Genomic DNA, 72,089 nt, shown 5'->3' on the forward strand with positions numbered 1-72,089 from the left:
CTCCATATTGGTTTCTTCCACATGCTTTTGCCTTGGCTAGCTCCAAATCAAGTTATACTATCTATTAGAGTATAGCATCTTATGAGGTCCACGACCAACTTCCTACTATAGCCGGTTGGGTCCCTTGAGTGATCTAAGCCTCAATAAAAAGCTAGCTGATCCCAGTCTAAGATAACTCATTGCATTTGGATCTAGTCCTATGTCATGGTGGATCATTACTTCTAAGATATTTGTGTGGGATTTCATCCCTAACTCTAAGATAAATTGTAATCTCTCAATGTGATCCTCCCACCTTGTATCTTTTGAAGTAAGCATGCTTGATAGATCTACCAGGTCTAGCATCTTTGCAGGCACTGAGGGATTAGGGTCAACATAACCTTTTACTTCAACCTCTAGGAACCTTTCTTGCCCTATTGCCTACAAAGCATGGCCTTTAGCCCCTTTGAGCATTCGAACTTTTTCTTAGGCCATTGCTTCTGTCCTCTGTTGACGAGTAACCACCAATTCCACGATTAACTCAGCACTCATCTCTCCAAAACCATGACTTTTGTGTAGGATTCATCTATTTGCACCTTAACTGCTAAGCCGCCTCCTATAATCGGAGAGATTGGATCCTAGGTTTCCACTTCTTGGTCAAAAGGTAGGCCAATATTTGCACATACTGTTGAGATGCTTCAACGTCTGCATATACAATAGGATGGTCAATGGACCTTGGACCTCTCTTTGTAATTGTCGACAAAGGCACAACCTGCCTTCTTGCATCCATGGCCATCAGAACCAACCTTTGACTCTCCATCCTCGTAAGCCTTGATCTTCAATAATTCGTTTTCAGGGTCAAACAAGTTAAATTCTTGGTCCATTGGAACCAATATATTCCCAATGAACCTGCTATGTTCACATTTGAAAGAAAAGATGAAATTGTGGCTTGCAATCATATACTTAATGGTAGCTATAATTAATTGTAACTAGACTTGGCACCACTTCATAGTAGACTTTTTAAATCCTAACCATGATCCAAGAAGTGAGCATTATTTTGCACACCTTGACTGGATACCTGTTAAATAGGTCAACAAAAGTCATGATTGGCATGCATACATTGATTTTTACAAATTTCTTTTGGTCGTAAATATGGTTGGACTTCTGCAAATAGCGTGGCCCTAAATATCTCTATCACACTATGATGGAGACACTAGCCTGTCTATAGTATTCCATGGTCTATGCAGGCTGTAGGTTGATGAGAAACAACTTTCACATCTATGTCAAGGTCTTTTGCATTATTAGTTACACACATTTTCACATTGGGATGCCTTGGGTTGCCTGTCAAAATGGATGATTCGGGTAAGAGAACCAAACTTGCAAACGAGTGAAACACAAGCTCTAGGAGGAAAGAGGGAGAATACTTGACTCATGAAAGACAACTGAACATGCAAATAGGTGAAATGAAAGTGGGAAAGCCAATTTAGGTGAGAAAGCACATTTGAATATTTGATTCATGAAAGAGAATTGAACATGCGAATGGGTGAAATGCAAGGGGGAAAACTATTTTAGGGGGAGACCACATTTGAGTGCATGATTTTTTTTAAAGATAACACTGTCAGGTTTAGAATCTTATTAAGATCCAAAAAAGATCATTTCATTTATTATTTACAGTTATATATCTATAAAGTTTTGTTTCTTTCTCTTATTATGTGAAATTATTTTATTTTTCTTAATTTTCCCAACGTTATGTTGGCTCTCTTGTGATTGGTGGAGAGGGATTTTTCATTTTGGCCAAAAGGCCTCAAAATGAGCTCCCTTTTTTCCTAATGACCACCATGTCCTCTAATGGACACCCGTGGTGACTTGGACACCCGTCTTCTCTAATCTGACTTGTTTTTCACCATCATATGCCTATCTCGACTCATTGTATCTTTCCTCAAGCCAATTGCACCTCTCATTACCTAGAATGGGGATGTCGTGGCTTTTATCTCATGTACCATCGTCGATCAGAATCCTATTGTGTCAAACTTTAGGCCCGATAGAATTTTGAGTGGCCCATCCTCATGACTGAGCTCCTATACCGCCTTCCTTACTGATGCCAAGAATGCTTCCTAACTCTCTCAAACACAATTGAATGGAAGCATTCTACATCGGGCTTCACACTTGAATAATCTAAAGAAGCATCTAGCTCATGCATTCTTCTTGTTAATTGCCTTTTGAAACCTGCCCACCATCATCTATAAACTGACCTCAATGATTGGCGTATGGTATGTATTGCAACTTCTGGGGAAATCCCTTTCATTTCTTTATAGGACCAAGCCATGCAATCTCTATCACTTGCTCATTTGTGCCACTCGATGATTTCACTGCTTAGGCGCTTGGTTGGCGGTGCCTTGGTACTTGGTTACTCAGTTACTCAGGTCGGGGTAGTTAAAACTTACTAGGGTTTAACAAACAGCCTTTTGGTCCAAGACGTTGATGAGTTCTCAACAATGCTATGTATACATGTCATCATCATCATTGATAAGTTGCTCCCAACCCTGATGGGATTAAGTTTCTTCAATATTACTTGTTTGATATACCTTACATGAGTTTCTTACACCTCTTGTAGTCCTCATTGAGAAGTAATTCTTATTCCTAAAGCTTTTGAGGGAGATGGGGTCCATTCAACCATTAGACAACACCTAACTCCCATTCTCCATTGGGATGTGGGGACTATCTTTTTCTCCCCAAGTCATTTGGGTAGTCAACAATGACCACCTTGCTCTTTCCTCTTGAGCATGGTAGGTATGTCTATCGTACACCTATTGTACAATCTACCTACATGATCAAGAGCCAATCGAACTGGATATTACTCTCAAGGTCAAGAAGTCAATTATATCCCTCCTTTTGATTGGGCTCCTTATGAGAGGCAAGGGGAGACATTAGCCATACTCAATACATGGGGTTCTCTTTGTATTTGAGGCATAGGCTCATGGTTGAGGATGTTTACCAAGGAGCCTCCATCAACCACCACCCTAGGTATTGAGACTCTAAGAATCTGGTTATCTACCCAAGGTATCACCATAGTGTAACCCTAAGAGTCATTATGATACCAAAGATCAAGGTCTATGTAGTTTGGGAGGGACACTGGAACATTAAAAGCTATGCACGTAACTTTACATGATTGGATTATTAAAAATCAAAATGCGCAATTAAGATCGAATAGGCACATCCAAAGGGAGCCCTCAATTTCCTCATGAGGTAGATACATTAGGACTCGTTAAATTTCTCAATCCTCTATAAAATTTTCAATTTCTCTAAGGCGATCACAGAGTGAGCCTCATAGGCTTCTATCATTTTCATGTTGATGCATAATCAATTGGCCAAAGTGGTGTCCAAAACAGAACACTATTAATGACTATTATTAAGCGATTTAGGATTGCTACAACACAAATGATTGTGTTTTTAAGGAGTATCATACCGAATTGGTCCAACATGCATTTTCTCTTTCCTGCGAATTGATAATTCAAGGTAAAAAATAGTGGTCATCTTTTAAGAGCCATTACAGTACTATACTAGTACAAAAGGGGGTCCACTGTAACATTCACCCACCCTTTTCAACCTTGATTCCATCTATATATTTCCTCCACTCTTGCTCCTCCTTCCAACCTTGCCAATGGTAGTGGCCACATGTGATATGATAGTTGTGTTGGCAACAAAAGTTTCATGGTGAACCTATCTACACTTGCTCCTTGATTGTTTTCATGACAGCCAATTCCAATGAGAGAAGAACCTATGAATGTTTTCCCAAGGGTTGTTCCCATCAAAATATCATGCCAAACAAGAAAAACCATGTTAAACAGCAACTAGAGGCATCCTAGCACAATAGTCATGTCTTTGAGTTCTCCTTTGTAGCTTCTACACATCTTGGAACATTAAAAACATCTCCCAATTAATAAATGAGTCATGCAAGATTCTAAACTGATATAGATTTGGTCTTATCAGATTCTAAGGTGGTAAGCCCAACAAGATTCAAACATGAATAAAAGTTTGTGAAACACTGATGTATAGCTTAGGAAATTAGATGCAAAGCGCCACCAAACGAGCCGACCACCCCTATGTATGCATGCAGAATGGATGTAGAATTAGATGCAAAGCACCGCCAAACAAGCCGACCACCCCTATGTATGTATGTATGTATGTACATACATATGTATGTATGTATGTATGTATGCATGTAGAATGGAGAGATTTGAGGGCAACTAAGGCATAATATATTCCAACTTCTTCCATCTTTGCCCTTGCACCTAGTAGACCGTATTGTAAATACTAAATGCTCATTGGTGCTGTGAAAAAAATGCCAAATTAGATGCATGACAAGAAGTCTAAAGAAATATGCATGACAAAAAGATAGAGAAAGACAAAACTTACATAAGGTTCACAAGACAAGTTGGTTGATATGTGTCATTTGCTAAAATACATGTGGGTCCAGTTACTGAATTTAAGCCAAGAACCCTTGGATCTATTAACGGCTATGACTCTTCTTATAAAGGTCTCTGCTGCACTCTTGATGCTTTCAAACAATATTATATAGATGTGCATCATTGTAATTCTCATGTAGGGATGACAACATGATTTTGATATGTAGCGATGACAACAGGAGAAATTTTTCTACAAACACATTTAATAGGGTTTCTGTACTTGCCCTTTTGTTCCTTGAGGATACCTTCAATAGAACACCTTAATATCTATTTCTATCATGTTGGTAAACTGAAAGGAAAGGAAAGAGTGGACACAAACTCAGAATACTTGCATTACTTGCTTGTAGAATGAAGAAGAGTGAGGTCCTTAAGTAGGCACCTCATACATGCTCACTGACATCACTGATGACTTCAGAGCTCCACAATCATCTCCTCAATCTTCTCCTAAATTCTCTCAATCATCCTATGTGGCTCTTCCACCACCTAACTGTGCTTGTGGGCACCTAACTGTGCCTCTAGCACTCTCACATAGAAACCAAGGTGTGCCTGAGGCATACACCTTGAGATATCCCATCAAACCCCCCCTCAAGGGAACGCCTCAGGCTATGTCAAGGATACATCTAGTCTCATAGTTTCTCATGCCATCTCATGGTGGTCAAGGATAAATCTATGGCTAGGTTCTCATGCTAGCAAGGGTTCCCTTGGGTGTAAGGTAAACAAAAAGGGATACAAAAAGACCTTCCAATGGTTATCTCCCCCGCATGTACATGTACACAATGTCTGCAGGAGGTACCATGGAGCAAAACATACACATGGCCTACATCATAAGGTGACCAGAGGTGTTTACAAAACACACAAAACACAATAGTTTATTTCATTCATTTTGAAGGACTATCCAGGCTGAGTACCTTGACATAAAAAGAGAGATCTAGAGCATACATAGAGATGTTTTAAAATGCATAATCTTCAAAGGATGCCTCATCTTGTGGAGGCTCATTAACTGAAAGTAGATTTGCATTTTCTGTCTTTGCTTTGGCTCTGCAAAACTTCTCATTATGATTGTTCTTGCCACAGTGCTTGCATGGATTAATTTTGAAGCAGTCCTTTGAAAGGTGATTTGTCTTTCCATAGTGATTGCAAGGGGTATACTTGCCCTTCTGGACTTTTACAGCATAAATATTGTCATTGCCTTTCTTGAGCTCCATATGCCTTTCTTCTTGGAGAGCAGAGATAATACCTTCAAGATTAGGAAGATTTTTCAAAGTGCTAACTATGTGATCATAATCTTCAGGCATACTCTTAAGTAACACTGCCATAGCATCATCTGGAGTAATAGGAGAGTTGATAGAAGCTAATTGAGTCATATGACTCCGCATATAGTTGACATGAGCTGCCAAAGTAGTACCACTAGCCATCTTCAATTCAAAGAAAGAGATTTTAAGTGATAGTTTAGAGATGTGAGAGCTAGCACCAAAAATCATGTCAAGCTTCTGCCAAGCTTCTGAAGGAGACTAAGTCAGAGATATGGTGAATATAATCATCTCCTAAAGCAAGAGCAATGATACCATATGCTTTTTCTTCTCTAGCTGGATCCCTTGCCGGTCGTGTCGGAGTTGAGGATTCTCCAGCATTGGAGGCCGTAGAAGAAGCGGTAGGAGTAGGTTTAACAAGTCCCCATAAGTTCTCCCTCATCAATGCAAATTTCACCTTCATCTGCCATGTGTGGAAGCCCTTTCCATTGAACTTCTCTAAATTCAATAGGGTAGCCATCAGAGGGTCTAACCCAGAGATTGGGCAGTGTCTATCTCTCTTACAAGGCAAAAAATAACTGAAAGACTTCCAAAATATGAGCACTTGATGTAGCAAAGACTAGTGACCAATATTCAATCAATGATGCTTCTTCTTACATGCTTCATAGAAGTGGCTAAAATGAATACTTTCCAATTAAAACCAGGTCTAGCAATTCAAAACAAAACTGAAGCCACACTTGCACTAAAGTTATTGAAAGTTTCAAAAACCAGAAATACTAGAGTAGCATTTTATGTAGCATCATCTTCAAAAACTTGTCCAAAACTGTCAAAACTAAAAGGCTGAACTTGGAGGGCTTGTAGCTCACTCTTCAAAGCAAAGGAAAAGGGGGTTTTTAAGGCAAAAGAGAGCTGTTATACCACAGAAGATCCTCTGGGAAGAAGAGGCGCAATAAGGCGTCAGAACTCCAGAGCTTGCCTTTCCAACGTCGACTGGTTTTTCTCTGTTTTCAGCCTGAATAAGCAACCATTGCTGCTCAGATTTCAGCACAGGATAGCACAAGGCATGGAGAATCTACCCCTAAAAGGAATTAGAGGAAGATAAGGTGTGCTGAGAGAAAATGCAGAAGGAAGAATCGACGAAAATCGTGTAATAGCGACGAAACGAGCGCGGTTTTCTTTGATTCCTCTCAGCCAGAGGTTCGCCCCTTCAAGGTGGATCTCCAGTAGGAAGGACGTGGGAAATGGCTGAGAACCAGAAGAGAACAAGCTTAAGCAAACTTTGGGAAGAAGAGGGAGAGATGGTGAAGAAGAAGATGAAGAAGAAGATGATGATGTGGCAAAAAATGGGCTCAAGAGGGATCAAAGGGCTCTAATACCATGTTGGTAAACTGAAAGGAAAGGAAAGAGTGGACACAAACTCAGAATACTTGCATTACTTGCTTGTAGAATGAAGAAGAGTGAGGTCCTTAAGTAGGCACCTCATACATGCTCACTGACATCACTGATGACTTCAAAGCTCCACAATCATCTCCTCAATCTGCTCCTAGATTCTCTCAATCATCCTATGTGGCTCTTCCACCACCTAACTGTGCTTGTGGGCACCTAACTGTGCCTCTAGCACTCACACATAGAAACCAAGGTGTGCCTGAGGCATACACCTTGAGATATCCCATCATATCATTCCTTTTTCCTACACAAGAAAACCCATATTTCTTTGGCCAAATGTATGTGTTTTGTATACATCTCAACTTTCTACTCATCTTTTTGCAATTTCCAAGCCATTTATAAAAATTGCAAATGAAATGTAGGTCTGATGAGGAAATTCAAGCACTATAATGCATATACTTCTTTGGTATTCCCTTTTACAAGAAATCTGTGCTCAAGCCTCATACAAAGTTGCTACTCCGTGTAACTCTTGATATTTGCATATTAATGGGTAGATGTAGAATCTTCCCAACCTATCTGTAGGCCCCCAAACACACATACTTCATTAGTCCATCTTTTTCCAAAAAACATTTGTCTATAAACAGCAGGTCCCTGTCAGTGTCATGCGAGTTGTATTAAGTAAAGCATTGGATAACCATTCAAGTTTTCCAAATCATAGAAAAACAAGGAACAAAATGGAATGCATACCTTAAGAGAGATCCATGTCTCCCAATCTTGTAAAGGTTCCCTCACAGAACTTCCTTATGGTAGAAAAAATAATTGCTGTACATATTCTTTTTAATTGAAAAAATCCGTACAACTTTACAGAATAATCAGCTGATATTTACAATTGCAAACCAAATATAGTGAACTGAATCCCTTCATCCTAACTACTTTTCTGACTGCTCCAAGTTTTCTGCTTCACCAGTAATTACTTTGACACATGCCAGTTGAGCAAGTAAAAGAGAGAATATAATGCCATATGATGCCAATTTTGAGGCTCGCATGCATGTTCCTGCCAAGAATGCTGCAAAAAATCACATTGATATCAATTTCGTATACAAAATTTGTTTAGCTTATAGTATAAGTTGATTTCGATTAACAATTTTATGGTTACAAAAACTACAATGAATCTAAATAAATCTTACAATCAATAGATGCCCTTCAGTATTGGTTTTCATGGAGCCATTCAGAATTACTTAGGGATATCGAATATTTGAGCATCTTTTTACCCAGGAATAGGTCAATTGAATCCTTCTGACTACTTAAAATCAAAATTCCAAACCACCAGGCATCTTTGCTACCAATTTTTTGTAAATATCTTCGTTGAGGCCAGTATCCCAAAGAGGTGAAACAGAATGAATATGATCATAAGTTGTTCCTAGCAGTACTTGGCAGAGCTTCCAAAGCCAGTTCAGTACTCTCTGTCTCTCTCTGTCTCTCTCTCAGCCCCCCGCCCCCCCCCAAAAAAAAAATCCCCTAGGCTGTGCCAAGACTGCGTCAAGACTGTGCCACTCTGCCATGACCCCCAGGGCCTGCGTGCCACTATGCCGCAACCTCCAGGACCCTCAGAAGTCTGTTGCGCTTTTTCGTGACAGGTTGGCATGGGGGTTTCTGCCTGCTGCGACCTGTCCTCCTAGCTCCAGGCCCCCAAGGGATCTGCTGGAACATTTGAGAGCCTAGCTGAAGGGTTGTCACAAGAAACAGCCCCCACATTGCATCAGGGACCTGCAAACCGTGCCTGACTATCCAGGCCACACCGGGCCGGTCTAGATGGGGTCACTGCTGTCAGGATACTAGCTGGGAGGCGAATGCAACTGCTTGAGAGAGCTGCAAACTGGCACCACGGCTCCTGGACTGGCACAGGCTCCAAGAACCAGTCCAGGTCCTCTAGAACATGGCAAGATCCAAAGAAAACTCCTCAAGGAGCTGTCTGCACTTTTCTAGTGCTCACGGGGGCCTGTAGGAGGTAAGAACAGCAATATAATATATTACAGTAAGGTCTCTGATCATGTTTTAAAAAAAGGGGCCTTGTCAAAAGGAAGTACAACTGTGTATATTGGGTGCATTATGCCTACACGAGGCTGTGTAGAAGATACTTGGGGGACACAAGCCTTGGAGAAATGGCAGCTTACATGACAGGGACACCTCATAAGGGCACATCCGATGTCCTTGCCAGCCTCAACAAAATCTGCCTGGTCTTGGTTGAAAAAAATGATGATATGGAAGCCACAAATGTGGCCTTGCTAGCTGAGAAAGCACAAGTGGACAAGACATTGGCTGAAGTAAAGAAGCGAGGGGGGGGAAGTGCAGGAGGACATGCAAAGCCATGGATGAGCTTGAAACAGAAATTGCCCAACTTAAGAAAGACATGGCAGCTATGCAGGCCACACATGCTGAGCTCACACAGCAAATCACCAAGGGAAAGGAGGAGAAGACCGAGTTGATAGAGTTGATTAAACAAGGTACATCAGCCCCCAAGGAGTTCATATTAGATTCCCTGGAAGAGGACAAGAGACAGGACAGCAAGTCCTTAAATGTCCTGGTCAGAGGTCTAGCAGTAGGTGATACCCAAATGGCAAGCGCCAAAGTCTTTTGTCCACCAAGATGGGTGTCAACCTTACTTGCGATGTAGTTTGGAGGGTGGGCAAGGCTGACGAATCGACAAGGCTTCTAGTAGTGAGATTCCGGACAATAGCGGACAGGTCCACCCTCATGACCATGGGGGCAACACTGAAGGGAACCAGGACTTTCGCAACATTGAAGGGAACCAGGACTTTCTTGGATGATGATCTCAGACTCTAACAACAAGAACACCGGAGGGAGGGGATGGTGCGTGTGATGGCAGAAAGGCAAGAAGGGAAGTGGGCTGCCTATAGAGATGGCAAAGTGGTTATCCAAGAGGGAGCTGAGAGGGTAGAAAGGGAATCAGGGGAAGTGGACAGCACATGACGGTATCGGTCCAGGCCCATGAGATGAGAGCACAAAACAGATTGAATATGGCATTGTGGAGCTGTAATGGTACCCTTTGGTCTGACCTAGCAGGTTTTTCAGAGACCTCTACCAAACAGAGGTGATTGTCTGCACTGAGACACGTGAAAGCCTAGAGAGGGGACTACCCACAGTGACAAGATACACCTGGGAGTCTGCTCATAGGAGGGAGATGAGGAAAGATAGTGGGATACGAGGCTCTAGAGGAGTGGCAATCCTCTTTAGATCACATGAGACCACTTACCTGTGTTGCGGAAGGAGGAACATGCATACCATATGTGGGTATGCTTGTAGTGGCTGACAAACAACTGGTTTTCATTGCATTATGCTCCTTCCCCCCAGACACATCGCCGTATGAGCATGAGGTCACTACTTGAGGGTCACAGCCCATATGAGACGGTATATAATGATATCATGGAGTTCTCTAGGCAGAGTGAGATCCTCCTCCTAGGTGACTTCATTGTGCATACAGGGAGCAATTAAGTGGGTTCGATTGGACATAAACCCCCAATAAGGCTTTCTGGCTAAAGTGAACACAAATCCGGAATAGTTTCATTTGCTCCATCATCGATGAGAAAACTAATTGCTTCTGAAAAGCATGCAATTACCGCTGTGCAGTTTAGTACCAGAGAGCCAGAGGAGCTGCTTAGCTGTCCCTGCACAACTCGCATCATACTTCCAAATTGAGGGCAACAAATCACGTCTCCAACGTATTCAGCTAGAGGAGCCATGCAGTCAATTGCTGTTTTCTGGATTATTTCAGTGAAAGATGAGGGGTCAAGGCTGCACAAACCAGTCACCTCTACAATTGGACTTCTCATGGAAGAGTCTGCAGTTCTGGATTGAAGATAACCATCAACAAGATCTAGAGGCATGAGGGGATTTACCAAGCTCTTGCATCCAACACCAATGCTTAATCCAGTGAAGAAAAACATGACATTAATTGCATGCAGCTGAAACTGTCCACTGACCGCTGATCTAGAATATGACCTTGGAAACCAATCTGCCTTTTTCCACAAAATCCCTAACTCATAACTGTAGGAAGCTACGATATTCAACCATAAACCATTTTTATTTTTACAAAAACTCTTGGCTCGAGAATGTGAATGACTTGCTTAAAATTTATGATCATGTCACTTCAACTTGAAAAAACAAGGGACGATCCTTTTATCAACAAATCGATCTAGGAATAAAAGTGCACTTAGGACAAGTGTTACCTGAACTAGAGCTCCATATGAAAGAAACCATCACCAGGGAAAGCCCTCCATAAAGTAGCTGTCGATAGCTCGAACTGAAATCCTTTGCTGATGTAGTTGCGACAACAATTATTTTCTATAGCCAACCATTCAAAACCAAAGAGTCTCATGTTACCATAAAAAATGTAGCAAAACAAAGAAACGTTAGTTTAATGTTGAGATTGCAGCCAAGCCCATCTTTCTCTCTGTATTGGAAGATTCTTATGAGCCCTTTATCTTTGGGTATACTAGTCATACACAATACCATTTTTAGTTCATTGTCTCATCACCATGCGTGATGTGCTTAGCTGTGAGGCATGCTCATAAAACGATAAATTAGAAAAATGCATATAACATAGCCATATATACACACACATAGATGTACAGGAGCTCCTTCAACACTCAAAGCTCTATCCTGTCCAATTTGATGCTAATCCTAGTCTTCAGTTCATATCATCATCAGTAGGCTTCGGGAAGTGTGCTGGATACCCCCAATTCCCCCATGGGGGGTGTAGTCTCATGTTGCATTCAGTTTTCTTTCCTTGGCCTCATAGACCTTTTTGGGGGGAGAGAGAGAGAGAGAGAGAGAGAGAGAGAGAGAGAGAGAGAATCTATTAAAGTCTTCAAAAGATTGAAGGTCTATGAGACTTCAAAACCACATACAATGAGCTAAATGGGTGGAGCCTCTAAGTGGGCCTTTGCACCCAAGGCAAGTATAAAACACTAGTACAAAGTGTCTGAGCCCATCGACATGAGACCGAGGAACCATAATCCATGACGCGATAGAGGTATGCGATCACTTGGAATGCTGCATCCAAGGGGTATCCCAAACTCAGCTCTGAGTCCCTGGAGCTCTGTAAATTGGCTTACCTATGTCAAGCATTGATGCATAGATCTTGGACATGACATGTCCAATCATAATGGTCCTATAGTTTTTTGGACTCATGGGATCCCTTGACTTGTGAATGGAAGTGATAGTGTTAAGATTCCAGGTGTGGGGGAAACCGAATTGACCGCTTCGGTAAAAAGCTTTGCCAAGATCCGGACCAATCCATGTGCAACCTATTCTGTACATAGTCCTTTGTGATCTTTGGCTCAGCCATTATGGAGCTTCAAAGCTGCGTGTTTGACATCACTAGCAGTAAACAGTGTGCAAGAGGGGGCGAGGTAACCGTGAGAGATCAAGTGGTGGCTAGTGGGGGATATCATATAGTGTGTGTGTGTAAGAGTGTCAAAGCGTGGTGTTTGTTAGAGGAGAGGGGCTCATCGCTCGAGAAACTTCAGCCAAAAGACCTTGGAGTTGTTACAAAACAGGATATTTATAAATTTCTCCTTTTTGAAACATGCAGAGTAGGCTATGGTTGAAGTGGATGTAGTGTGTGAATGGTGTCATGGTGTGCATCGTGCGATGGGGGGGGGATATACAAAAAAGAAGATGCGTGTGGCCAGTGGTAGGGAGACAAAGAAGTAAATGATATGCATGGCAAAGATAGGGGATCCCATGAGGTAGTCAACTATGCTATATCCCCCCCGTGTGGAGAACAAGTGAATCCACCCAAGGAAGGCCATCGGGCTAGACCATTGTAGATGACAATGTCATGGATCTTGCCCATGACCAAGAAAGCGTACCCAATGTAGATGGCAATGCCATGTATCTTAAACCAGGGCTAGCCTATCTGTAGATACTGAGGAGATCTCTACCTCATCTAGATCAATATCCGGCAATACCATAGAATCATCCCGAAAACCAAGAAGTGATACTTGACACATCACCATCATCACGTTAAAGTTCCCAACAAAGACGACTTCCCCGCGGCTTGAGAAATTCATAATGTTTGGATGTAGGGTTGCGTAGGGTGAAGTCTCAACCTCTTGATGGAGATCTCTAGTAAAATATGAGGTCTCGAGACAGATACCGCAATGAGGAGAACTGTGTCGGACCTGAATCCAAAATCAATCACACCTCTCGACAGAGATTATCCCAATGAGAGATGATCTGGAGAGTACCGCTACTCCTCCCGATCTTGTCTCAACCTATTTCTTGAGTTTGACCATAAGGTACCATTACAATTCCAAACAATGCACATAAAGGTGTTGGTGCCAAACCTCATCCCCCTATGCAAAGAAACCACCAGATGCCTGTCAGGGGCCTATCAAAAGGTAGCCACCTCAAACCATTGCCCACTTCCCCTCCTTATTACGAGCTATGTCATGCTGTAGGAGGATGCGCCTCTACTTACCTGCAAGGGTGCCAGGTTCTCAACCAAGTGGATCTGAGGGGGTCCCATATACCTATCCACCAACATAGCACTACAAGGCAAGACTGAGTACCTATGAATCAGTAGATGAGAGGTTGCTCCCCAAGTAGGATCCCTTCCTATGCCCCATGTGCCCTCAATCCCATGCTCTGGGACTTCAAGTGTGGGGGTGGAAGCCATGAACCTGATCATGTCACAAAGCCGTATTTATCCCCAAAAATAAAGAGAAAATATTTATTTTGTCTTTGGTTAAAGGTTAGTGACTTCGGTCAAAGAGTATTGACTTCGGTCAAAGTAGTTGACTATCAACTAGAAAACTTTCTATCTTTTTTATTGTGTCTGTTGTTGCATAGTGGCAACCACGGTGGACTAGGATTAGTCTAGAGAACTAGAACGCATGCATTAGCTAACCATTAACAGGTGAAAATGTGCTTGGTGGTGTTTTATTTGTGGCAGGTGCATTTTAAGGAAAAAAGGCATACAAACGGGACGTTCAAAGTGCCAAAGGAAATCCAGATTGCTATTTTTAGCAAGGTTTGCCACGATGGAATTCTTAACGCTTCTACTAGTCTAGAGGACAATTTATGGAGAGTACTTGCTGCTCTAGCCTGCTCTTTGCGCTCTCCATGGGCGCCAGCCCTTATTTTTTGCCCCTAGTGTGTGTGTTTTCTGCTCCTTTCCGGATTTCAATTCTCCTAACTCCCTAGAGCAAGTCACTGCAGTTTCCTCTCAGAAAAAGTGACCAAACACATGTTTTCCTTGTTTTCCTTTGAAACCACTAGGAATTGAGCTCAATTGCTTTAAGTTATGTTCAGTTGCTACGATCTCCTCTCATCGGTCGACGGCTGTGAATTGAGATCTCTGGTTGCAAATTCACCAGGAAGTGCTGCATCAGGGGATCTTCGGGCTGATTACGAATCCGTTTTAGGGTTTTCAAGCTGATTACATATTCGTTTTAGGGTTTCTAGGCTGATTGCAGAGGTATCAAGCACACCCCAGTCCCTTTCTTTGGTGACTACGATCCAAGCCCTAAAGATTGCAAAGATTGTTGCGATTTAGAGTGGGAGAGAAGGTTTGCCTTCAACAAAACAAGCAAAAGGGACTTCAGATCGACAAAGATTGAAATCCAGGAACAACCCAAGTCAATCACAAATTGCAGATGACAGTTGCTCAGCCTTGAAAGCAAGGAAATTTTGACCAGCAAGCTATCTCAGAGATTGGCCCAATTTGGCATGAAGAATTCTCCTTTGTCCTCTGTTTCAACAACAGATTATATGCTCTGAATAGTCTCAAACCTTGACGATTTGATTCAAACTGTTGTTCCATGCAAGTTGTTTAAAGATTTCTTGCAAAAATTGTTGATTCCAGCTCACCACATTGCAAATTCAGGCTGCTATTGAGAAGGGGCGCACGAGTGAGTGAAGAACCTATATTTAGGATTGTTTGTGTTAAGGGATATTCTAGCACTTCAAGATTCGACACTGGATAACATTATCTATGTTGATTTTTAAAAACTAGAAACCCGACCGCAAAAATATAGAAAATGATCAAAGGAATACGCGCGTGCACACACACGCGCGTGTGTGCATACACACACACGCACACACTTCTATAAATATGATTTAAGCATGGCTTGAAAGTTTTATACCTTTGAGATTCAAGGTCAAACCCCACTTGAGGGTAGGCATATTCTAAGTTAGCCCAGTCGACACCCATGCAAATGGTGGTTTCACTCCATTATGACAAGTTATATGGTTCCAGTTATCTCATTACCGAGGATTTCAGTTATGATACTCAGTTATGTTGTTTTCTTATTATCGTGCATGATGCTCTTGTTGGGATATCTCAAGGTGTATGCCTCAGGCACACCTTGGTTTCTATGTGTGAGTGCTAGAGGCACAGTTAGGTGCCCACAAGCACAGTTAGGTGGTGGAAGAGCCACATAGGATGATTGAGAGAATCTAGGAGCAGATTGAGGAGATGATTGTGGAGCTCTGAGGTCATTAGTGATGTCAGTGAGCATGTATGAGGTGCCTACTTAAGGACCTCACTCTTCTTCATTCTACAAACCAAGTAATGCAAGTATTCTGAGTTTGTGTCCACTCTTTGCTTTCCTTTCAGCTTTCCAACATGGTATCAGAGCCCTTTGATCCCCCTTGAGCCCATTTCTGCCACATCATCATCTTCTTCTTCATCTTCTTCTTCTCCATTTTCCTCTTTCTTCCCAAAATTTTGAGAGCTTGGTTCTCCACCTACAAACGACCATTGCCCAAACCCTCTGAGCTGAAATATCCTCTAGTATGGGCAAACTTCCACCTGCAAGCAATTGAAGAAAAAACGTCTGTGGTGGCTGCCATTCTCCAAACAGCGAATTTCTTCTGTTGCTCAATACTCCCTGCCTGCTCCGCCATTGCCTGAGCCCTCTTAGGAGTAGATGGGCGACCTCAAGACGAAGATTTTGAGCCATTTTTCAGGTCATTTGGTTCAGTAACTAGGGAGAAATCGTCAAAACTCAGTTTCAGCCTGTAGCAACTCTCCCGGGCAAAAGTGCACACCATTTCGTCCAACCTCTATGCTGGACCCTCTCTGGTATATGAGCTTTCTTTTGCTTCAGAAAGCCCTCTTTTCCTTGCTTTGAAGAGTGAGCTACAAGCCCTCCAAGTTCAGCTTTTCAGTTTTGACAGTTTTGGACAAGTTTTTGAAGATGATGCTACATAAAATGCTACTCTAGCATTTCTGGTTTTTTGAAGCTTTCAATAACTTCAGTACAAGTGTGGCTTCAGTTTTGTTTTGAATTGCTAGACCTGGTTTTGACTGGAAAGTATTCATTTTAGCCACTTCTATGAAGCATGTAAGTGAAAGCATCATTGTTTGAAATTTGGTCGCAAGACTTTGCTACATTAAATGCTTATATTTTGAAGCATTTCAGTTGTTATTCTAAGCCCTGTAAGAGAGAAGACACTACCCAATACCTGGGTTAGAGCCTCTCATGGCTTGCTTATGCAAAATATGTGAAAAGCCAAAACATAAAGCAATGTCTTGTTATGCTACAAAGGATGAAAATGCCAACCTGACTTTCTTGTTGAAGATTGCCAAAACAATGGTTGCCAAAAAGGAAGCAACTACAGAGATCTACCCTCTCATGGCACTTTTATTTGACTCCAAGTACAAGAAAAAGATGAAGGTCAGATACCTCAGATATGCTTCTCTACACAACTATGGAGATGACAAGATAATTGTTCTCTTGAAGGATATGACTTTCAGATCCACTTGTCCTATCTTATAAGGCACTAGACACTGCCCATGTGGTAAGACCTTGCCTTGACATGGATATTTTGCCTCCACAAGATGAGGCATCCTTTGAAGATTATGCATTTTAAATCATCTCTATGTATGCTCCAGATCTCTCTTTTTATGTCAAGGTACTCAGCCTGGATAGTCCTCCAAAATGAATGAAAATAAACTATTGTGTTTTGTGTGTTTTGTAAACACCTCTGGTCACCTTATGATGTAGGCCATGTGTATGTTTTGTTCCATGGTACCTCCTGCAGACATTGTGTGCATGTACATGCAGGGGAGATAACCATTGGAAGGTCTTTTTGTATCCCTTTTGTTTACCTTACACCCAAGGGAACCCTTGCTAGCATGAGAACCTAGCCATAGATTTATCCTTGACCACCATGAGATGGCATGAGAAACTATGAGACTAGATGTATCCTTGACATAGCCTGAGGCATTCCCTTGAGGGGGGGTTTGTTGGGATATCTCAAGGTGTATGCCTCAGGCACACCTTGGTTTCTATGTGTGAGTGCTAGAGGCACAGTTAGGTGCCCACGAGCACAGTTAGGTGGTGGAAGAGCCACATAGGATGATTGAGAGAATCTAGGAGCAGATTGAGGAGATGATTGTGGAGCTCTGAGGTCATCAGTGATGTCAGTGAGCATGTATGAGGTGCCTACTTAAGGACCTCACTCTTCTTCATTCTATAAACCAAGTAATGCAAGTATTCTGAGTTTGTGTCCACTCTTTGCTTTCCTTTCAGCTTTCCAACAGCTCTTTTATACGATGGTATTTTATATGGTCATCATTGGCCAAGTATCTTTCCTCAAGAATTTATCATTCTACAGTTTCCTTTATTGGGACTGTTTATAGAATAAACAGAAACTCTTATGATCTATCATCGATTAATTTGGCCAAAGTGACACAGCTTTGCAGTTTATCTGTCAGTAGCACATCTTTTGGGTAGAGAAGTTTTCGGAGTTAAAGACGGTACATCTACACCTAACAATTACAGTAAATGCTTGGTAGGGAGAACATCTTGAGGAAAAAAGAGCACTTAAACCGTGAATGGAATTCAAGAAGCTCTTCAAGGAACAATTCTTTCCAAAGCAGTTCCAAGATGAGGTTCACATTACTTGGAAGAGTATCAATATGGATTTTATCTGCAAATCACTCCATTTGAGAAGACTTGAGGGGTCTCTCAAGGAAAGAAGACAAAGAAAGGCTCCAAGAAATGTTTTTCTTACAAATATCTAAGGAAGCATCGGGCAGGATTGCCATCAAACATTCGAGTTGTGTGAATTAATGGAGGATTCAATGCTTCACGACCTCATGCATTCAGCAAAAGTTGCATTTCTATTGAATATGAAGGACTCAACCTCATAACAGAAGGAGAAGAAAGATGTCCTTGAAAGGAGCAGGTATGTGCCAAAACAGAAGGATTCCAGTCATCCCAACTCGAAAACAAAGGGTTTCAGCCTCGGAAGCTGAGGGAAAACCAGAACCAGAGGCCCTATAAGGGAAGAGCTCACTTTACGCTTGATCAGATCGAGACTTTCCGGAAGGAAGAGAGATGTTTTCGATGCAGAAAAGAAGGGCATGTGACTCCCTAGTGCCCCAAAAGTCCTTCAGGTCCAAGGAAGCAGAAAAGGCCAAAGCAACCACCAAAGCCCATGGCGGGAGATATCTCCACTGTTTTGGAAAGACTGGCCATTTCGGAGGCCGAAGAACTTTGCCTTTCTTGGGGAAACGTGAAGGATCGGAATGACTTGATTCTTTTTTTTTACCCAGGGGTTATAGATAACTTTATTTCTAAGGAGCTCGCTCTACGACTCGAGATCAAAATAGAGGAGCTTGGAAGGGTTTTAGATGCAGATCAAATGTTTTGGAAAACTCAGTTCCCATTTCCCCTCTTCTTGGGAAACTTCGCATTCATGTGCAAGACTGTGTTGACTAAGAGGCTAGATGCTTAGTTGATGGATGAGGAATATTCCTCACAGTATCTACAAGTTTTGCAGCTTTACCAAGAAGCGTACCAATTGAAAACAACTGAAAAAGAAGCGGTGGGGATGTCACAAAGCTGTCTTTATCCGCAGAAAAATATGAGAAAATATTGTATTTTGTCTTTGTTTAAAGGTCATTGACTTTGATCAAAGTCAATTGGCTACTATCAACTAGAAAATTTTTTATCTTTTTTATTGTATTTGAAAGTTGCATGGTGGCAACACCCACGGAGGACTAGGATTAGTCCAAATAACAAGAATGCCTTTCAGCCACTAGAGCCCTTGAAAGGTGAGAAAGAAAGAAAGAAAGAAAGTTTATTAAAGTCGTCGGAAGACCGATGGGTCTATGATACTATGAAAATTTTGGTACAAACGAGCTGTGGTAGTGGAGCTACTAAACGAGCATCCACACCAATGCAAAAAATGCAGAATGGTAGTACTAAGTCCTAAGTACAACATAGTCATGTCAATGGTCGACTATATATCAATCTCAGCATCATCATCAACAACATCATCATCATCATCGGCAGGACATCAGCGTGGATGAGGCAATGGGGGCATGAAATCGGCAATAGAGTGCTGTCAGCCACTCAAAGGTTCAGTCCTGGCATGTCTCCTGCTGGTCATAGCTCTACGTCTAACCAAGGCTACTGTGAAACCCCATCGGTCGGGCTCTAACTCTAAATAGGGGGGGGATGTCCCCAAGTGTGATCTGTGTGTCAACCCTCTGTCTGAGCTGTCGGGTCACAGGCTCCGAGTCACGGTCATGTCAAGGCCTCGTCTCGTGGGGGGGTCCATGTGATCTGGCTGAAAGAACTCCGTGATAGAGCTCTGAGAGGGATCAACCAAGGAAAAAGTCTGCTCCTGTTTCCGTGCTTGGAGTATCCTCTCGCGGTGTCAAAGTACCTCATGAATGAAACTTGCCAAACACTACTAGTCTGGGTAGGAGAGGAATCGGGCCAAAATCCCATAGCTATCTCTGAAGAGGCAGTAGAAACGCCCTCGGATCTCATAGTAAACAGGACACCTGAAGATGAAACCCTCCTCTGTCTCAACCTACTCCATGTCACACAGTGTGCATATGCGCCTCTCCCTAGGTAACCCCTCTACTCTACCGCTCTCGATACGAAGTCTGTGTGAAGAGACCCAGAATTGCCCAAGAGAGATCCTCAGTGAGTGGGGTTGGTGAATCTGTGTGTATCCTGGTGGATCAATGAAACCCTCCGCTATGATATGTAAGAAGTGATCTCTGTAGAAGCCCAGCTTCACTGGGCGATCACTCGGGCCCAACGAAGTCTGGAATGTGTGTAGCTATAGTAGATCCTCACGGATAACCTAGTTGACTTCGTGTGATAGGAGGGGAGAAAACGGAGCATCCATGCCGTATTGGAAGGGAGGTAGTCTATCCATGTGGAGCCCCAGTCGCTCAAACCATCTCTCTGTGCGTGCATACCAGCACCTCTGGTCCCCACCTGCTGCAAGTTCCATAGAAGAGGACAGAGCTAGCCACGGTAGCCTACTATGCCCAGAGGTGTAATCCCCATACTCCCTGACTCGGTACAAATACGTGATGACCTGAAAAGCAACATCTAGCTATAAAGAGGGTGACCCAAACTCAGCCTGAATGATTTGGTGAGGAACGGATGGCTTACCACGAATCATCCGTGATAACATGAGAACCTGTAGCCACTCCACATGGGCCCACTCTGTATCCAACAAGTCTGACCCCCAACATGGACTGCCGTACATCCCCGCTAGGCGGACCAAGGAGTCAAAAAGAAACTCCTTGGTCCGTGGATCCTAAAAGTGCGAGCAGAATCACTGCCTCTCTAGTCTGGCCAATGAAGCATATCCTTTGCTCAAGCATGCCTGCATCGCGGGTCTCATAGTGAAGATGGGTCTGGAAAAGACAACCCCAAGATAGGTGTATGATGAAACTATCTCAATCGGTGACCCATCAAATGTGAATTGCTTCTGGCACATGACGGCTCGAGATGTATTGAAGATCATGACCTTGGTTTTACCCAGGTTGACCTTCAAATCATGAGACACACAAAAGGACTGTAGTACGTCAAGGTGTCTTTGGAGCCTCTCTACTGAGAAAGACAAGAGAGCCATGCCATCTGCGTAAAGCAATATCCGGATCAGCATGCCCGCAAGAGAGCAACCTACTCCCCCCTGTGTCTGCATCACTGTAGCCATTACGCATTCTAGGAGGCAAATGGACATAATAGCCATGGATTTCATCCTAGGCTGCCTTCTACAAACAGAGGATGGTTTTTGACAGCTCATCATGCTACATGGACAATATTAAAGATTAATATGAGACCAACATTTAAACAATTCAACGAGGATCTTGAATCTCCACAAACAAAGGATGGTTGTTGACCGGCTCATCATGCTATATGGACCATGTACGAGACCAACAATTTAACGATTCAACGAGGATCTTGAATCTCCACAATCAAATCTATGCATAGCCACATGGCAATGAATGCCTTCTTGAAACTTGCGGAATATCCACACTTCAACGAGGACAGCAAGCTAACCTCAATCAACTCTAAGTAATAGTATACATAACATGAAAGTACTATCAATGGGTGGCTCTTGACGTAGTCCCCCATGAATGTCATTACTTAAGGGTATTAAGTGACAAGATAGAGAGGCAAAATATCAAGTAGACAAAAGCATAAGAACAATGAGGTAATAAAGCTCCAAAATGAACCCTCCCCCTCGGAGGTGAAGTAATCCCCTTATGTTGTGCTCTTTATTATCATACATCATTAAAACTCTTTATAAATGGTAATCTATGACAAGATACCCTCCAAAGAGGTAAAATAAGGTCCTTTTATTTGTATTTGCTGGAATACCTATTTATCTCTCTTTGCCAATGGTTACCAATGATAATATCTAAAGTTTTGCATAATTTATAAGAATGAAAAACCTTGATCTATAGCTTATAACTCTATTGAAAGTTTCTGTGCAACAACTCCAGTTGTTATTAACAATAGCCCTAGTACCTTCCAATGTTTTATTGTTCACAAACGTTAAACACAAACCTGCACAACTACAATCACATATAAAGTATTTTGGAGACTCTAGGATACTTGTATTTGATCAGCAAGTCAAAAGATAAATAGACAATGTCACAAGGAAAGCTATATGCCAGCAAGGTGTGATACCAAAAAATGAAATCTCTGGATGAGAAGTTGTTCTCTCTTTATTGAACATGAATATTTCACCTCCTTGTTCTATGTGCAACTTGTAGTTAATTGTTAGAGTGAATGTAGTAGTAGAACTTAGAAACGATTTGTATGATGAGTTTTATCAAGTGTCATTTATGTACGCCTTTCCAAGCACATAACTAGAGTCGAAAAGTGATGCATTTAGGCACAAGTAACTATGCAACTAATAGAAGAAGAGAGCTTACTCCTTCTAGCTTATTCTTTGACAATGATGAGTAGCGCAACGCTGCTGGAGCCTTGTACAAGTTTTTGAAAAAGAGTCCCTCGTTTCTTGTATATGCAATGCGAACTTGAAACTCCTCAAAGTCTCGAGATTGTGCCTGTGGACCATGGAGACCTAGTTAATAGATATAGATAGCTACAAACACTATACAAGCGAACCCACATGGTCTACATTAAACAAGCAAGGATTGCAACAAGATCTAACGACCCCGCACCCCCCAACCTCTCTCTCTCTCTCTCTCTCTCTCTCTCTAGCCTTTAGTGGACAATAATACACTTTCTTTCTTTCTTTCTTTCTCTCTCTCCCCTGCCTCGCCCGACTGCTGGCGCCGGTGGTGCACACCCTCCCCCCACTTGCCTTGCCCGGCTGTTGGCACCCGTGGCGCACATCCTCTTGCTCGCATGGCGTCCCGTGTGGCGCCCTCTACTGCTGGCCGTGCCATTTGTGTGGCCGCACCCCCCCTCCCCGAGGGTCTGCTACACACCTCTTCAACTGATCAACATAGAACAGCCCGTCAGCACTGATCAAGAAAGGGACCAAATGGGAACAATGGGCAGCCCACAAGACCAAAAAACAAGAGGCGAAAAGAGGAGAGCAAATATAGTGTCATTTGGGCCAAAGAGGAGAAAATAGAAGAAAAGAATATCAAAGGATGCATATCAACAATCAAGGAGGGGTGTGAATGCATAAAGAAGAAAGTAGGGGAAAACAAGAATGATGAGCTCTCCAACCTGCATGCTCAATTACAAGATGAAATGAAGAAATGGCAAGGGGAAAAGCAAACGAAATGGGAAAAAGATGTAACTCGAATGCTGAATGAGAAAACCAGCTCTCTTGCCACCCAAATTGAGATGCTAGAAGTCCAAGTCGCCACTTTCAAATATGAGAACGAGAAGTTGAAGGCAAGTGGTGTTACGCTCAAGTTGAGGTAACATGACCTCGTAAGGGTCAGTTGACATTTTCCTTTAAAGGATCAATGTTTGTATTATATTTCTTTGGGCTTCATGTAAATAATAAAAAAGGAATCAAGGTCAAGGTCCTTGGTGAGGGTGACATGGCACTAGGCTAGGTGGATCTAAGGCTAAAGGGACCTAAATGCATTAAATGTGCCTGGGGGCAAATGGTTTCAATGATATCCCAAGAGAGGGGTAAATGATGCACTAAGGAGGGACCCTAGAATGAAGACATGTGGCATACTAGATCCATCTAGGAAATCTTGGGGCTTGGTGGAATTTTGTAAGCAAGAGCTTTCACGTAACCACCGAGGTTGGCTGGAAGGATAATCGATGTGCCTATGCCCGTGATTGGAGAAAAACAGAGATGTACCAGATTTTCGCGTATCATTTGGTATCAGAGCGACATGTGATTGGAAAAGTGCGATTACAGACTAGCGATCACGAGAGGTCTGGGACTGGCTAGGCGTATGACGACGGACAATACGGAGCCCAAATTCTACACAGATCGTAATTTGGCAGTTTGTCAGTCTAGGTAGCGTTGATGAGCAGCGCACGATGAGAGCTACTGTGTGGTCACAGAACTAGTGCAGGATATCAGGGTGGCGCACGCGTTGGTCACGGTTTGGTGCTCCTTGGCATCGCGTGAGGAATTTGATTAGTACTGAAGACTGGGACGGAACATTATATGATTGTCTGGCGTTCGTATCGTGGGTCAATAGATGTGCGAAGTCCGTGAGTAAAATCATCACGTAGAACAGTCTTCTTCGTCATCGAATTGATCACTTTGGTGTAGCTGTTAATTACGTTTATTTACGAGCATAATTTTGGAGCGTGAAACAGTTTAGCTTGGGGCCAAGGTCCGATAGAATTTGGTGAAGGAGATCCCGGGAGCAGACAACCGTTGGGACGGTGGTATTGACAAGGGACACGTCATTTAAGGTCTTTGGACCTTGAAGAAGGAGAAAAAAAAAAAAAGAGAGAGAGCCACATCATCCATTCAGGACAGATTATAAATGCCAATTTGGAGTGGCTTACAGGGACTGGTTGATCTCTTCATGCAGCAAAAATATAACCAGGGAGCTCTCTATGCCTTCTAAGCTTTGTTGGAGCATTTGCTTGTTTATTTGCCTCCGTGTTTGAGTCAATTTGGATTGCAGGAGTTTTTCCTAGTACAGGGAAAAGTGGTTTTGGTTACAGTGTGATATATGCTTTGTTAGCTGTAAATTTGGAAGTTGGACTTTCGATTTGTAAATACAGTTTCAAACGGTGTTTTATTTGTTATTAAAATTAAAATATTTATTTTAAAAAAAAAACCACACCTATTGACCAAAATGGAAGTAGAAGAAGAAGCTTCTAGGGTGGATCCCGTAGAGTCGGGAGTCCAGCCGACCCCGCAGGTGTCGCGCCCAGCAGGTCATACACTATCTGGCAAAATTGCAATGTTAGAGGATGCCTTGCAACAAATTTTAGCACAACAGTTACAAACAAATGTAGGGCAATCTGAGCTCAGGAAAATGGTGCATAGTATGTCTGCTAGACCATCTTCTGAGGAGAAAGGTAAATCTCCAATGGAACCGGAGTCTAGTGTTCATACGGTCGAGCCTAGGAGGGCTAAGGTGCCTAATATTGCCAATTATAGGCCTGAAAAGTATTATGGTCGGATATCTGCTGACCGTAGTTCCGATATCATAGAGACCTGGTTACACAAATGGGACGAGGCATTCGCCATTTGTGAAATCAGGAATGATATGAAGAAAATCCGCGAGGCCACCCATATGTTTAATGAGGCAACGGATAGGTGGTGGATAAAACAACAGAAAGATGGATTGGCATCCACTACTTGAGAGGGGGTTAAAAAAGAGTTTAGAAAACACTTCACGAAGCATCCCGAGCTTGGGATCAGTATCGAAACCTTCGTCAGAGAAATTTATCGGTGGCAGAATACACTAATAAGTTCAGAGAAAGTGTGATGAAGGTTTATGAACCTCTACCTCAGTCAATCCAAGTAAAAGATTTTATCTTTGGATTGAATGATCGGATCAAGATGGAAGTTCGGGCTAAGTATGCGAACACACTAGATGAAGCAATTGCCATAGCCCTGAACTATGAGGATGCAAAAGGGAACAGACCAAGTGTTGGGATATCTCAAGGTGTATGCCTCAGGCACACCTTATGTTTCTATGTGTGAGTGCTAGAGGCACAGTTAGGTGCCCACAAGCACAGTTAGGTGGTGGAGAGCCACATAGGATGATTGAGAGAATCTAGGAGCAGATTGAGGAGATGATTGTGGAGCTCTGAAGTCATCAGTGATGTCAGTGAGCTTGTATGAGGTGCCTACTTAAGGACCTCACTTTTCTTCATTCCATAAGCAAGTATTCTGATTTTGTGTCCACTCTACTCTTTCCTTTCAGTGTTCCAACATGGTATCAGAGCCATTTGATCCCCCTTGAGCCCATTTTTGCCACATCATCATCTTCTTCCTCTTCTTCTTCTTCACCATCTCTCCCTCTTCTTCCAAAAATTTGCTTGAGCTTGTTCTCCTCCGATTCTCACCCATTTCCCACGCCCTTCCAGCTGGAGATCCCTCTTGTTGGGGTGAATTTACGGCTGCAAGCAATTGAAGAATAATACGCGCCTGCTGGTCGCCATTGCACGAAAATCGTCGATTCCTCTTCCTGCGATTTCTCTGCGCCTGCTCCGTCTTTGTCTAATTCCTTTCAAGGCAAGCTTCTCCATACCTAGAGCTACCTTGTGCTGAAATCTGAGCAGCAATGGCTGCATATTGAAGGAGAAAACAGAGAAAAACCAGTCGACTTTGTTCAAGAAGGTGAAGGCGACCTGACGCATATTTTCGCCTCTTCTTCCCAGAGGATCTACTGTGGTATACCAGCTCTCTTTTGCCTCAGAAAGCCCCCTTTCTTTTGCTTTGAAGAGTGTGATATGAGCCCTCCAAGTTCAGCTCTCTAGTTTTGACAGTTTTGACATACTTTTGAAAATGATGCTACATAAAATGCTACTCTAGCATTTCTGGTCTTTTGAAGTTTTCAATAACTTCACTACAAGTGTTGCTTCAGTTTTGTTTTGACTTGCTAGACCTGGTTGTGATTGGAAAGTATTTATTTCATCCACTTCTATGAAGCATGCAAAAAGTAGCATCATTGTTTGAAAACTAGTCACTACTATTTGCTACATCAAGTGCCTATACTTTGGAAGTATTTCAGTTCTTTTTGCCTTGTAAGAGAGATAGACACTGCCCAATATCTGGGTTAGACCCTCTCATGGCTACCTTATATAATCTTGAGAAGTTCAATGGAAAGGGCTTCCATACATGGCAAATGAAGGTAAAATTTGCATTGATGCGGGAGAACTTATGGGGACTTGTCAAACCTACTCCTACCGCTTCTTCTACGGCCTCAAATGCTGGAGAATCTTCAACTCCGACACGACCGGCAAGGGATCCAGCAAGAGAAGAAAAAGCATATGGTATAATTGCTTTAGCTTTGGGTGATGATTACATACATCATATATCTGACTTGGAGTCTCCATCGGAAGCATGGCAGAAGCTAGACTTGATTTTTGGTGCAAGCTCTCACATATCTGAACTATCACTTAAAATCTCTTTCTTTGAATTAAAGATGGCAAGTGATACTACTTTAGCTGCTCATGTCAACTATATGCGGAGTCTTATGACTCAATTAGCTTCTATCAACTCTCCTATCACTCCTGATGATGCTATGGCAGTGTTACTTAAGAGTATGCCTGAAAGTTTTGATCACATTGTTAGCACTTTGAAGAATCTTCCCAATCCTAACCTTGAAGGCATTATCTCTGCTCTCCAAGAAGAAGAAAGGCATATGGAGCTAAGGAAAGGCAATGACACTGCTTATGCTATAAAAGTCAAGAAGGGCAAGTATACTCCTTGCAATCACTGTGGAAAGACAAATCACCTTTCAAAGGACTGCTTCAAAGTTAATCCATGCAAGCACTGTGGCAAGAACAACCATCATGAGAAGTTTTGCAGAGCCAAAGCAAAGACAGAAAATGCAAATCTACTTACAGTTAATTTGCCTCCACAAGATGAGGCATCCCATGAAGATTATGCATTTTAAATCATCTCTATGTATGCTCCAGATCTCTCTTTTTATGTCAAGGTACTCAGCCTGGATAGTCCTCCAAAATGAATGAAAATAAACTATTGTGTTTTGTGTGTTTTGTAAACACCTCTGGTCACCTTATGATGTAGACCATGTGTATGTTTTGTTCCATGGTACCTCCTGCAGACATTGTGTGTATGTACATGCAGGGGAGATAACCATTGGAAGGTCTGTTTGTATCCCTTTTTGTTTACCTTACACCCAAGGAAACCCTTGCTAGCATGAGAACCTAGCCATAGATTTATCCTTGACCACCATGAGATGGCATGAGAAACTATGAGACTAGATGTATCCTTGACATAGCCTGAGGCATTTCCTTGAGGGCGGGTTTGTTGGGATATCTCAAGGTGTATGCCTCAGGCACACCTTATGTTTCTATGTGTGAGTGCTAGAGGCACAGTTAGGTGCCCACAAGCACAGTTAGGTGGTGGAGATCCACATAGGATGATTGAGAGAATCTAGGAGCAGATTGAGGAGATGATTGTGGAGCTCTGAAGTCATCAGTGATGTCAGTGAGCTTGTATGAGGTGCCTACTTAAGGACCTCACTTTTCTTCATTCCATAAGCAAGTATTCTGATTCTGTGTCCACTCTACTCTTTCCTTTCAGTGTTCCAACACCAAGTGGGTTTGTGCAGGTTGGGACTCAGTATGAGTACCCGAATAAAACTGGGTTTAAGAAGAAGTGGATTAGTAAAGGGAGTGCCTCACAGCCTAGTGGTCCAGCCAAGCAGGCGAAGCTAGTTGAGACTCCTAAATCAAGTACCACCATTGGAATGAAAAGAAAAGTAACACCAATGGCAGCCCGGGCTTGGTCAAAGTCTTCTTTGAATCCAGAGCAAAGGGAAAAAGCGAGGAGAGAAGACTTGTGTTTTGGATGCCTTCAGCCTCATCAGTGGAAAGATTGTCCACGAAACAAGGATCGTCGGATGGCTGAGATGGTGATCTCAGAATGCGACATGGAAATGGAGGGAAGTCCCAGAGCAGAACAGATGCAAATTCAACTAGCGGGATCTTCTCAAAGGTCAGTACCTGTTTTGTTATGTGTGTCTGTTGCTAAGTTAGTAACTAGTGCACCTGATAATATCCTATCAAAGCCCGCAGCAACGGGGTATAGAGCCTTAAATGATACAGAGTTAATTAAGATAAAAGGGCAAGTAGCTAGTCATGATGTCATTGTGTTGTTTGGCTCAGCATCAACGCACAATGTAATTAACTCCAAGCTTATAAAGAGGCTAAAACTAAAGACTAGCCCATCTGACTATGCATATACAGTCAGAATGGCAGATGGAAGTTCAATTGAAGTACGGGACCAGAGGGTTACCCAGTTGGAGCTTCGAATTCGCGACTATGCTAAGAAGCTTGATTTTGAAATGACAAAGCTTACTCATGCAGACGTAGCCCTAGGTAAGGCTTGGCATTCTAGGAAGAATCTAGCCATAGATTGGAAAAATATTTATCAATTCAAGATGAACGATGTGATGTATGTCTTACGAGGTAAAAAAGATATACCTCAAGGACCGTTGGTTTCCGTACTGGAAATTCGAAAAGCTCAAGAAGAGTTTTTGTTTCTTTGTACAGCATCGGTAGAGCCAATTGTTGATTCTTTGGCTAGCACTGATGTTACCCAAAATGGAGAGATGATAAGGATGGCTGATCAAATAGCAGAGGAGTTCTCTGATTGTTTTAGGGATGAACTACCTTATGGGTTACCTCCAAAGCGGAATGTTCAGCATAAGATTGAACTAATCCCGGGGGCAGAACCTGTAAATAGACCTCCCTATAGGATAAGCTTTACCGAAAAAGCGGAGGTACGGAGACAACTGGAAGAATACCTCAAGCTGGGGCCGATTCAACCCAGTTTCTCACCTTTTGCTTCGCCAGTGATATTAAAAAGGAAGAAAGATGATACTTTTCGCCTCTGTATAGATTACAGAGCATTGAATAATATCACTATTAAGCACAGGTATCCGATGGCTCGGATTGATGATTTGCTAGATGCATTACATGGGGCCGTAATTTTCAGTAAGATAGATCTTAAATGTGGCTACCACCAGATCTGTATTAGAGCCGAGGATGTGCATAAAACCGCTTTTAGAAGCAGGGTTGGACATTACGAGTTTTTGGTAATGCCCTTTGGACTTACCAATGCTCCAGCTGCATTCGTCATGCTTATGAACGATTTACTACGCCCGTATATCGGAAAGTTTGTAGTACACTTTATTGACGATATTCTGGTATTCAATAAAAGTATTGCTGAGCATCACGAACACTTAAGAATAGTGTTCAGTACTTTGAGGAAAGCCAATCTTTATGTAAATAAAAAGAAAACGGTACTGTCTATGGTAAGGCTTGAATATTTAGAATTCATAATTACTCCTGAGGGGGTAGAAATAGATCGAAAGAAAGTGGCTGCGATACTGACTTGGCCAATTCCTCAGAGTTTGACCACTTTGCGATCATTCTTGGGATTTGTCCAATTTTATCGAAGGCATATCAAAGGATATTCCGAAATAGTATCGCCATTGACTGATCTGACCTCAGATAAAGTACCTTTTATATGGAGACAGAATCAACAGGAAAGTTTAAACACCGTGAAACAAGCTGTGGTCTCAGGACCGGTGTTAAAAATAGTTGATCCCCAGAAACCGTTTTTCCTTAAAATCGATGCAAGTGGCATTGCGGTAGGAGCAGTTCTTCTCCAAGAGGGAAGGCCAGTAGCCTTTGAAAGCAAGAAGCTTTCTCCCTCTCAACGAAATTGGCCAACTCATGAATTAGAGTTGTATGCTGTTGTCCATGCTCTAAAAACATGGAGACATTACTTGTATGGATCAGAGTTTTATGTTGATGTTGATCATGATACTCTGAAACATTTTTGTAAACAACCTGACTTGAGAGGCCACCAAGCTAGGTGGGCAGAACTCATGCAGGAGTTTAACTTGATGATTCGGTACCGAAGAGGGAAGGATAATAAAATTACTGATGCGTTGTCACGTATTATGCATAATATGAGTTTCACAGTATTAGAGAGTGCTCTAATGACCGAGATTAGAGAAACTCAAAAGGTTGACGAGTTCGTCCAGAGCCTTTCGCCTAAGGCTCATGTGTTCAAACCCGGGGAAAAGGATGACCTCGCATCCAGAAAAGGCCAAACTTATGCAAGATATGCCATAAGGGATGGTATGCTAAAAAGAAATGGCAAGGTAGTAGTACCTAATCAGTATGATCTCAGGCAGAGAGTCCTTCGACAATGCCATGATAGCCCATGTGCGGGACATCCAGGAGTCGAGAAGACATATGATCTCGTGAAGCGAGATTTCTTTTGGCCAAAGATGAAAAAGCATATTCATGAATATGTGACACGTTGTTTTTCGTGTCAGGTAAGTAAGGCAGAGCGGGTGAAGCCACCCGGACTTTTACAACCTTTGGAAATACCACTAGGTAGGTGGGAGAGCATTTCCATGGACTTTATTGTAGGTCTGCCTACGACACAAGGTGGATACGATTCTATCTTGTGGTGGTTGATCGTCTTACCAAGATGGCTCACTTCATTCCAACTAGAGAGTCTGTTAGTGCCCCGCAAGTGGCGGATTTGTTTATTAGACATATATTTCGTTTGCATGGATTACCCAAATTCATAGTATCAGACACGGATGTCAAATTTACCGGTCATTTTTTAACTGCAGTGTTTGAGACACTAAGGACTGAGTTGGGAATGAGTAGTGGGGATCATCCAGAAACGGATGGTCAGACGGAAAGAATCAACCAAATTTTAGAGGATATGCTTAGGGCATATGTGTCATTGAGGCAACATACATGGGACAAGTGGTTGCCATTGTTAGAATTTGCCTACAATGATAGAAAACATTCCTCTACAGGGTTCAGTCCTTTTGAGCTGAACTATGGTTATAGACTAGCGAATCCAACTATAGTTGGAGTACCTCAGAAAGTGCCTAGTGCTGCGAACTTTGTGGTTCAGATACAGGAGATGCTAGCACTTGCAAGAGCTAACATCCGCCAAGCTATGGATAGAGCTAAGGCGTATGCGGATGAAAACCGATCCGCTAGAGAATTTAAAGAAGGAGAAAAGGTTTTTCTCAGAGTTCCTTCGCACTCTTAAGTCTTTGACTACAAAAGAGTGTGTTAAGTTATCACCTCGATATTGTGGGCCATGGTTAATTCTAAAAAGAATAGGCAAGGTAGCCCATAAATTAGAATTGCCACAGGGTTGTAAGGTGCACCCAGTGTTTCATGTTTCTTGTTTACATAAATTTTTGCATACAGGTGACTCACTAATCAAGGGTGTTGTTTTGTTTCAGGAGATAGAGGATAATGCAAGACACAAACCAACAGGAATCCTGGACCGAGGAACAATGCAAGTACGCAATCGGAAGATACCCACGGTGTTGGTTGCATGGCATGGTCTACCTCTATCAGAAGCTACCTGGAAATCCGTATACCAATTACGAAGAGTGTTCCCAGACTTTATCATCGAGGACGTTGATGCTTGAAGAGGGAAGGAATGTTACGCTCAAGTTGAGGTAACATGACCTCGGAAGGGTCAGTTGACATTTTCCTTTAAAGGATCAATGTTTGTATTATATTTCTTTGGGCTTCATGTAAATGATAAAAAAGGAATCAAGGTCAAGGTCCTAAGATCAAGGTCCTTGGTGAGGGTGACATGGCACTAGACTAGGTGGATCTAAGGCTAAAGGGACCTAAATGCATTAAATGTGCCTAGGGGCAAATGGTTTCAATGATATCCCAAGAGAGGGGTAAATGATGCATTAAGGAGGGACCCTAGAATGAAGACATGTGGCATACTAGATCCATCTAGGGAATTTTGGGGCTTGGTGGAATTTTGTAAGCAAGAGCTTTCACGTAACAGTTGATTTTTTCTGAGAGCTTGCAACCACCGAGGTTGGCTGGGAGGGGAGGATAATCGATGTGCCTATGCCCGTGATTGGAGAAAAACAGAAACGTACCAGATTTTCGCGTATCAGGTGGGAGGAAGGGGAGCTTCAGCCACCTATCCAAGAAGAACTGAACCTTATCAAAGGGCAAATGAAGCAGTTCAAAGACACAAAGGGGACCTTAGAAGAGGGATGTAAACTCATTGATGAGCTGAAATCTGAGAATGAGCAGCTCAAGAAGGAAATGTCAGCCTTATAAGCCACTATGCAGGGGAAACATGCTGAGTTCGCACAGCAAATCACGAAGGGGAAGGCAAATATGCTTGCATGGAAGGATGTACTGAAAAAAGGCACAACATCACCCAAAAAAGAGCTCGGCTCTGAAACTTTGGAGGAAGAAAAGAGGCGTAACAACAAGGCTATGAATGTACTGGTAAGAGGCCTAACAGTAGGAGATACCCCCATGTCAGATGCCAAGGCTTTATTTGAAAAGATGGGCATCAACCTCACCTGTGAATCAGCTTGGAGAGTGGGTAAGGCAGATGCATTGACAAGGGCCATGGTAATTAAGTTGCAGACAGCAAATGATAGATCCACCCTCATGTATATGAGGGCCCACTAAAGGGCACCAAAATCTTTTTGGATGATGATCACCCACTCCTACAGCAAGAGCAAGGAGGGAGGGGATGGTGCGTATGGCAACAAGGCAAGGAGGGAAATGGGCAGCCTACAGAGACGGTAAGGTGATTATCCGAGAGAGGGCAGAAGGAGGAGAGAAGGAAGAAGGTGTAGTGAACAACACATGACGGTGTCAAACCCATGAGATGAGAGCACACAATAAGCTAAAGATAGCGGTGTGGAATTGCAATGGCACTCTTTGGTCCGACCCTAGGGGCTTCTCAGAGACGTGCACTGAAAGAGACCTGATCTTCTACACTGAAATACATGAGAGCCCTGAGAGAGGGCTGCCTACATTGACAAAATATGCTTGGGAGTCAGCCCATAGGAGAGAATTGAGGAGAGATAGCGGAGTACGAGGCTCCCGGGGGGTGGCTATCCTTTTCAAATCACACCTAAGACCACTCATATATGTGGTTTGGAGAGAGGAGCATGCACGACACGTGTATACGAATTCAGCTTCCAGATGCTCGACCTATCTTCATTGTGGTGTGCTCTTTCCCTCCAGACACGTCATCCTATGATGAGAGGTCACTACAGATGGACACAGTCCATATGAGACGATCCATGATGACATCACGGAGTTCTCCAGAAAGGGAGACATCCTCCTACTAGGGGATGTCAATGCATGGACAGGAAATAGACAAATAGGCCTGCTTGACTTCACATATGACAGAGATCCACAGTCCCGGAGCTAGATGCATCTGAGCTCGGGATATTGAGGCACTCTACAGATGGCCCACAGGTGATAGGATACGGACGACATCTGCTTGAGCAGGGAGCTATCCACGACCTAATCATCTATAATGGTCTTCCTAGATGGCTATCCTCTGGAAGACTCACTTGCTTCCTGCATGGCGGTGGGTCTAGTACAATGGACTATCTACTAGGCCCACTAGACTTTGTCTCATGGATACGCAACTTCATCATACCTCCCCCCACTCGGAGTTGACCACTCATACTTGGCCTTTCATATCTCTACTACCATGCTAGCCACATGGAGAGTGCCCCCCACGTCCATAGGCATTCAGATCCACTTTAACCGTGCCCTTGACCCAATGTACGTGAGTCACCTAGCCAAGGAGCTCCCGGTCCTATATGGAGATGATATAGACCTCACTAGCACCTCCGACACCCTTGTCTCAGTAGTACAAGACGTTGCTCCCAGATCCTTTCCCACAACCCGATCCATGCGAATCCGAGATGGGAAGATGCCTCAAAACCCTTGGTTCGACGACGAGTGCATAGAGGCAAGAGCCCACCTCACACAGAAGCAGGCTTTGGGTCACCTGACGTCACTTGAGGCACATAAGATTTTCCGACAATTGACACATCGTAAGAGGCGGGCCTTCCTCACAACTAGGATGGATGAGATTGTCAGATCTTTTCGAGGAGGAGACCCAACCACTAGACGGGGGTTTCTATTGGAAGGGAAGCCACCTATTCCCATCACTGAACCAGATGTGTGGCACACATATGCATGTTCCCTCTATGATGCCCAAATGCAGACACCGTTGGATATGTCCTCTATGCCCAGGCCCACCACCTGTCACCTCTTCACCACAAAGAACGTATGAGCTACACTTTGTCAATTACACAATCAAAGAGCACAGGACCATGAGGGCCTACGGACTTAAAACTTTGCACATGGACAGAAGGTCCTGCCCCGGTCCTAGCACAGATGTTCAACCGGGTTGTCACGGCTTCCCACTTGCTTGGAGCACCATCACTATTGTGCCGATACACAAAGCCGAGGACCCTATGAAGACTGGGAACTACCGTACCCTCATGATTGGCCATACTCTAGCCAAGATTTATGGATCAGTTTTAGAGAGGGAGCTCAGCAAAGGATCAGGGGCAGCGGGCACTAGGACAAGCAAGATTTCGAAGACAGCGTTCTACCCTGAATCACATCTTCACTCTGAGGGCTATCATTGAGGAGGCGAGATCTAGACACTAGAAGGTTTGCACATGCTTTGTAGACTTTCAGAAGGCTTTTGACACTGTCCCACGATCCCGCATGATCAGGAGACTACAGGAGCTATAGATTCCAGAGACACGGATATGGGGAGTGATGAGCCTATATAGTCAAAGGCAGAGGTCGTGCCCCAAGTGGTCCATCGGATTGGGTCGAGAGTATGATCAGAGTGAAGCAGGGCTGCCTCCTCTCACCGACCCTTGTTGGGCTTTCTGATGACATAGTCCTTATCTCATCCTCAACGGAGGGGCTGCAGAGACATTTGGAGGCCTTAGAGGTGTTTTGCAGAAAGAGAGACCTGATGGGAAGACCAAGGTTATGGTCTTCAACACCTCACACGTATGCTTCGTAGACTCAGTTTCACCTATCGAAATGAGCCAATGGAGATAGTGCAGTCCTACACATATTTGGGAGCAGTCTTCACAGGACCCCTTTTCACTATGACACAAGCAGCCCATGCACAACTCACACAAGGGTGGGGTGCTTTGGCACGATTGGAGAGAGAATGCTTCCAGGCACACTTTCAAGACTCCACTGATGAAGTGTTGGCTCTTCGATACGCTAGTGCGATCGACTGCCATGTATGCAGCACCCTTCTAGGGTTGTGATCTACAGATAGTAGACTAGAGGAGATTTTAGTGGCTACAGTTGACTATGGGATCTATGATGATTCGGAGCAAACCCTCAGTCCCTCATGAGATAGTACACGTAGAGTTCGCCATGACACACTACAGACTGATGCCATCTTCCAGACGGTGACATTCATTCATAGAGTTTGAGACCTACCCCATTGGAGACTACCGAGGCTGGCCCGGAGTCATCAAGAAGATTAGCTCAGAGCGGGGCGAACATATGGTATGCACGTATATCCACATGGTTTGCCAGACATTGAATTCAGATGGACAGGCTCCCTCCCTTTCAGTACAGTATGGATGCACCCCCTAAGTTGATACCACTGTCTCTATCATGATGGGAGTAGCTTCGGCCCACTATCACGATTGATCCACTTCCATGACGAGGTTTGCACTGGGCTTTATCTGCTTGAGATGCACCAACACAGGGACATCCTGCTATGACAGATCAGAAAGCAGCATGAGGCGATCAGACCACAAGATACTGACGCTGACCAGACACTGCGACCAGTCACAAATTTCTATGTTTTTGAGTCACCTCCAGGATACAGTGGGATGGAGGAGGAGGAGCTAGCCGATATGCGGGTGCTCTGGATTACTGAGAGAGGGTTGCAAAGGTCACCTGCAACACGGGAGCGACCAGAGCACCATCTATTGAGGTAAGACCTATTACAGCTTTCCTCAGGAGACCGCCCGAGACGAGGGATCAGTCTTAACATAGCTCAACACATTCAGAGATCGAGGAGACCACATCCCCCTACACCACCACAGCATCAGACAACCCGACAAATGGAGAAAAGACATTTTCACCGCTCATAGATGAGCCACCATAGTGCCGGGTTTCGGATTTTGAGTTCTAGCTCCAGCTCTCAGCATACTTCAGATAGCACATGATATGTCTTGTACTTGATTTTGCTTGAGCTATTGAGCTCTTTATTTCAGCATAGTACTCAGCAAGGGTCTTAGCGCACCCTTTGCTCCAACCCTTTGTGGCTTGTATGAGTTCTTTTGCCTTTTGGTGTATTTTGCAATTTGTCCCATAGGCCCACGAGGCCTTCTGCAGACGTCTCTCTCTCTCTCTCTCTCTCTCTCTCTCTCTCTCTCTCTCCCCCCCTTCAAGCAAGATCACTTTCAATAAGGCACGGCGTCCCCGACTACCTGGGCCACGCCCTAGGCACCCTTTCCATGGATAGATTTGGGCCATCATTGCGCGACATCGGAGGCGTCTACCAACATGTGCTGATCTTTCTGGCCTACATAGCATCATGATTGATATACTGGGACGAGAGGAAGAGAGCAGTATCTCAAATAGTTTGTATCTATAGAGTTTTTCTCTTCATTTCATTTCTACCCCTAGTTAGAAGACAATTGATTTCAATATTGTCTTTTTCTCTTTCACTGATGAGACTTCATCAGTTACAAATGTATTTATTTTGGTCTCAAAGGCCACTTTGGCCTCTTGTAGACGTTGCATCTCTCTCTCTCTCTCTCTCTCTCTCTCTCTCTCTCTCTCTCTCTCATCTTTTGTAGTAGACCATAGTTAGCCTATAATAACTTTGTGAGTGCTATACACACTTCCAAGAGACTCTCGGTCTATTACTGATGTTTGGTGTTTAGCTTTCTGGTACGTTTTTTGTCCCATAGGCTCGTGAGGCCTCCCGAGGACGTTAATATTTCTTTCTTTCTTTCAGCACAGGTGATGATGCTCATTTAGTAGCTCCACCCTTTCTGCTCATTGTATCAGGTTTCTATCAGTCTCATAGACCCATCGGTCTTTTGTAGACTTTAATAAACTCTCTCTCTCTCTCTCTCTCTCATAAACTTTAATAGACCGTACACGATACGACAGGCGACCAAAGCACACACGATCGTGGCTTGACCTATTTTAACTCTCCTCAGGGGAGATTGAGTGAGGCGAGGCGTCACCCTTGACATAGCCCATGGGATCCAGAGATCGAGGAGACCACGCCCTCCACCACCACGGGAGACAGCCTGACAGATGGAGATACATGAGCTCTTTCCATCTCATCAAAGAGCCACCATGGAGCTTGGATACGTGGAGCTGGTTCATGCACGTGGGACTCTAGCTCTGAGCACTTGATATTTTCTTCTTTTTTTTCCAAAAAAGAGACTTCTATTAAGTAAGAAAGAAACTCGCTTGAGCAAGCTCTATGCGGAAATACAAAATGCTAAGCATGTAATTAAACCACCTCAGAAGAATGAGGTAGAAAGAAACCAAGGCTGAGGCTGAAAATGCTTGTTTACATATCACAGCAGAGGGTTTTATCGACCCACCAGGATATACGCAAATCCACCTACCCCACTCACTGAGGATCTCTATTTAAGAAGGGGGGACATAATATAGGTTACCTTGGGTAACTAGTCCAAACAAGTTTGACTTTGTGTATGGTTTTAAATAGTGATAGGGAAAGTAACCTAAATTTGCTTATTGTGTAATATAAATGCTTGAGAAAGAATGTAGATTTAAGACTTCGCATTGAGAGTGATAGGGCTGAGAGTTTGCCCCAGGAGGCGCATGCACATTATGTGACACACGGGAGATTGAGTCGGAGGAGCATTTCATTTTCAAATGCCCAGTATACTATGAGATTCCAGGACGCTTCTATTGCCTCTTCAGAGACATTTCTAGGATATTGTCCCACTTTCTCTCCTTTCCAGACCAGAGATGCTTAGCCGCCTTCATCCACGAGGCAGTCAGACACCGCGAGCGTCTACTCCGATCACGGAGATAGGAGCAGACCTCGTTGATAGACTCTTCTTAGAGCTCGATCACTGATTTCTTCCAGCTAGACCATGCAGACTCCCATACCACGAGGCCCCATCATGATCGTGACAAAGCCAACGACACGACAGCTCAAACAGAGGATGGATGCATAGATTACACTTGGGGATATTCCTTCCCTATTCAGAGTTGGGGCTCCATGGACAAGGGTCACAGTAGCCCTCGTTAGACGCAGAGCTACAACTAGGAGACAACATAGGACCACGTCCATGGGCAGCTGCCAACAATCTATATCTGACTTTATGCCCTCACTACCTCATCCCCCTTGATGCTCTGATGATGAGGATGTTAGTGTTGTGTAGACGATCATCATTCTGACATGACTAGTAGCACTCAGCACTTATCATCTTGCATTTTGCATTGGAGTGGATACTCATTCAGTAGCTCCACCCACACAGTTTGTTTGTATCAGGATTTTTCACAGTCTCATAGACCCATTGGTCTTTCGAAGACTTTAATAAACTCTCTCTCTCTCTCTCTCTCTCTCTCTCTCTCTCTACACTCTCTCTCTCTACACTCTCTCACACACACACACGCACGCACGCACGCATGTGTCACGCATGAGATGTTCCCCAAATAGATGTGTTATTGACTCTCTAAATGTAGGAGGTAATGGATAAAGTAGATGTGAGATGTAAGCACTATCTCCCACACAATCACTACATAAAGAGAACATTTTTCTTCAAGCTGTTTGGAAATCGAAATAATGAATACCTCTAGCTCAGCACGAGCACTCATTAAATCCTTCTCAATGGCAATTGCGTCCTCATCAAATTGACGGAGTACCTGAAGGAATACAATATGTTAGGTCTACTCAAAAGAGGTTTTTACAAAAAGGTTAGAAACCCAATTTGAACAAAATTTAGTAGCGATTTAAGGGAATATTAAACTTGAGCAGTAGGAAGACCAAGAGACCTATAAACATTGTCTATCATTTCTTTTGCTATTCTTTTAGTCATTTTAGCATGTAGAATGCCATCTCGGACTCGCCATGTCAAGGAGAGAGCTGAACTGAAAGAGAAGGTGGATGGGATAGATGGGGGCAGAAGGTTGAAGAAAGGAGAGGGCTGGAGAAGAGGATGAAGGGGCTGACAGCCCAATGTACCTTCATGCTTCGCTATCCGTCCCTCGAGAACACCATCGGCAGAGGCGCCACCGAAACGGTTACATGCTCGAAAATCACCAGTGGAGGAAGTGGGGGCACCACATTGAGTTGCGTTGATGACAACCCACTGCTCAGCAAACTCACAGGCATCCCTGTTGATGCCGTGACTGCATGGGAAGAATTAAGGGGAGCAATAGAAGGAAGCACCCCCTGCATGATATGAGGACCTTGACATCTTTGCTTCTTAGCCTCTCGACCAGACGATCCTTCAGCCACATCTTTCAGAGGTCCTCCTTGCTCCAGGGTCAAAACTAGTGCCGTATTTCTTTGAGGAACAGTAGAGTCAAGCTATAATGGAAACAAAACTTTCAGAATCTACCTAATATTTTGATGGGATATCTCAAGGTGTATATGCTGGTCACCCAAACAGTCCACTCCTCGCACACGCTCCTCCTCAAAGACACCACCAAACAGCACCCTAATCCTTCTCTCTGTGTAATGGCTCAACACTCCCTCCGCTCCTCGGGTCTCAAGCCAACCGTGGCTCTGATACTATGTGAGAAGTGCAGCGGAAATTAACGGAAGAGAGAGAGAGAGAGAGAGAGAGAGAGAGAGAGAGCACGTCTCACACACACACCACACTGAGAAGGAGAAAGAAAGAAAGAAAGATGTATTAACGTCCACCGGAGGCGTCGCGGGCCTATGGGACAAAGTGTGCAAAAAAAGTAGACTCATACAAGCCTCAGAGGGTTGGAGCAAAGAGCGCGCTAGGGCCCTTGCTGAGTACTAATCTATGCTAGCAAAAGCATAACCATAACCAGTCAAGCACAAGCTGAATCAATTCGATCTCAGAGCTAGGACTCACAAATCGCCGTCGTTGTGCCCAGTCATCCTCCATGTCCTGTGGTTTAGCTGCCTCCTCCTGCTCTTTGATTCGTTGCGGTGGTGTCTCCTTGTGTTGGCGCATCTCCATCAAATAGAGCCCACTACAGACCTAGTCATGGAAATGGATCAGTCGTGTGAGTGGACCAAAGCCACTCCCTCCACGTAGAGACAGTGGTAGCATCCTCGTATCTCATAGTAGGCTGGGAAAATACATAGAACATGCTCCTCTATCTCAACCGCCCCAGTGTCCATAGCATGCAAATCCTTTGCTCTCTGGGGATACTTACAGCTTTCCCTGCCTCAATCCTCAGCTGATGGGACGAAATTTGCACCTGTCCAATGGCAATCCTCAGAGCATGTGAGACTCCTCTGTCCTCAAGGACTGGGGTCTGATGATGGGATCCCTCCTCCGACACTCTCACAAAGTGGTCGCGATAGAACTGGATCTTGCTAGGAACTCTTGATCCCCTCCCCAAGTCCAAGATGTGTGGAGCTAGAGGAGATCTAACCGTATGATACGGTTGATCTCATCTCGTGGGAACGACTCAAGAGGCGTCCATGCTGTATTGAAAGGGAGCAAGTCTGTCCATATGGATACCATGCTTGGCTTATGGTAAGCCAGGTGGATATATGTGCATACCATGTGTCTACCCTGCCCTCTGCTAGTCGTTTGGATGACTCCAAGGCCATCCTCGGAAGTCTCCAGTGAGGTAAGTCCCAAACTCTATGGATGAGATTCACTGTCTGAAAGATGGCATCAACCTGGAGGGGTGTCATGGCGAACTCTGCCTCTAATATCTCATGTGGGACTGAGGGCTTACACCGAATCATCCTAGACCCCATGATCACCTGTAGCCGCTCAAATTTCCTCCACTTTGCCTTTGGGAGATCGCATCCCTATAAGGGCATTGCATACATGGCAGCCAGCCGCACTAGCGTATCAAAAAAGCCAGCCCTTTGTCGGTGGATTCTGGAAGTGTGCCTAGAAGCACTGCCGCTCTAGTCAAGCCAAAGCACTCTGCCCCCGTGTGAGTCGCGCCTAGGCCGCATGGGTCATCGTGAAGAGGGGTCCTGTGAAGACTGCTCCCAATACGTATAAGACTGTACTATCTCCACTGGCTCATGAAACTGAGTCGAAAGAGCATTGCCCATGACGTGTTGAAGACCATAACCTTGGTCTTCCCACGGTTGACTGTCAAGTCTCTCTCTCTCTGCAAAACACCTCTAGGGCCTCCAGATGTCTCTATAGCCCTTCCACAAAAGACGATTGAAGGACTATGTCATCAACGTATAGCAGTATTTGTATCATGAGGTCGGCCAATTTTGATCCCTCACCTCCTAGGCGGTTGATGAAGGATGTAATCTCATCGATGTAAAGTCTGAAGAGAGTCAATGAGAGGGGGCAACCCTGCTTCACCCTGATCGTGCTCTCAATCCAATCCGATAGACCACCTGGGGCACGAACTCTGCCTCTGACTGGCTCATATAGGCTCATCACCCCCAGATCAGCATCTCCTGTAGTCTCCTGATCATGTGGGAACGTGGGACTGTGTCAAAGGCCTTCCAAATGTTTACGAAGCATGTGTAGACTTTCTGGTGTCTGGACCTTGCCTCCTCAATGATAGCCCTCAGAGTGAAGATGTGATGTAGTGTAGATTGTTGCCTCTTGAATCTTGCCTGCCCTAGTGCCCGTTGTCCCCGTGCCTCTATATGATTGTTGATCTCCCTCTCTAGTACCAATCCATAAATCTTGGCCAGTGTGAGGCCAATCATGAGGGTGTGGTAGTTCTTAGTGTCCATGGGGTCTCCTACTTTGTGTATCAGTTATATTTGTATTTGAATGGTTATGGCCGCTACCTATAATCTTTTATTTAAGGCTCTCAGCAATTGCCGGGTTTTTATAAATGTAAGATCCTCTGTTCAATTTTTGCTCAGTATAAGTTTATAATTTTTATATAACCTATTATCGGACGTAAATGTACATTGTAATATCTTTTGCTCAATTTTCACTCGATAAATTGTACTTTTGCCATCATTTATATTTACTGCAACAAGGACTAAATACCAAGAAATAAGGACTATAATTTTCTTTGTTTATGGCCAAAATGGCGCTAAAATAACTCCAACGACTCCACCGTTGTGGTTGCATGGAGATACAACTAGAAAAATACAATTAAATTTTCAGAAAATGCAATTGACGATATGGCCCTTGAGGGGTTCCCTTTAGGACCAAGGGCCATATCGACATGCCATTTCTGTCTAGTGGCATCCTAGATATTGTATAATGCACGTAGATATGGCCCTTGTCCCTAAAGGGGACCCCTCAAGGGCCGTATCGTCAATTGCATTTTGCTTGGTTGCACAACGGAATACATTTTCCTTGGTACACAAATATATAACTCCAAGAACCAGTGCGGTGGCTTTCATAGATCTCCTCCTGTAATACGTAAAAATAGGTAATGGAGCTATAACTCCAAGAACTAGCGCGGTGGTCTCTCCAAGACAAGCTTGAATTCTTGGCGATGACAAGTGATCATGCCAAAGATTACGCTGAGGCGATGCTCAGAATGATAGATTATGTCTCATTATTACGCCAAAAACTAGTGCGGTGGTCTCTCTAAGCCAACCTATGATTTGCATGGATTGTGGACAAAGAAGCAGCAAAAGGCTGCATGATGACACGTGGTCAAGGCCAGAGACTGCGCTGCGGCGCTGTTCAGAATGATAGATTGCGTCTAATTATTACGATAAGAACCAGTGCGGTGGTCTCTCCAAGCCAACCTTCAATTTTAATGATCTGCATGGGTGCATGCCTAGTGACAGGTGACAAAGCTGCAGCAAAAAGCTGTGTGATAATAAATGATCAGGCAGCGTAGGCCAGAGACTGTGTTGTGCAAAGCAATGCAGAGATGCCATGTGTCGAGCTATGCGGTGTTCTGAACAAATAGATTGCATCTCACCAGGACTTGGCTTGGACAGTGGACTCCTAGCGAAGCAGAGCGCAAGGGTGAGCCCTTGATGTAAAAGCACTTTTTTCCATTGCCAAAAGAATTAAATAAACACCGAAAGGGGCGCCAAAGTGTTTAAGGCCAATCAGTGTCCTTGTGTCTGGTTTCTGAGCCGGCTAGAGCACCGAAAGGGGCGCCAAAGTGTTTGGGGCCAATCAATGTCCTTGTGTCTGGTTTCTGAGCAAGGGCACTCTAGCCTCCCTTTAAGTTTTTTCAAAGGTTGTTTTTCAGTGGTATTTAACTAATGGAAGTACACTAGCTTCCCCTCTAGAATGGGATCCTAAATGTTTATGCCCAGGCTTGCAAAATAGAGAGCTTTTTTGGCACCAACACTAGGACCATAGAGTGACTGGAGGCCACTTCAACAAGCTTGAGTTTGCTAAGGACAAGCTTCAAAGAGAGGCCCCTAGGACTCCGGAGTAGTTCACCTTGTCTATCAAAGGCAGGAACCCTAGGCAAGTGCCGGAGTTCATAAATTACAAGGTAGTCTCAGTTTTTCCTTAAACTTCAGGGCTGCCACAACCTGCAATTACAGAGATTATATTGGAGATTCGTCTTTGCAGCAGGGAGGAGAACGCACATGCATCTTGGGAGACATGATGATGCCCAATCAAAAGACTCCCCCCCCTCCCCCAATGATTCTATGTTTCAAACAGCCCAACAAAGTCTCACCCAAGAGGTGTGAGGACTCTCCTAGGAGGAGGATGTAAGAAACAATACCTTATAGACTTGGACCTTAAAGGACACCCTTCTTACGGTTTGATTCCGGCTCAATGCTAATCTGAACCTACGAATTATATGGTCCTAAGTGCCCATACATTTTTCTAACAGGAACTCAAGCTCAAGCATTGGTACACCCTCCAAGAACTAGAACGGGCACTTCAACGTGACCTTGCTTCCATTGAGAGGCTTAGGAGCAGCAACCAGACTCACCATGGTTAGCTGATATGTGAGTGCACCCAATCCTTTGTAATAGGGAAAAGTATAACTTTCTCTCCTACTAACGGCTGACTGAAATAGAGATAGAACTGTGAAAACCACACACAAAACACATGCTATTGCTGTGGGGGTGCGTGTGTGTTGGAACTGAGGCGGGATTGAGCTGCAATAGCTCCTCTGAAGAGAGTACTTAAGTGTATTACTGAGCCAAAAGGATGATTACAGCTGTAGTAAATGATTAGATATAACTGTAGTGAAGGATTAGATATAACTGTAGTGGAGGAGAGGCATGCCCTGTTGTTGCTGCACCAAAGGCAGGTGTTGAGAAGGAAACCCTGGTTCAAGTCTGATTATCCAAATAGGAGGAATAAGCCTCCTTATATAGGCTGGAACCTAAGCAGACTGACTAGCCCTGTATCTGGCCAACTGCCGTGTGTCCTGGTTGACTGCCAGGTGACTGCTGATCATCAGCAGCCCATACAATCGTCAGCTGCTTCTGGTGTTGTAGCTACTGACCAAGGGGGGATCTATCTTCAGGCCCCCCTCACTGGGAAGGGCTCCCTACTGATGCAGACTTGTTGAGCGTTGGTGGCATCTTCATGGAGGTCCCCCCTCGCTGGGAAGGGCTCCCTACTAATGCAGAGCCTAATGAGTTAAGGAATCTCCTATGTGTTCTAGTAGTGGGTGCATGGCCTTCCCATTGGACCCTGGCTAGGACATGAGGAGAGACATGTCTCGTCACCATTGCTGCATGGCAGTAGACGGGATGTGGGAGAAACTATATCTGCAATGGATTAGTCAACAGGATAGGACTAAAATATTTTCCATTTCTCTGAATAAAGCAAGAAATGGGAAATTTTCCCTTCATACGGACCAGATTATATGTTTTTTAAGTATCACAACTTCACATATACCACTGATCCACCTCCTGTCTTCTCCCCACTGCTTTCTTCTTTTAGACACCAGCATTCATGTTCAACATTGCTCAGAACGATCCCCTATCTTGCACTCATGGAGATGCTGTGAAATTGAGCTTGGCGTGTTTATTTCAATAGGATCCTATTGAGGATTTGATTACTGAGAAGACTGCAAATCAGTTCTCACTCAGTTTGAGTGATTTAAGCTCAAGAATGTTGTCAACGCCTATTTTGTCCCTTTTATTGCATGCTTGCCGTTTAGCACATGCTATTTGCATTTGATACCCTCCAACAAGTGGCTTGTTACGCAACACAAAATCTTGATCACCTTTACCTTGAAGTCTCAACGATGGTCAGAAAGCCTGTTATTTGAACTCATTGCCCATTCCTGCCATTCAGGCTTTCGACCATTGAGAAAACTTTTTTTTAACTTTGGGTTTGTGATGGAGATGGCGTAAAATAAAATTCTCTTAGGCAGGAGATCTGTCATGGAGCCCGCCTAAATATCCAACTCTCTAAGGCAGAGGACTACTCACTGATGTCAAATATGGCAGTTTCCCCTTCATGAGAAAGTACTCACTCTGGAAGATCATAACGGTTCTTTATAGAGAAATGTCTACCAGTTCGAAGCCACAACTGCTGATGAGCCTTGGTAGGTATGTTTTTCAATGAATCTTTAGTGGAGACTGCAGGTCTGAACTATTGAGAAGCTCCTTGGCTGGCAGTACTAGTTCTGGATGGATTGAGACGCCCTAGAGTAAAAGGGCTGCTTGCCCTGAAGATATTCTTTTTGTCTTTCATTTGTGCTGCCTAGTTTCAAAGAAGTCTGTTAAAACCACTTTAACTGTATAGCAGCCTATGTACCCTGAGGAAAAATACAAAAGACAGCACCAGAAGCCATTTATGCTGGCTGTGCATGCAGTTCATTGTTCATGCGAATAAACGACTGTGTATGACTGAAATCCAAAAGTAAAAATCCTTACACAGAGATATACAGGGCACATTACAAAAAAAGATTGAGAGAACTTACACGACTTCCAGAGGCATCTAAACCTTTCATAGTTCGGAAAGCAATCCTATCAAACTCAAAAGCAGCCTCGTCAGCAATGTTGCGCAGATGCTGTGACCTTTCGTCAACAAGTTCTGTCATGCGTGCCTTTCCCACTTGTATCTTTACCATGTCTACTAACATCTGCTGGACTTTTGTGTCACCACTCATGCCATCCCTCCCTGTAGAGCCAGAACCATACATAGACCGGACTGCTTGTCGAGATTTTTTCTCTCCATGCTTGACAAAGACAATAGACTTGAGAGGGTATATAAACATCCCAAGTTGTTGTGAATCCAACAAGTTTTTCGAAGCCATAAACCATGAATTATGCCAGCCTGTTCTTGTCAAGTGAAACTTCCTCTCTCCACAGCAAGCAACAGATCTATCCAAACCACCATAGACCGCCCCGATTTCATTGCACCTGGGGCGACCAACAGGGAACCCTGTGAGACCCGAATCAATTTTGATTGTGGTTGATGCATCCGCAACCACAGCGTGCTGTGTAAATGGCGCCATAAAAGATTTTGGACGTTGAGGTGGCAAACTGAACAAAACAGCATCTGTCAAAACATACATAGCAAATAATAAAAGTCCAAATCAGATGAATCATCAGTAAGAAATGTTCTCTGATTATGTCCTATATCTACTTTTGACACTATGGAGAGCTGCTGATATGGAAACTTAGATCATTGCACATAATAGTTATATAAGCACACGTAAATCAACACATTAACAAAATATTAGATCCTGTAATTTTGCCCACCAGGCAACATTAGGTCCCGTAATTGTGCCCACCATCTTTAAAAGCCACCTGAAATTTCAAAAATAACATGGCATTTGAACCCAACACAGACCGTGCACCATGGCATACATGTTTATTGAAGTATTATTGTCTCTGCTTGCTACCAGAGGCACATGCAGAGAGTAGTCTGGCCTCCATGCAGTCTAGGCAATACTACATACACACGTGTCAATAAATGAAAATCTTATATCAAGCAGATGTGCAAGATGATTATCATGGTACCTGCATCATCCCTAGCCATATTCTGTTTTGTTTTGAGAGCCGGCTTTTCTGTGTAGGCACTTACACCCACCAAACATCTCATGGAGAACTCTTTCCCCCCACCTTATTTATTCGGCGCCACCTCAAGTGTGGACCGTCTGAACCAAATGAAACTCAAAGAGCAGAGAAGATGGCCACGATTGGCACCTTTCCGGTTTTGCCAATTTGTATGGTTGGATTTTAAGTTCCTTTTCTCTGTTAGAGAGCGGAGAAAATACCAGGGCCCGTCAAAACTCAGAAAGCGGAGAAGATACCAGGAACCTAACGGGCCTAGGCATGCGGGACTTGCCTTTGGCCCCCGGGCCTCTAGCTAAAACTCCATAAACCGGCAGGTGCATTCCATAATCATACACTCCATAGTTCAATATCCAGATCATCATTTAAATAGTAGACGTTTTAAATCAAAAGTGCTATTATGACCAGGTCATGCCTTCTGCACAAGATTATGCACTGCTTATTACAACTGCAACCTAATCGGCATATTTGCAGACGTTTATGAATAACTTGGTGGAGAAAAATACTGAAAATCGTGGACTAGATCACCTAAACTTTTTTCTAGACTCTTGAAATCATTGCCTAGCACACTAAGTAGCATAACAGGAAAAAGGCCTCAATTCATCATTATTGACTGCCATAAAATGATATATAACTATCTACCAAAACCAGCAGATAATTCTCTAGATGCACATCCAAAACTCATTTTCATCAAAAAAAGACAACTTCAGCTTCTCTTGCCCAATTCAATATTTATTAATTCTCACTTTCGTTCAACTCTATTAATGTGTGGTATCATAGATAGCTGCAATTCAGATCCAAAGCATCCACCCATATTACCTATTTTGCATCCACCATCTTACACCAGGGTGAAACGCAAGCCTATCCAGTCATGGACCACAATCAAAGCTTGAGAGGGTGTTACCCTAAGCCTCAGGGGATCATAGTTGCCAGACGTTTGGAAACGTGTTTCGATTCAAAATTTTCCCCAAGCGCCTGTTTTACCAAAAATTATATGCCTACTATGTAAGTACACATTCCTGGAATCTAAAATGCATGATTTCATAGAACACTAAGGAACATAGTAGAAAACATTTTAGCAATCTAATATGTTCATACACTTAGAAGTGAGCCCGGGAAGGCGTTTTCCAACAAAGCGTGATGGCGACGGCTCCTTTGACTGTTTTGATTAAAAATAGGGCCAAAAATTGACCTTAGGGCCTTTTGCCCGAAAAACCGCAGCCAAAAAAATGTGTTTTGTATTTCCAAACGTTTGAAAAGGTTTCAGAAAATAAAAAACGCGTTTCATTGCAACTATGACCTGGGGATATTCTGCAGAGTTTAGTGTCAAGGTTCATAAATTATACCTTTTTATAGAAAACAAGTGCAAATTCGAGGGGTGATAGGCTGCAAAGTTGTTCTGCTATTGGCATGATGTGCTGTGATCTGGCATTTGTATCTCATCATTGACCACAATAATCAGTATGACTAATGTGAATGCGATTGGACAAGAGAGGGCTGCACAGTTATATGCGCAGAAATAGTTTCTTTTTGGTGAGGACATAGCAGTCCAAAAATCAATGGAAGGATAACACCGTCTACGTTGAAAGATGCGGACAAATCATAAATTGGCTTGCTACCTGATGAGCAGCCCACTGCTGAAGACGCTTCCACCTCTCACACCAACCATGGCAAAATTGAAAGATCGATCAACATTGGAAGAGAGGAAGGCATAGACCAAGACAATGCTATCGCAAAAGCAACCAAGAGCTTTGAATTGCTTGAAACAACAGACCACCGAATACGATCAAGGAATCTGGTTGAGGCTTGACTGCCAGCCACTTTCCTTCTTTGTATATCTGTCGCATTCGTATATAATAGACAGCATCGTTGTGTCTCTGTGAGCACCAAACCCAAAGCTTTTATCTGGCTCGGGAGAAACTGGATAATGGTTGCAACGAAGTGCCATCAGCGTATCTTCATTCACTGCAGCAAAGTCCGCTGGATGCAGCTTCAGGTATTTTCCCAAGAAGCCGATGATCTCCACCGAGAGAGAGAACATGCTTTTCGTGTACGACTCGCACGCGTAGCTACAAGACACAGGATTATACATTGCGATCATATTCTTCCGTCGAATAGCATGCCTGAAATTCTGTTTTGATGGCCTTTTGGTCTTCTAACCTAATGATTGTTGAATTGTTGTAGGAGGCATTTGAGGTCAATGAGTTCTCTTCTCGATGGGCCAATAATTATGCACATACTGACTACCTGGCTTTAAGAAATCAGATCAGCAGAAACAGCTGTTCTATGGCCTCAAACAATCTTTTCTAAGTCAGATAGCACATCAGACAGAAACTTGAAGACGCAAAACTGACTCCTATTTGGCAAGTTGATTGTAGGAGGCCTCACCCTAAGGTCTAAGCCTTGGAAGCTTCTCTTGCAGCGTGGACTCCTTAGGAACAGCCCTCACACAGATGAATTCTTCCGAGGGCCCCCTTACTAGGAAGGGTTCACCAATGATTAAGACCTCGATGAGGCTTTGGGAGGCACCTTCGAGTGGGTCTCACTCAGTCCAGCCTAGAGTGGATGCAGAGATGAAGCAAGAGCCACTCATTCCCAAGGCTTGTGAAAGGGACTAGCCATGCAGATGAGGATCCACCAGGGCACTGACCAGGAAAGTTCTCCCGGACAAGAGTCCCCCTCACACTTCAATGCTACTACCGCACCCAGTGGCAACACTCCCTGTTTTCTTTAGTATTGGGGGCTTCAACACAAGTCCACCATCCAACTAAGGGACAATTCAGAATGACCTCTTTCTTAATATGCTACCATGGTAGAGGACAGAGTGGTTGGACCACACAAGAAGTCTAGGGCTATCCATGCACTCTTAGCCCACCTCAAAGACCAGGTATAGTCACAACTTTAGCTATGGGAATCCTCTTCTAGAGGTGCAATGGGACCTTGGATGTGGGACCACACTAGAAGTATATGGATATCGGCCCACTCCTAGCCAGCCTCAAAGACCAAGTATAGTGGCGACTCTGGCTATTGAAATCCTCTTCACGAGGTGCAATGAAACTTACAGAGCGGTTGTAGACAAAGCAAATATAAAAGTTCACACAGATTCCCTTTCTTTTCCTACACTGCCCACATTGGCAAGTGCAACATGTCCCAAATCCCAATCAACCCTCCTCTCTAGATTGACACAACTGTGGTCCAATTACCAAAACAAGAGGGGTCTTACTTCTTCTGGTGGCATAACATTAACCCATAGCTTGAGCACGATGGGGAGAAACATTATCTGCCACTACTGCATCACAGGTGTTCAAGACTCGATCCAGCACAACTTAGAGTGATGCTTGGCAGCCTACGAGATTCCAACGTGCACAACCAACATTATCTCGCAAGGAACAAAAAGTGAGTGTTCACTAGGGGGATAGTTACCTTACTCAAAGAGGAAGGTCATGCTTTGCAATTTGAGGTAGAGGAAGCTCCCTAGCCTATGAGAGTGAATTTAATGTGTGCTAGGAGATCACGTAGGTTACTCTGATCACTATGCATTGACCATCTTGCCTACACAAGGATGATGTCAAGGACATAGTGGCCTCAGCGAACAACATATGCTCAATTCGAGAGTTGGGTGATGAAGGTTTTAGGAAAACCTTTCTACAAGACTCGGCTTGCAGGTACTGAAACACCCCTTATAGGTTAGCCAAAGCTAATCTACGGATTCCTACACAATCCTTCATCCTCGAGTTACATGCAACACCACAAGATGTTAGTACACAGAGATAGACACACATGTTGTAGGCTAGTGCATCGCCGCCAATCATTTTTAAGAAGTTTTTGGTCTTCACCATTCTACACTCTCGAAAGATTTCACTAGTATCATTAGGGATTTATAGGCCTCCGTGTATTCTCAGGCTCGGAGGGATCACTCATAAACATCTAACGTAGCATGTTAGTGCACAAAGGGGTATTTTTTTTAAAGGGGGACTTACATGCCATTTACATACACAAGGGGATTTATAACATAGCAACTTAATCAATTACATGAGAAAATGTAGAAAATCAAGAATAGGTGTATTTTTTATACGTGCTTGCTCGCACATGCTGTATGGGGTTTATGAAGAGTAACCATTGTGTTCTCAAGGGGCCCCACTCCCAAGAATGCCCAAATGCCGAGGCTCACACTCATATAGGCATAAGTATCTTAGGTGTCTCAATCTTAAGACTACCCTAATTGTACTGAAGATACATCATGTCCCAAGAGTACATTATATCACCCACCCTTATTTAAAAGACTGAGACATACTATTGCAACCAATCAGCTGTAGTGCCAAACTTGACATTCTGCAAGCGAGCTACCCATGGGTGTAACTCAGCCAACTTGCAAACTGCTAGATCTTCATCAAAATGCAAGAGCTCTAGACACATCAAATTACAAATCCGTGATCAATACTGCGTGCTAGGAACTCAAGCGAGTGAAGGGTAGCAACCATTCTACTAGAATAGTACTTGAAATCAGGAAGGAGAGGGGGGGAGAAGAGTGCACACACACTAGGGCCAGAAATAAGGGCTGGCCCCCGAAGGATTTTATTACAGTGAAAACTTGATACAAAATTAGCTCGCATGGTAGTAAGAAGACAAGAACAAGTCAAATTGTACAAAGAGCATGAAGGCTCTGAAATTATAGCCTAAGAGGCCAGCCATGTTTTTGGCTTTCCCCACAAAAAGCTAGGGATCTTAGCCAATGTAGGCTAGCTGAATTGGAAAGCACAAGCTTTTCCCTAAAACTGGGTGCCCGAATTTGTTGTAGCCGCTTTTCCTCTTTTGAGCCCTTCTTTAATGCTGGTCGCCCACTTAAGTGTGCTTTTCCCCTTAAAATGTGGGTGCCCCTTATGTGGGTGCATTTAGCACTCTTGTCACAAACAAACAAATCAAACACACTTCACCAATTAATTTGTTAGCCAACGGATGTATTTTTGTACTCTGGACTAATACTAGTCCTTTGTGAGCGTCCCCATTATGCACATAAACAACAATAAATAATGAAATGGAAAGTTTCTCTAAGTCAAGTCTCTTGGACCGGAGTCAAAATAAAATGTTTCTTGGGATAAGTACGATTCTGTGACATCCCCTCGCCTTAGAACCAGTTGTCCTCAACTAAAACGCCCACTTAAGTGTGCTTTTCCCCTTAAAATGTGGGTGCCCCTTATGTGGGTGCATTTAGCACTCTTGTCACAAACAAACAAATCAAACACACTTCACCAATTAATTTGTTAACCAACGGATGTATTTTTGTACTCTGGACTAATACTAGTCCTTTGTGAGCGTCCCCACTATGCACATAAACAACAATAAATAATGAAATGGAAAGTTTCTCTAAGTCAACTCTCTTGGACCGAAGTCAAAATAAAATGTTTCTTGGGATAAGTACGATTCTGTGACATCCCCTCAGCTTCAAACCAGTTGTCCTCAACTAAAAAGCCTCTTTATACAATTGCAAAATCTGTGGATACTCTAAGAAAAATCTTCATCCACCCACTTGGCGTCCAATGCCGAATAATTCTTGAACTTTACAAGGTACTTGCAAGTGACCTTGCCTCAGGACCATTCTTTTCTATGTGATACACAATCTGCTCGGGTTGCAAGATCTCCTCCGACCGATGATGCAGGCCCGACTGAGCAGTTTATATGCTGCACTTGCTCGACTAGAGTGGCAGTGCTTCCACTCCCACTTCCACGATCCCCGGACCAAGTCTCTTCCTTTTGATTCCTTGGTCCACGGCCCACCCGACAGGTATGTATGGCAGCCCTTGTTGGGGGACTGATTTATCAGAGGCAAATTGGGCTTGGGTAGAGCCACTCCAGATTCTCTCTTTGTCACAAATGATCCGAAGCAACAAGTCATTGGTCCCCCATCAAATTGTTCAGGCTGAGTTCGGTGCATCCCCAATGCAGCTTAATATGCGGCATTTCAAGTCATCGAATACCTTTGCGAAGTCAGGGACGATACAAACTACGGTGGCTGGCCTATCTTCCTCCATTACCTTAGCAGTTGAGGGTGATAGGAGATGTTGGTATGCGCATACAGGTAGGTGGTTTGAGCGTTTGGGGAGGCTCTTTCAGTCCCGCTCACGTGTCACGAGGTCAACCAGGTCATTCAAGAGGAACTCCTACAACTACACAAATCCAAGACCTGGTTGGAACTTGGCACCCAACAAGCTTTCAGTACCACTGTTTATGGATTTCAAAGGAGGGCTTCATTCATCCACTAGGATATACCTGGAGGGCTTCATTGATCCACCAAGATATACCTAGATCCACCTCCTCAGAAATAGTTCCGGACCCCTCTCCAGCTTCCTCTCTTACCCAGATCAAAGATGCCTTGCTGCCTTCATCCATGAGATCGTACCCAGAGTATGATCAGGGAGTTTTTCCAGCCAGATCATACAGACCAGCAAATCACGGGTAGTTGGCAAGGCCAAGATCCAGAGCCAATGACACAACAGGCTTGAAAAAGGGTTGATGCACATATCATGCTTGGAGATCTTCGCTCCATGTTCACAAGATCAGGAGCAAGGCCGACCACAGTTCCACTGGCTCTTGTAAGATGTAGGGCCGCTGCTAGGAGATGACAGCAAGTCACACACCCGAACCACTATCAGCGCTCTCTCACAGGTTTCCTGTCATCATGGCCTCATTCATCGCTGGGCCCCTCTTGAGCTTCCACCCTGGCTACGGGTCAAGATTTCTCTCATGTATTAGATGTGCGTGGGTGATGATTAGAGGCTCCACTTTTTCAGCTCATTGTATCAGGCTTTTTTCAGTCTCATAGACCCTTCAGTCTTTCAAGACTTCTAATAATCTCTCTCTCTCTCTCTCTCTCTCTCTCTCTCTTCCACACACACACACACACACACACACACAGAGTTTAAAACTAAAGCACACTAGGAAGAAATATTTGATGAACAAAACAGTCCTAATTTCATTAATAACCAGGCATAAGAAGCCATCTGCTGTCCGAACCTTTGAGCGTACCCAGGGCTCACCAAATAAAATAAGAAGATTGAAATTAATGGCAAATCCTAAAAAGAAAGAGAGGGAAAAGGGAGGGGAGGGGGAGAGAGACAAAGAGAGGAGACGAAATGGCGTGATGCGATGTGATATGACAATGTTGATGTCCATTAGAGACTCAACATGATCTATCAGATGGTACAAAATGCATCTGCCTTGTTGATAAAAAATTACTCATGGGTTAAACCTATGGCTGTAAGTTAGCATAGGAATGTTAAGTTAGGCCCTTGGGGTGAGCAATAGCTGTTATTGAGGGGGTACCTTAGTAAAAGAACCCTCGAGGGGCAAGCACCCTCAAGCAAGGATTGCCCATGCAAGGTCACTTAAACCATGAAGCTAGGTGGACGCACCTCTGGTTCAGAAGACGTTAGATGAATAGTCTATGCTAACTTCTAGCCATAGGTTTAACCCATGGCTCACTGATCCTGGGTGGCCGTAATAACTTCACTTGGAAGGCCGTCACCCTAATCACCGGTAGAGGGGATGTAGCATTAAAAGCGATCTTTTATTGAGTTTGCTTAAGTTAGGACCTTGAGGTGAGCCCGGGAGTACTTTAGTAAAAGGACACCTCGAGGTGACTACGGGTTACCCATATCCAAGGTCAGTTAACTCGTGGAGTGCGTACTATGTAGTGGGCTTCACAAACACACACATGGTCGGGTGGTGAATCAGTCAGGCTGCTCTCTAAGGTCCAGGGTGTTCCACAGATAGCCTTCTGGTTAGTACATGAACACTTTAGCTAGCTGGCAACTATTAGTCTAGGTTTCTCTGTCCAAGACAGCCTGGCAACTTGCTTACAGCATTTAAGAAAAATGAAGCAGCAACTAACTGGAAGCGTGTCTTCTATAACTCTCAGAAAAAAATTCCCACCTACGAAACTTTCAATCACACGAGCCACTCAGTACCCATTTAAAACTCTAGCCTCTAATTACGGTTTGAAAATAACACACACAAGTAACTGTTTGTAACGAAGTTTGAGATTCCTGGCGGCAGTAAAGAATCAAGGGTTGTGTGAGAGATCTGATAACTGCAGTATCCAGCAAAATCAATTTAAACATCTCCAAAAAGAATCGTGCGGTAACCAAGCACCTATTATGTCCGTACCTCCACATGGCTTTGAAAACGGCTGACGAAACATTGGTACTCTCACCTACGGAACCAGTCACCCGCGCTCGCCATTAAGGGCGAAACTAAACATAATCACTCAATCTTACAGAAACGATTAACATAAGCAATTTCTTCGTATGCATCATGCCCGTGTAGAAGGAAATTGTACCTGCAATTACACTGCCAAGGGTAGAGCGGGGAACAGTAGGAGCGGACGTAATTGTCTAGCAATGCGTTCTTGTAGGACGAGATTCTGAAATTGACCCGGCACAAAACGTAAACAGAAACGATTCCTTTCGTAAAGCTAAAAACAAGAACACGTCTCTCGCTCTCCCGGTCGCTCGCTCGCTCGCTCTCTCGCTTTCTGTCTCTCCATCCCCGTTTGCCCGCGCCGCTCCTCGCACGGTCTCCCACGCAGCATGCAAATCTTTAAAGGTCACTTCCGAGTGCCATTTTTTCCGCCGTAAACTAGAAAAACGCGGCAGGATTGAAACCAAATTCCGTCATTCATTCATTCTTACGACTCCATAAATAGATCGCGAGGCCGGAATCAAGCGGAATTGGATCAAAAAACATACGGGAATTCAAATGCGACGTGAAGGTCGGATCCAACAGAGATTCAGAAGATGCAAGGAGGAGGAGATACTTTGCAAATTTTAAGCTCGTTTCAAGCTCGTTTCAAAAAATCAAATTGGATACTCCCTCGATTCCGGTGATGAATGGAGAAGCACGTATACATCTTCTTACGTGGTCAACACAAACCCCTTCGGTCACACATGGTGAAATAGCACCCAAGTAGATTCCACTCACGGAATAGTCTCGACTCGACCTCGACTTCGACCTGGTCCCAACACCTGTTCACTTGAAGGCCCTTGTTAGATCAGTGACACTTTGCCTGGTTCGCGTGTGGCTGGTTTCCTTTCTTTATGGGAAATCCCGATTGCTCCTCGGGGCCTCCTCCTCTAGAGTAGGGGCCAACAGAAAAACCGATTGTTGTAGGTCAACCTTAATAGCAGCATGGTGATTTGCAAACCACCTGGTGAGCAGCAAGGCCTCACATGGTGAAATAGTCGGTTTCCAATTTTATTAGAAACATGATTGGCAAAAAAAACCACGTTTTGGTTTTTTGTACATCCACATGCACTTGCATTCTTGGTAGGTCCTTCCTACTATGTGAATGTTGTTAGAGATTAGTGCCTCACACATGAACTCTCATATGAGGGGGACAATAAGGAAGGATGTAGGCCACATTTAATTTCAATAAATTTTAGTGTACCATGCGCATTCAAAGGAGGGGTATTTTAATTTAACTTTTTGGGAAATTTTAACAGGATTACAATAACAGGAGGGATTTTTAAATATAACTTTAGAAAAAAATCATCTAGTTCATAAGTAAAGAGGGGTGTTTCTATTCGAGGGAAAATTTTAGTTGAGGGTTCTTTAAATACCCCTTGAACGCACATGATACATAAAATTTCTTAGTAGTACACCCCCCGAGCTTCTTCTCTTTTTCTTCTAATCCTTCCTCTCTTATTTTTGCATTTCTACAATTTTATTTATGCAGCTTTCTTTTCCTATTTGGGTTTCTTTCCTTTCCCTTCTACAAGTTATAGTTTTTTTTTGGTAATATTTATGCAAGCTACTTTACATTTTCTCTAAATGGTGACTTAGTAATTGTGCCACGTTGTTGAAAGTAAGGCTATAGTGGTGACTTGAGCATAGATACCTCTCAAAGAATACCACAATCAACAAATCTACAAACCATGATGGATTTCTTTCACTTTAACTTTAGAATTCAAAGAACCAACAATGCAGGAAGCAAGTGCAATGTGGGACAAATTGCTTCAAAATACAAATAGGCAAAAGGGCAGGCTATCAATTTTGATGATGTATATTATGAAATGCAACAACCTTTGACATGCTTATGAGCCATATAGCAAGGAATTGCATGGAAAAAGAACCAATACAAAACTATAAATAGTGTCGGAGTTATTAAAAGATCTTTACACATGCACAAATTGCACATTTTCAAAATCTTCCATTCTAGGGTGAATCTAGATACCAATATCACCAACTATGACCACCATGCAGTAGTCCCACTAGTTTGGCTCCATTTTTTCATTTGGTTTTGGTTTTCAACAAATCAAGAAAAAGCTATGGAGCATGCTCTTGAATGGGTGTGCATAATTTTAGCAATAATACTGGAGGCCACATTTTCAAAATCTTCCATTCTAGGGTGAATCTAGATACCAATATCACCAACTATGACCACCATGCAGTAGTCCCACTAGTTTGGCTCCATTTTTTCATTTGGTTTTGGTTTTCAACAAATCAAGAAAAAGTTATGCAGCATGCTCCTGAATGGGTGTGCATAATTTTAGCAATAACATTGGAGGCCCCTTAAACCACATCTGATGTTCTCAATTATGTGTGTCATTTGGTTGACGATGTGTAGTCTGACGTTGACTCCACATAGGCTCCACATGAAGAGGGGATCTTGGACTCCTTCGGGGAGCAATGCAAGCCCATGCGGCCCAAAGTGTCACTGCAATGGCTTCCAAAGTTGTACCAATGTGAATTCTCAAGAGAAGAAAGGGGAGAAGGAGGAGGGAAAGAGGGGGAAAGGAAAAAGAGGAGGGGAGGGAATGCATGAGCAAGAAGGGGGAAAGGGGTGAAAGGCATTCACAAAGGCAAGAACAAGAGAAACATAGACAACACTTCTTAGAAAGAAGGAGATCTTCTATTCCTCAAACTTGCATCCATACTATTGAAGACCAAAAGTCAAACTTTCTAGTTTTTTACGTAGCACCTTTTGAAGGGTGGTCCAACCATGCTCCTCCTCACCACTCTCCCTATTTTACATATTACAAGCACTTGGGCTATGCTCCAAGGCAGAATTCCATTCTCATCCTAGCCTTTCTCTACTCTATCTAACATGCCCCCCTTCCTGAAGTTGATCCATCCTTGGATCAAGTGGTGCGAGGTAGGCATGTGGTCATGATAGATTGGATGAGGGACTGGCAACCAAAATGTCTTACGAAATTTTGCAGAAAGGAAAATGCGGCTCCCAAAAATGCGTGTCATGCATGTCCTTGAAGGTTCGAATATGGTGCACATGAAGACTGGGACTCAGCGGTACATGTGTATGACTTGCTTAAAACTGGGGTCTTCATCCAAGTTGAAGGTAAGCTCATGGCGGATATTAAGATTCCATTCACCCAAGTCAACACCCCTAGTCTATCCAGCCCATCCACCACTCCCTCCATTGCTGTTGTAAATCCCATGGAGTCCAGCCACACCCAAGTCCACGCCCCTAGTCCTGTCCAGCCCCATGAAGTCCAGCCACATCCAAGTCCACACCCCTAGTCTATCCAAACCATCCACCACTCCCTCCACTGCTGCTGTGAATCCCACATCCCCTCTTTCTACCCCATCATCCACTCTTCCCATCTCTCTACCCCTCCCCGGTCATGTCACACAGGAGGAGTTAGCTGAGGAAACCCAGGCTCATCCCCACTCCCAAGAGTCTACTGGCCAAGCATTCACTTCTCGCTAAGCCAAAGAAAGGGAAATCCCTGCACCCCCTCACTATACAAAGCACTCTATTACCCCACTGCTAACACATTCCCCCTAGGCTACCTCTAGCTTGATGCTCTCAATGGCCTCTCCATCCACTCATCTTTCCGCTACAAGATCACTCTCAACTTTCATGTATCTTATCATAGTTACACATGCTATCAAGCTTGCCATGATCCTCGAGGTCAAGCCTTATCTAGAAGCTGCTAGACTAATGCTCAGGTCAAACATCTCCCCCTGCTACTTAGACTTGAAGTTGGTCACCCAGTTTGTCGACAACTACAATCATTCGACCAAGCTCACCTCCTTCACATATGAACGGGCCATCACCCATCCTTTCCAACTAGCATTGATGTCATCAAGGTAGTTTTTGGGTTCCCTATATTGACTGAGCCCTTTGTGAAGGTTTGAAATTTGGGGCATAAGGTAGCCCCCTTAGTCGATTGGGATGATAAACACCACAAGCGGGGAATACCATGTGACGATATCAAGGACCAAGCCTATGTCAAGCTGGCTTGCCTTTGCTGAGGATCCTAACCAAGGTGGATATGTCTGGTCATGATAATGTGGCAGTGACAAATTTGCTTCTTTGACTTCTCGATGCGGTCCAATTCAAGACCAATTGGGCGGACTATTTTTACCAAGAATGGACATCCAATGCCACAAGATTGGGAACCCAATGCTATTCATGCCCTTGATAAAACTATTATAAAGTCCCATCATTGGCCCACCAACCACTACGGGGTGGCACACCGTACAGCCAGGAGGATCCCGCTAGCCCTAACTCTAATGACCGCAATAGTTGAAGAGCAAGAGCAACATAGCATCCTCTTAGTGTCATGATGGTATTTCCACTGAAGTTTGCAGGCACCGCCTTGATGTCAGCAGAAGCGAACAAGGAAGTTTTGATTGTACTTAGTGGACTTGTTGCAGTCTTGTTGTCTGGGGCTGGTGCATTGTTGGATGTATAGGTCACCGATGGGTTTTAGACCCTGGAACCAATCGATACGAACGAGGTGTGACCATCATTTGTCAATGTTGCCATGCGTTCTCACCAGTCAATTTGGCAATTGACTTCCCAACACCAAGTTCTTCCAAGAATGACTAGTTCGTCCATGGCACTTGAAAGCATCACATAACACCTACCTGCCACACTATGGTTATTAACTCATATTGGCAATTCCACACAACCTATGGTAGTCAAGATCTTACCATTTATAGCACGTATCATGGCAGGGGTGGGATCAAGTGTTACCTCAGATGCTAGGAGGTACACATCTCGTAGGATATCAAGTTGTGACTTGCCCTAGACCCACAAAAGCTTCCATGAAGCAAATGGTTTCCTTGCACAATTGGAAATGAGCATGTACTCTAGCTGGTGCAATTGTAAGATTGTCCACGGTGTTTAACCCTTCCACATATGTCTTGCAAATTGTCTCTAGCCCTAAGTGTCTTGCCTTGGCTTACTAGGCTCTAGCTTCTTCTATCGCCTACCGCATCATGTGAGCGACTTCTTTCTTTAGCTCTTTTTCTCGATGGATGGCCTGCAGTACCATAATAGCATTTGAGTTTACTACCGTTGATGTAGCCATCCATCTTGACTTCATCAAGAGTTGCTATATGACATGACCCTTGCGGGGTGGTTTCTACAACTCTATAAGGACCCATACCACAATATTTCAACTTGCGTTTAGTGTTCCTTACACGATATAACAGTGCCAAATCACCTTCCTTAATTTGCTTATTTCAGTGGCTGTGACCAAACAAGTTCTTGCGGCATAGTTTTCAACCTTGGTGCCATATGCCGCTCTTAGTCTTGTCTGGTTGAGCTTTTAAGCTCTACCGGCCTCTCAGAAATATCCTCGTCTAATAATCTATCTCTAATGGAAACTTTGAGTCTTGGGACTATGAATTTCATTGGCATAACTGCTCCCATCCCAAACGCAAGGCTAAAGGGTAGTAGTGGGGTGTAGATTTCATGCGGATGATGAGGAACTCGCTCATTAGAATGTGGATTGTATCATTAATAAAATGCATCCCTCGATCACTCACGATTTTAAGTGGGAGGCCGAAGAGTGATATTACGTTCTCGTAGAACTTAGCGATCGTCCTCACATCACTTTCCTAGTGGCCTTAGCCTCTATCCACTTTGTAAAATGATGTGTGGCCACAATATTATATCGGGCCTGCATCCCTTTAGCTACTAGACTAATTGGTCCTACAAAATCGATACCCCATTTTTCAAAGGGTTGATAGTAGGGACTCTTGTCATTGGCATATAATCTTGGTTGTGGGGTATGGAGGCTTGTTGGCCTAGGTCACAGTGCTTAGCAAACTCAGTAGCATCTACAAAGAGAGTTGACCACCATAATCTGGCTTGCAATACCTTATAGGCCATAAGATCTTTTGCAAAATGACCACTTGCTATGTGTGAATGGTCTTCATCCCAACACCTCCACAAACTCATGTTCACAAATGTAGTGGCACATTATACTACCCTTGGCCATGCGATGGAGCTGGGTGGTTGTTAATTGGTATGGTGCCGCATCCTTAATGAGTTTTTTGGCTCGGCAACTGAGATGAATACCTTCTAACCCATTCATACCCAATGTGTTTCTTTTACTATAGCAATGGCACTGGATCTCAAGTACCATTTAAGTCAAGTACATCCATCTCTTCATCCAGTGCTGATTCTCATCAGCATGACCATCCAGTGCTGATTCTCATCCAGTGCTGATTCTCATCAGCATGACCATGAACCTCTTCATAACATGTAGGCTCAACACTTTGCATTACTTTTGTCATGGATACATAATGATCTGTTGTGTAATCCTTAAATCCAAGCCTCTGCACTGGATACTCCACCCTACTTGAGCTATGTAGAGTTTACTCATTTGTAGGCCTCATTTTTTGTGCACTAGATGTTCTTACTTTTGGTATGTGCACTAGATGTTCTTACTTTTGGTATGCCAAACTCATCATCTAACTCTGCACCACTCAAACCATCATTCACAAAATAAACACTATATTCAAGAGTTGCATGTGCTTCATCAAATTTTGCTTTCCCTCTTTGCTTACTTGCTGCAGAATTTTTAGCTGAAAAATCAATGCCTCTCATTGGTGCTCTCAACCTCTTTGACCAAGGGTCACTTTCACAGCATTACTAGAGGACTCTTCTAGTCTGCTAGTTGCATGATTCCTATTATGCACAGTTGCTAACAACATCCTTTTCAACCTTCATTTTAGCAACTCCATTAGGTGTTGCATACCAAGATTCCATTTCTTTGCATACAATATCCTTGCTCACTGTAAGCTTTTGTGTGACAAGGTTGTAATAGCGATACCCCTTTGCTCAGTTGAGATCTTAATAGAATTCCTTTTTCAGCCTTTGGATCAAGCTTTTTCCTCAAATCATTTGGTATATGCTCATATGTAGCATAGCCAAAAACTGTGATACATCTAGTTTTCTTCCATGATACTTGTCCTCTAGTGTCATATCATGTATTATTATAGTGGGGATCCTATTCATAATAGATACAATTGTATGAACTGTCTCAACCCAACAACAGTTGGGCATATTTCTCTCATTAAACATGGCTCTTACATTCTCAACAATATGTATATTCTTCCTTTTAACAACAAAATTCTATTGTGGGGTGTACCTACATGTAATTGCCTTCTTATGCCATGTTCCTTTAAATAGTTATCAAAATCCCTACCATGTGATCTCAAGCATTTTATCTTCCCACCCATTCATTTTCCACAACCATTTCTTTAAAAACTTTGAAATGACCAAAAATTCAAAATTTTCTTCATAAAGTATACCCAAATCTTCCTTGAATAATCATAAATAAAGTTCACATAAAACCTTCTCCCACTCGATGACAGCGTATCTATGGGACTCCATACGTTTGATTGTATTAAATCTAGTGGCTTTGAAATTATATGCCTATCTTGTGGAAAATATTTCTTTGCCTACTTCCCAAACTAATAAGCTTCTTACACCTTATCCATGTTTTTAACTCTGAACTTGGGCAAACTATAACTATACCTCTAGCCTACATTAAATTCAGCTACTACACATTCACATGGCCGATTTGCTTATGCCATATCTCTATGTCTACAACAACTCCTTGTCTTTTTGCAAACATTGTAGCAGCATGCCCACGTTCAAGGTGAATAGCCTACTAACTTTGTATCCTCTTGCAATAACTTTATTGCCATTCTGGCAGTCCCCAACAAACACACCCTCTCTATTAAACTTGACCTATAATCCTTTGTCTCCCATTTGACCAATAAAAACCAAGTTCTTGGTAATACTTGGCACACCCATTTTGCATATTTAAAGGAATTTTACCAACATGCTCAGCTATATGACAACTATAATCGATCTCAACAAAGCTAGGCCTCCCAAGCTACTGCAAATCAACAAACCACTCTCCATGATAGCTCATGTGGTTTGATGTGCTTGAGTCCACATATACTATACAACTTTAACCTTTTTCTTATGTAAAGTGGCATTCAACATATTCTGCATTACAAACAAATTTTCTCATCTCTCTTTATTGTGCCTGCTAGATTATGCATAATTGCTCTACTAAAATATGCCATTCTTTGCATGTTCTTGTTTCTTATAACAAAATTTTTCAATGTGACCTAGTTTTCCATAATAATAGCAACCATTATGATTTCCACTTTGTCCACTATTCTACCATCCACCTTGGTCTCTATTGCTTCCTCTACCTCTTTAGGTTTCTCTTCCTTGACCTTAGGGCCTCTCATGAGTATTGCTAATTTTTGAAAATTTGCTAGTATCCACTATCGGATCTTTTAGCACCACGGGCTCTCTATGATCTCCCCTTGTCTCTACCAAATTTTTAGAAGAAGACATTGGCTGATTCTTCCACCTTGAACTAGCTCTTCAATAATCATGAGAGATGTCAATTCTTTGAAATGACTTTCAATTTTCATCTTCATTTAAATCATTCAAGGCTACAGACACTAAGTCATCATCATCTTGTTCTACTCAATAGATCCTAATACTGCATCACCAATAGATAATGCACCAAACTATAAGACTGTGGGTGAGATGATAACATCAAAGTATCCCGCAATTACATGGATGCGTTGTGGTGATCATACTCTAAAGTTGCTGCTGAAAGATATCAGTCAATTTCCATTTGTGCAGCCAGTGCTACAAGATGCTAATGTGATTGTTAGTTTTATAAAGAGCCACCAATACTTGCATGTAGTATTTAGAGAGTGCTCAGCGAAGAAACTATGACAATTTTGTCAAACTAGATTTGCCATATCTTTTCTTGTGCTTGCTAGATTGTTGGACATGCACTAGGCTTTATTGAAACTGTTATTGATGGACGATGGACAAACTGGCTTGAGAAGAAGTGCGACTACACAATGACTAGATGTGCACATCTTGTACAATAATCTACATTTTGGAAAAATGTAGAAAAATCAAAGAAGGTGTTGAGCCATTTGTGCTTGTATTGAGGATGGTTGAGGTAGATGCCTTTGTCATGGTTGGGTAAAGTATATTGGAAGATGTCTGAAGCAATATGGCAAGCTAGAGAATTTGTGCACTTTGTAGCTAAGGAAAAGCAATAGGTCTTGCTTTTGGCTGATAAGATATGGAAGCAAATGCACACCCCTTTGCACAAAGCTGCATTTGCAGTACATCCACAATACCAAATGCATGCTCAATCATAGAATCTGGAAGTCATAAGTTACTTTTAGGAGTTTTGTCAAAACTTGCTTCCAGGTGAGCAAGGCAAATTAGCCTATCAACAACGAGTGAAGTATATGAACTGTGAAGGTCCTTTTGGTGATCCTAGGAATCTTGATGCTATTAAGTTGATGGGTGCACCTACTTGGTGGAAGGAATATGGTGGAGAGACATTGGAATTGCAGCATGTTGCAACACGTGTGCTCTTTATTATTGCATCATTAGGTGCATGTGAGAAATATTGAAGTGTGCATTATTTTATTTATTTGAAGAGGCGCAATAAGTTAAAGCCATCAAGAGCTGTAGATTTGGTTTATTGCTTTGGAAATCTATGGCTGTTGAAAGGGTTTAATGTTGCGGTAAGGACAACAAGTGAATCCAATGCAACAAGAATTTTTGAACAACACTTGACTATAGAAGTTGTTGCTGAGGGTGCATTTAGTGAAGAAGAGGATGAGCTTGAGCTACTCAGTGACAACAGTGAAGTTAAAGAGAATGATAATATTGTATCGGTGTTGACTGTGATATAGGGTGTTGTGCACAAATGTCAGGGGGTGGATAGGAGATTATGCTAAGTGATAAAAGATCACATATGCTCGTATCCATCTTGTTGCGTCATCTTGACTTGTATGCTTTTATGGGGAATTATGGTTGTGTAATTTAAGTGCATGTATCCTTCATTGTGTTCTTATAATGGATGTAGTGAGACCTGAACAATAGACGCAATTAAGAGTTGAAGGTGGGTTTAGGGTGCCACATCCTTTGCCTATTCATAATTAGAAGTGTAATGCTTACCTGAACACTCACCATAGCTTGGGAAGTCATGCATCGTCCACATCAAGACTACTTTGTAGTTGAAGTCTCATGATGAGGGAGGCCTGCTCACATCATGCACCTCGATACCTCTCTAAAGTATCTCTAGCTCATCAATCAAAGGCTCCAAATAAACATCAGGATTTTTGACTTTATGTTTCCCTGGAATTAGAAGGGACAACATAACATGTCCTTTTTTAATAGCCATAGAGGGTGGAAGATTATAATTCACCAATATCACTAGCCATACATTATAAGAGGTGCTTTTGAGACCAAATGGATTCACACCGTCCATACCCAATCCAAGTCTCAAGCTCCTAGGTTCTTCCTTGAAGCTTGGCCATGTGTCTTCAATATGCTTCCATGCAGGAGAGAGTCTGCAGGAGTTCTCCACTTGCCATTAGTTGATCGATGGGAGGAATGCCATGACATGAGCTCTGCAATGGATTTGCACTTGAACATATGTTGGATGCGAGGAATTATGGAAAAATGTCACAGAACCTTACGAGGCACATCCAAAGTTTTGAGATCTGCTCTATATCTTGCCTCTCCACAAGTAGGGCACACTCTTGCATCCTTATGTAGTCCACAAAGCAAAATGCAATCGTTGACGCATGCATGGATGCGCTTGTAATCTAATCCTCCAAGAGAGGTCACATGTTGCCTTGCCATATCTCTTGAGGTCGGTAATTTATTCTCCCTTGGAAGCATTCTACACAATAGCCTGCACGTGAAGACTGCACGTGAAGACCATAAATGAGGAAAAGCATTCCAGTAATTGACCCACTAGCATAATTCACCATGTTTGCAAAATAGACTTTAAAGCTTACTTGAGTAATGCATTCAAACTTGCATTGCTCCATCCATAGATGGTTTGCAAGTTTAATAACTCAAGGGGCATGTAGAACAGAGAATGTGCACCCCTCAAACAATGGAGTCGATGCTGCGGTAAAAAGATCGTCTTGCTCCATGCTATCATTCCTCCCTTCAAATTGATGGACATATAAATCCCGCACCATATCATCAAACACCTCCTCCTCCACGGCTTCATGAGGTAATGGCGGAGGGATACTATCACCATCACTCCATGCATCCGTAATGGTCCCTCCTGAAGATCCCACCTCATATCACCGATGCTTTGCCTCCTCACGGTGAGCATAGGGCAACATATACGGGTGTGGCACTACATCTTGTATCAAATTAAAACGGGATCATAACTCAAACATATGAACACCCATAGTTTCTCAATCAACCTTAACTCTTTAACACTTACCATGTTTACGATCGCATCCCATTCTCCATACTTTGAGATGTGATTGAGTGTAATCCTGCATGCACAATACATGTTTCCTCGACATTGATCACACATACATTTGATTTTTTGCTCCAACCACATTTCACGATGGTGGATACAGAGGGATTCATCCTCACTAGAGCTACTTGTTGAAGATGAAGACATCCTACAAACAAACAACCCAAAAATATTTGCTTTTCTTCAAATATTTAATTTTAAAGCTCTGTGGCATGTCTAAAGGCATGTCTAAAACCATGTCTATTTGTTCTGTGATGCACGTCTATAGGCATGTCTAAAACCACGTCTGCTTTGTGTATTTAGATGTGGAATTACACGTGCTTATAGATGTGCTTATAGACGTGCTTATAGATACGGTTTTAGACATGACTATAGATGCGATTTTTAAATCTACTTTAGCGCACTTGCTTCACATAAGCTTCGTGCAGCTTGCTTGCTTTGTTATTAACAGATCCACAATCCAACACTTAAGAGGAAGGCACCCACACTTACTTCCAGGCTTACACTTAAGAGAAGGCACCCACACTTACTTCCAGGCTTACAGGAGAAGAGGGTGAACAAGGAAGAGAAGCAACTTTGAAGAAGGACAAGAAGCTTCCATACCTCTATCCAAGGTAAGTCTCTTTACGATTGTTCTTCTTTGGAAGTTGCTCTCTTTGGATTTGTCCTTTGTCGTATCCAAGAATCGGTTGATTTTGGTATCAGTGTTACACTTTTGTGTTGGGTGCATGTCCTTTTCCACTTTTTAGAATAGTCCGTCTATCGGAGCGCATCTATAGAGGCATCTCAGAGCGCGTCTAAAATTGCATCTACAAGCATGTCTATCAATGCGTCTAGCCTATTTACAGACACAGACAGCCGCATCTATAGACGCGCTGTTATATGTAAAAATAGACGTGCTTCTCAGATGCATCTGTAGACGTGCTCCAATAGTTTCCTCTCTCTTCTCTTCCCTTCCCTTTCCTTCCCTTCTCTTCTCTTCCCTTCCCTTTTCTCTCTTTCTCTTCTTTTTCTCTTCTCAGCTCATCAATAATCTTATTTTTTTCTTTTTTCCAGTTCATCATGTGGCCAGGAAGCTCTTCAAGCTCACCTGATCTCTAGGAGTCTATTTTTAGGGAGTTATATAACATTTTAGGGTACCCTCCTAGTCCTGCAGAGTTATATGGCTACATGACGGGTACTCTAAACACCCCCCAGGAGTCGGCACTACAGAATCCAAACCACCCCAATCCCACACTAGCTGAGATTACCCTAGCGGAGGAAGAGTACTAAGTAGCAGAAATGCATGCATCTTCTTCTTGAGTATATACTTTATGAATTTCCTTCCATGACACTGATATCTCATTGTTGTTGTAGAGAAATTACCGTAGTAATTTCATTTTTTTCATGTTTTGAGAAAATATGTAAACTTATTATTAATAGAGAGAACCCTTATCCAAAACATAGGATGGGGAAAATACAGAAACTCCTGCTCATGATATCACAGACTCTAGTCTATCCATATGACACCACTACTTGCTATTCGGTGGTAGTGATTTTCATATTTTAAGTTCTTTGCATGAAAATGGTAGCACATTGCAATTTTTGACCAATTATAGAAAACTTCGCAAGTAATTAGTGCCCCTTCTATACTCTGTTGTAACAATTTATATTATGTGGCATAAGCATCAACATTGTTGGGTATTGCAGAATGCTATCTCTATAAGGCCTTCAATTGTTTGAAATCACATGAGGAGGGCTTGCACTAGTCTCCCTCAAGGCCAATCCAAAGTAGGTATTTAAGCATGTAAAGAAAAGTTTGATGATGCACATTAAAACTCGTCAATATATACTTTCCCCCTTTTCATATCACATGGAGCTGTGTAGGGTGGTCTCTTTTCCTAGTTAAGAAAAATGTTTTTTTCCAACTCCACGAGATGTGATGTTGGGGTGCAGCAGCTTGCAAGAAGATTGAATGATTCAAACCATATATATAACAAAGCTGTGATCTAGGGATAGAGTCAAGGTGAAGGATATAGCAAACGTGTGATGGTGTGGGTCAAGGAACACCTTTGGGGTAGTTTCCAGGCCACGCGGTGGTGCGACCATTAATGGCAGTTCCCAAGGAGCCAATTTTGGATGAACTCCTTCCAAGTTCCAAGTTCTACCACCCAAGTGCATGGTCAATGCATGTTCTTATGCCTCTGCCTCTTTTGTTTTGTAGCTTGTGATGTGTATGAGAAGGGTCTCCACTTATCTCCCACTCATATTTAATGGTCCATCCCTCTCCTCTCCTCTCCTTTCACTCATATATCTTTCCCTATATTGATTCACCACCATCACTTGCTTTTCCCTCTCCCTCTCTCTTTCTCTCTCTCTCTCCCCGTTCTAGTTTACACCTTTCCTTTCCCCTTTACAAGTTATTGAAATTTTTTATTATAATATTTGTTGATCTACTTTAGGTTTTATGGGCTATAGGCATTGCTTGAATAGAGAAATTACGGGCATGTCTGATAGTGCGTCTAATAGCTCGTCTATTTGCACGTGTATTAACATGTCTATTAGCGCGTCTACATTGAGAAAATATGGGCCCATCTAACATTGCATTTATCAACGTGTCTATTTGCATGTGTATTAGCACGTCCACACTAAGAATTAGACACGTATTTAGATGCATATTTAGATGCTAAAGAATACAAAAAGTGAGATTTTGGTGTACATCACTGCTTTCCAAACATTGCCCATGTTTACCAAAGCACATAATTTTAACAAAAACAACAATGCTTTTTTGCAAGCCCACATATACAAGAATTAAGTGAGGTGAGGAGAATGAGACAATATGTAAAATAGTTTTGCCAATATCAATGATGGGCTACGATTCAATCTCATCCTCAATGAGATCAACCCTTGCCAAACTATCTACTTCAAAATCCAAACAAGTGTTTAGATCTACAAATACATTCAACCCACTACTACTTGTGCTACCCATGTGCTCATCGAAATCAACATCACCAATGGTAGGCTCGTCCTCATGGGTAATGGCCTCAATATCTGTATCTCCTATCTCATGATCATCCTCCTCTCTCGTATCACCGTCATCATCACCTCCATGGCCATGATCATTATCCATACACTCCATATTAGTAAATGTACTATACATCACTTTGGAACATGGCATAATAGGTATGACATGCCACCATCTATTATTATCCACCATTGGTTGATAGACAACCTAATTCAAACACAAATACAATCATGTTATTTTCCTTGCATCGAAGGTATCAAATATTTAAAAGCGAGTATTTTTATATGTGTGCATAGTACCTATTCACATTGTTGCGGTAGTACTAATGTGTCCTTCCTACTTTGCCAAAACTTTGTGGAGTACATAGTTACAAAGCCACTTGCATGGCATTTGATTGTTGCATTAGGGCCTCTTTCCACCACGTCCTTAAACCACTTTACATCCAAAACATACATAAAGAAGCATCAAAAGTCAAGCTTAATAATATCTTGGATTATGCCACAATAATCATCCATGGCTCCATTGGCTCCCTCAAAGCTAGCAATGATGCTGCAATCTTGTGCGTTTCTCTTATCATCAATCCGTTGTGTTCAAAAATGCTTGCCCTCACACCATATAGCATGTAACATAGTACACTACACCAAGAAAAAATTAATTAAATAAGCAATCTAAATTATTGATAGCTCCTAACTTATGCATAACATTCTATATACCGACCTTGCTCATGCATCCCCTAGCATACTCTCATTCTTCCATTGTGATATGCATCCCCTCGTCTTTCTCTGCTTTCTCCATTTCATCAAGTACCTTTGGAAGTGCTCTTAGATACTGAGGGTATGGCACACGAGATCTGTGGTGTGTACGAAAGAGGGCCCTTTCTTCTTGTCTTCTTGCCTTTGCATCCTCATATCTTGTCACCAATCTTTTCATCACATCACTATTAAGCATGCAATAGAGGTTGATACTATTATGCAACTCCGTGTCTATTAATTTGTTGCATCCTTTCCCTTGAGGCACAATAGAGGTCATTCTTAGGTCTTCATCATCTCTCCATAGTCATGGGAGAGAGCTATCCACATCAACAAGAAACTCAAAAATATATACAAGTGACTCTTGTACCAACCAACCCTCGGCCATGCTACCTTTGGGTCTTGCATTTTGTCTCACGAAGCCCTTCAAGGTCTTCATGAAGCGCTCGAGGAAGAACAACCATCGTCCATGTATAGTACCGCATATAGCAATCTCATCCACCAAATGCACTATAAGATGTAGTTGGCTTGTGAGAATAGAACGTGGAAATGTCTCCTCCACTAAACAAACCACCTCCACTGACATAACTCGAGCATTCTCAAGTGTGGTGGGGTCTATTTCCTTTCAGCTCACATACCTAGAAGATGAAAAAGTACACCATATTAGCAATATGAACACCTTGCATGGAGCATTGATATGCATCATATTTTGTATCATGTAAAGTACCTCACAAGCTCACCCATTTTGTAAATACAATCTTTCACGTCCTTCGATGCACTATGAGAAATGCTAGTAGGTAGTATGAACTGAACTCACGAGGAGGTGGTTGATTAGTTGCTTATAATTATTCACTCACAAATTTGAAAGGAAAAAGATATTATGCACATAAAATACTTACTTGGAGCATCTTGTGCCAATCATGAGATTTCAAGCCATATAATTGCTCTACACCTCTTTTCTTGCTCTTTATAAAGGCTCCCTTCAAACACCTCATGCATATAGTGGGAGTACGAATTGTAGTAATAGCACGCTTCACCACCGCCATCTCTAGCTTTGATAACCTCCACGGTGCACGAGGTAAAAAAACACGCCCATTTGGTCTCTCTTGTGGCCAAGCTTCAGCATCCTCCCTGTGGTATGTAGATCCTCCCTTATGCCTATGGAATCTCGCGTCCCATTCAAATGCTCCCAAATGGTAGATGCCACATTCTTAAAGATATGCCCATTCTCCATACTTTGAGATGTGATAGAGTGTAATCCTGCATGCATGATACATGTTTCC

The 72,089-nt window shown here is 43.1% G+C and overlaps 1 protein-coding gene across 4 annotated transcripts; it reads right to left on the minus strand.

Moving 5' to 3' along the window:
* Nucleotides 1-7,525: 7,525 nt before the first annotated feature.
* On the minus strand, nt 7,526-56,283 carry LOC147885800 (uncharacterized). Of its 4 annotated transcripts, none has more exons than XM_087396584.1 (7): nt 56,191-56,283; nt 55,782-55,865; nt 46,348-46,912; nt 39,178-39,249; nt 22,314-22,448; nt 11,326-11,440; nt 7,526-8,144 (listed from the first exon to the last, which is right to left on the minus strand). In XM_087396584.1, the coding sequence occupies exons 3-7, from the start codon at nt 46,882-46,884 to the stop codon at nt 8,008-8,010; spliced, it is 996 nt and encodes a 331-aa protein (XP_087252710.1). In that variant the 5' UTR covers nt 46,885-46,912; nt 55,782-55,865; nt 56,191-56,283; the 3' UTR covers nt 7,526-8,007. The 4 variants fall into 4 exon arrangements, with proteins under 4 accessions (XP_087252710.1, XP_087252711.1, XP_087252709.1 ...); XM_087396585.1 differs by having other exon boundaries at nt 46,348-46,928; XM_087396583.1 differs by lacking the exon at nt 55,782-55,865 and adding an exon at nt 55,610-55,781 and having other exon boundaries at nt 46,348-46,928; nt 56,191-56,272.
* Nucleotides 56,284-72,089: the final 15,806 nt, after the last annotated feature.

The sequence above is a fragment of the Dipteris shenzhenensis genome, chromosome 25, assembly GCF_047967505.1.
Source record: "Dipteris shenzhenensis isolate YYH24624 ecotype China chromosome 25, Dip_SZ_1.0, whole genome shotgun sequence".
In the NCBI taxonomy this organism is placed as follows: Eukaryota; Viridiplantae; Streptophyta; class Polypodiopsida; order Gleicheniales; family Dipteridaceae; genus Dipteris; species Dipteris shenzhenensis.

What these genes read in the sequence shown, in the direction of transcription:
- LOC147885800 (XM_087396583.1), bottom strand. Translation starts at nt 55,643, where the DNA reads ATGTTTCGTCAGCCGTTTTCAAAGCCATGTGGAG. An exon ending in GTTTTCAAAGCCATGTGGAG is followed by an intron (nt 46,929 to 55,609) that starts GTACGGACATAA and finishes ATGTTTTGACAG; the next exon opens with ATGCTGTTTTGTTCAGTTTG. An exon ending in CATATGGAGCTCTAGTTCAG is followed by an intron (nt 8,145 to 11,325) that starts GTAACACTTGTC and finishes GATTTTTTGCAG; the next exon opens with CATTCTTGGCAGGAACATGC.